The sequence below is a fragment of the Dipodomys merriami genome, unplaced genomic scaffold (assembly GCF_024711535.1).
Source record: "Dipodomys merriami isolate MVZ:Mamm:240054 unplaced genomic scaffold, mDipMer1.0.p SCAF_1577, whole genome shotgun sequence".
Taxonomy (NCBI): Eukaryota; Metazoa; Chordata; class Mammalia; order Rodentia; family Heteromyidae; genus Dipodomys; species Dipodomys merriami.
In genome coordinates this window covers 15,300-87,388 of record NW_027202912.1, presented here as the reverse complement: position 1 = coordinate 87,388, position 72,089 = coordinate 15,300, and the positions used below count along the sequence as shown (strand labels likewise).

The window sequence follows — 72,089 nt, the reverse complement described above, 5'->3', positions numbered from 1 at the left end:
GGGCCCTGGTCCATGCTATCCGCTGAAGAAGGGATCTAAAATGCTCTCCATGCCAGCATAGTTATAGGACTTTTGTACAAGCTCAGTCATTTCATCCTTTTTAGTGATTATGTTCATGTTCCCAATATGGAAACTGAAAGAAATCACCGAGGGACACATAGCACCAGGAAGTATTGGCCCAGGATCAAACACAAACATAAACTAGAACCCAAAGCCTCCTCCTCTCTTCCCACTTGGCCTCACCCGTCATGGAGGTTTATTATTCAACTATTATAAAGGAGCTCACTCCAAAGTCTATTGGGCTGCTTTCTCCACTGCTAGATGCAAAAGTCTGGCACAGGGGGCTAACACCCTCTGCCCTAGAGGGAGAGACATTTCTCCAGGAGACATAGAACAACTGAACCGCTAGGCAGGATGGGCAACAGGGCCTGAGGAGAGCCCCTACAGGTGTGGGCATGCACAGAGAAAACACACCTCCTCTCATCCACCCCTTAGGGAATGTTCTCAGAGACTCCTAGACAAATGGCCTCCACTGCCCAAACTGAAGAGTCAAGAAATCATTTGCCAAGGTTCACACCCATCTACTCTTCACTTTCCCCCACAAAAGCATGCCTGCACCTCCTAAGAACTTTACTCTGGAGCAGCTCCTGTAGCTGGCATTTCATTCATCGGAAAGGAGGTGGAGAGCCATCTTTCCCCCTGGATCAGAGAAAAATCCTGGAGCATGAGGGAACAGGAGCCATGGCAAAGCAATAAACCCCATCTGGATCATGCCTTCTGTTGGAGGGGGTTTCAAAAAGGGATGTCCAGCTCTGGGCCTCTCTAGACCCAAATCCCTCACCTCCCCCTCCAGACAAGAAGAAAGTCTAGTCTCCCCGTCAAAAGAAATTTCTCTTGGGGTCCATCTGGCCTCCTGGCTCTCCCATGAATCCCCTAAATATTTATCAGGCATGGTAGAAATAAGGACAAAGATAAAAAGCAGATGCACTGTGGCCTGCTTCCCAAGTCCCCCTCTTCCTCTAGTGCCTGGCCATGATTTCCAGTACAGAGCAGGGTCAGGGTCCCTGGGATGGAATGAGGGAGGTCTGGCTGAAGGAGGGCGGTGGCTCATCCTTAGTCTACAAATCAGTGATGACAGATGCAGCCCCAACCCTTTCATGGCTTTTGATCCTGCTCAGGAGACCTAGGCTGACTTTGTAACTCAAGCGTCCCATCCTTCACTGTCCCTACTTGCTCCCAAGCCTAGGGTCCTCCTCTGCTCCACCCTGCTCAGAGGAAGGGGCTAGATGCCAAGGAAAGGCAGGGTACAGCTATGTAATGCATGGATGGATTTATGCCCCTGGGTTGCTGGTTGTGTGGTAGAGACCCACAGCAGCAAGACTGAATATCTCAGGTAGTCTGTCCTCCCCATTGTTTATTCTACTGTAGAACCACAGAATTACTGCCAGATTGCTCCAGCCACCAACACTTCCAGCAGCCCGCAGAAAAGAGGGGCCAAGTGCCCAACCTGCAGGATACCCCCACTTACCCTGTCACATGAAGGGGCCATAATCCCTCACACACCACCCCGTTTACTGCTTGGCCAGCTGGGCCCCACCACCTGACCTTTAGCCCTTGGCTTGTTTTTTTTTTTACAACTTGAGCAGTGTAGTGACCATCTACTCGACCAGCGAGGAAAAACGACCACCACACCAGGAGTCTTCTCAGATCACGCTTTATTGGAGAGCCTTTTAGTTGTAGGAGAGCTTGGGCGCGAGAGAGCGTGCACCCGAAACACAGCCGCTTATATAGGAGAATCGGAACGCGGGTCTTTCTATTGTTGGTCGCCTGCCTTTTACCATCACCAGGTGTCATGGGATTGGCTGGGGACTCTACCTGGCCCGCGCACGCGCACAGCCCAGGCGTCCCGCCAAGCACCGTCTGGGGTGGTTACCTCAAAGCTGCAAGGGAGTGGGCGGAGTCTCGCCTCGGCTCCCTACAGAGCAGGACAAATAGATTACAGAATTAGACACGGCTGGTGAACCGCTGCAAGCCCATCTTGCAAACTGACCGTGCAAAAATGATCAGCCTGCAAGCAGTACATCTGGGAACTGTGTACATGAACAGGCCCAGGTCCCTGGCACAGGCCATGTTGACCTCAGCCGCTCCCAGGAACCTTTCAGTCCGCACTTGAGGCCTGGAGGAACCCCTTCCTTAGCCCTGTCTGTAGTTGACTCCATTCACAAGATCAGAATTTCTGCAGTGCAGGTTCATCCCCCAAGCAGATGGGGCGGGGGGTGGGGGGAGCGGGGGTAGTGGTGGTGTGACTCCCTGAGGACAGGCCATGTCTCCCTCAGACTAAGGCTCCCTTACAACAGGCAAGCAGTGGGGGACTTTTCAGTGAGGAGAGACAGATCTGTTCCTGTTCCTTGAGTCAGATAGGCCACACAGAAGACAGCTTTGCACACGTACTTAGCAGTGTGCCCAGTACTGTGGAAGGAAGGGAAGTGTACATTCTGTGCGGTACGTGACTAGCCAAATGGCTGTAGCTGGGATAGCTGGGAAACCAGTCTTTCTCCAGTAAAATGACTAACTTTCTCTACGGAAGCTGAGGTTTAGTTTATGCACCTACAAAAGGGTGCATTCTAGATATGGTCAGGCCCGCACCTTCTACCTGCTCCACAGGCATCCTCCTAACCCCAAGGAATCTGCTTCCTACCCACATGATATTCGACCTTTGGCTGTAAATGACTTGGCTAACCAAAGCCTGGAGACTCAACCTGCTCTTCTTTCAAATAGACGCTTTCTTCAATAGACCTTGGACGCCCCCCCCCCCCAGCACATTCCTGCACACAGAGGGCTATCTGTCCTTCAGAGTACAAGCCACACTGTGACTGAGGGGCCCCACAGGGTATGAGGCAGCCAAGAGGCTGCTATGGCAGAGGAGATGGGTATAAGCCAGCTTGGAGACTCTCTGTCCTAAACCCTTGTTAGCGACACACCTTCTTTTCACCCTTGTCCAGCTCCAGAAAAAGGCCCTCAAAGCAGCCATGGCCTTCTGTAAGTTTAAACCATAGCATGTAGTAAGGAGTGATCTCCATGACAGACTCTAGTTCTCTGCCTCCCATTGGTGGTTGTCTTAACTGAGCAGAGTTGGAAGTTCCAGGCCAAAGCAGAACAGGGCAGAGCAAGGGAGATGTGGGCAGAGGATGGGTCTGAGGAAAAGTCAAGGGTATTGCTTTCTCGCTTGTGGGGATGTCGGGTGCCTGCCCCCTAACCAAGCTGTGGAATACATTCTCTTTTTTGTGCCAGTCCTGGGGCTTGAACTCAGGGCCTGGGTGCTATCCCTGAGCTTTTTGTGCTCAAACCTGGAACTTACCATTTGAGCCACAGCCCCACTTTTGACTTTGTGTGTGTGTGTGATTAATTGGAGGTAAGTCTCATAGAGAGGCTGGGAAGGTGGCTCAGTGGTAGAGCACTTGCCTTGCATGCCTGAGGCCCTGGGTTCGATTCCTCAGCACCACATAAGCAAAAAGAAAAAAGCTGGAAGTGGCGCTGTGGCTCAAGTGGTAGAGCACTAGCCTTGAGCTGAAGAGCTGAGGGACAGTGCCCAGGCCCAGAGTTCAGGCCCCACTACCAGACCCCAGGAAAAAAAAAAAAAAAAAGAGTCTCATAGATTTTCCTTCCTAGGCTGGCTTCAAACTGTGATACTCAGATCTCAGCCTCCCGAGTAGCTAGGAGTGCAGGTGAGAGCCACCGGCGCCTGGCTGCCTTCTCTTCTAAAGACTGCTGTGACAATAATGCTCCCTTATTGACCAAGCCTCTCTGTAGGCCTTGGTACATAATGATGAGATCCCAATCCCAATTTCCTGGAGCACAGCACCATTTTCTTCCCCTCACAGGCCTCCCACTGCTGGGTTTTGCTAAATGAAGAGTTGGAAGGGAAGATTAACCTGTGAACCCAGACCTGCTGATCACCATCATCAATCCAGATCAGCACTTTTTGCTGTGTGTTCTTCCATATGGGATTCCATTTGTTTCCCAGCCACCACCTCCTCCTCATTATCCCCATGATCCCAAGGACATAGACTCAACCTCAAGTCATGATCCCAAGGACATAGACTCAAGCTCAAGTCATGATCACAAGGACATAGACTCAAGCTCAAGTCATGATCCCAAGGACATAGACTCAAGCTCAATTCGGTGATGGGATTGGCTCACGATGGCTCAACCAGGGAGGAGCAGAACCTCCAGAAGATTCTCTTTCCTGTGGGGTGCCCTGGCCTCCCTGTCTGTCATTTGTCAGGCTGCCTCAGTTTCTCCCTCACCCAAGTTTATACCACAGAGAAGCCATTCTGGGATCCCATAAGGGAAACCAGAGTTGAACTTGGACTTCCTGTCTGTCCTTGGCAATGACCTTGCTACAGGCTGAGGTGCAGTGAATGGACAAGACCTGGGCTTGGGGGACTGACAAAGTCTCTACAAAGTCTGGAGATAGTTGCATCCTGTTTGTGTCTTTTATTTTTTACAAATGAAGAAAGGAGCTTCTACGAGATGAAGTAACTCACGTGAGGCCTGGACTCTAGCAAGTGACAGATGCAGCATTTGCATCCTGACCACCAGGTTCTCAAGCTTCCATGATCCATGCTGGCTTCCTGGCAGGAAACAGACATCAGGAGAGATTGCTTCGTGGTCCCCAGGCACATTCACCTCCTCTGTATCCACTCTTGTTTCCCAACTCCAGTGGACTGGATACCAACCAGGGAGGCTACTCTAAGGAAGGAGTCTGCAAAACGAGAGGTATCCCGCTCTCCTGTCTCCATGTGCTCTTCCTGCCGGATTTTCCAGCATTCTGAACACACAGAGGTTTTTCATGAGCTGATGTTCCAGCCCCTGGAGCTGTACACACAGCTGGCTTTTCAAAGACACTGCCATTCTGTCCCCTTGTGGGCAAATAAAAACAAGATGTTGCAGCTACAAATGGGTCCATTTCACATTTCATTTTTTACTTGAGGAAATGGAAAATAGCGAAGCGATGCTTGGAGGTCAACTTCCTCTGGAATTTCAACACAGTCCCAGCTAACCCGAAACAACCGACTCTTTCTAGCCTTTACTGATTGCATAACAGTCACTCATTTTTCTTCACAAGCATGGCCCAGAGCACCCGCAAATATATGCCTACAACTAGCATCACATTCCTCTCTGTTTTTAACATGTCAGAGTCAAAAGACCCCAGTAGACAAATGGAGGCAAATTGCTCAATCCTAGTACCTTGGCTTGGCCCCTAGATACCCATTCTAACCACATCCCCAAGCCTTGAGCAAGACACGGCAATAAAATGAGAAAGGAAGCCATTCATTTATACTGTGCTGGGTTTCCATTTTTCTGAAGTTTCCACACAATCATCTTTTATGAGCTATAGTAAAACCACATGTTTATACAGTCTTTCTCCCTAAGTCCCCAACATTTTAGTAACATTATCTTATGTAACACCTGGGGTTTTGAGAAACAGAGCCTGAGCAGACTGCACTGGCTTATGCAAACAGTTTTGAAATTTCCAGATGTGTCTATTTCCTTTCCAGTTAGCAAAAAGCTGTTTTGGAAAATAGCTCCTCTCCCTGTGCCTGCCAGCCCCTGTCCCTTTCCCCTTCACCTCCAGGTAGCATTTGCATCTAAAAATGAATTGGTGCTTTGTGGTAATAGGTAATTGGCAAGTAACTTTTCTGAGTTGTTTTTGCAACTCCTGATGAATATCTTTATCTAGGTATCTGTTATAGAACCAGCAGGTACTGGCTAAAATTAAATCACCTAGTTGCTGTTTTAGTTCTCATCCAGACTGGGATCTGGGATCTACTTGTAACTAACTCTTTTGTCTCCCTCCTTATTTGTTAAAGGGCCAGGATCCTCTTTTGGGCCCCAGATGGTTTTTGCATTTCTTTTCTTTCACAATTGGGAGGTCTTCTCTGGCTCCAAGCCTCCGTCTCAATCTGTCCTGCATGTTATGGCCACATGAATTTTCTCCTCATTCTCTCCATCCATCCACTGCTCATGGTAGGGTGAGGCTAACTATTGCAAGGGTAATAAGGGCACTGTGTTTGTAAATAAAGTTTTATTGGAACAGCCTCAGCCATTTACTCACACCTACGGCTGCTTCCCAGTGAGTGGCTGTGGCAGACTTCAAAGTCTCAATTGATCATCTGGTCTGGTCCTTTACAGACAGAATGGCCAACCCTTGATACATGGAATGAAGTCAGAGTCCCTTCATCTAGCATGCAGATGGTTTGGTCTGACCTGGGTCAGCCTCTGCTGCCTAGTCTCCATGCCCAGCCTCCCCAACTCCATCCAGTGGGCATGGCTAGCTGCCTCTAGTCCCATGAACAGCCTATTTCATGTTGGAGAACTTATATCCTCCATTTGTTCTGTTTCCTCTGCTTGGAGTTCTCTCTTGCATACATTATTCTCTCAGCTGACACCAGCAGTCACACAAGCCACAACACAAAATACCACCTCTCCCTGAGTCAAATGCTTCCCAGTGAACTCTAAAGAAGTATTTCCCCCTGCTCCCTACAGAAGCAATTCTTTTATGACGTACCTGTTGTGATTTAACCCATTTTGACTTCCCAGAGTCTAGCACTATGTCTGGAAATGCAAGAGATCAGAATGTACATCATAGAATATGCCTCCAGAATATGGCCTAAGGATGACTTGAGCTACATATTTTGAGAAGCTGAAGATATAGGAGAAATAGAAATTAGAATGGGAGTTGTCCTTTTATGAAGAGAACTCTAGGGTAATGGAGAAAATCTTCATTGGTAAAGGATGTTTCCCCCAGGAAATTTATCAATGGAGAGAACAAAAACTGAAATATGCATAACAAGACTTATTTTTAGCAGGTGCCGGTAGCTCACACCTATAATCCTAGCTACTCAGGAGGCTGAGTTCAAAGCGAGCCCAGGCAGGAAAGTCCATGAGACTCTTACCTCCAATTAACCACCAGAAAACCAAAAGTGGCACTGTGGCTCAAGTGGTAGAGCACTTGCCTTGAGCTGAAGAGCTCAGTGACAGCGCCCAGGCCCAGAGTTCAAGCCCCATGACCAACCAAAAAAAAAAAAGATTTGTGTTTATGGGTTTCTTTCTGATACCTGTAACCCTCTCCTTGCCTCCCTTCTTTGGCTCAATGGTCAATGATGTTTAAGTCCAAGTCTTAATGGTGTTGATGTCTCAAGTCTAAAGCATGGCTTTATGATGGATTGTTTCTCTGGGTCTACTCTTTCATGCATAAAGTTTCCACGTTAATCAGCTTCCTTTTGGTTTTCTCTTGCTAATCTTTGGGATAAGAGATCAAGCTAAGAACTCAGAAAAGACAGAGAGAAAACTCACTTGATACATGGGAGTGAATGATGAAGGTAGAATTTAAAGAATTTAAAGAAAATATATAATGGATAAGGAGCACAAATTCACATGTATCTGCAAAAGCGGTCACTAATCACTGAGTAAAATTCAACTGCCATCTTCAGAAGAGACACTTCATTTGCAATATCATTTTTTTTAAGGACGTACAGAGTTGTAAAGTAGCTCAAAGACATTGCAAAGAACAGAATTCAATAACCTGGCAAGTTGCACTGCAATGGACACTCAACAATACTCTCCATTTCAAAGACATCCTGCAAATTTTCATAATAGAAATATATTGTCTGAATCTGAAGTAATATACTTAAAATAGCCACCTCAGCTCTTGACACATCTTGGGCACTTAGGATTGGGAAAATTCTTTTAGTCTGATCAGATCACAGGAAGAGACTTGAAAGCAAGTCTGCTGGGGAAGTAGAGATTGAGCAGTGATGGCTCCCATATTCACATAGGCAATTGTTCTTGGTAGACGAAATCCAGTCACTTCAAAACCAGGGTCTTTTGTTTTTGTTTGTCTAGCGGTACATATCCTGGAGAAAATGGTAAGGCCACAGTACCCCCAGGCACATTTCTCTTATCATTTGTCAGCTTCTAACCATGGCCATCTGACTAGCATTTCAGGTAGACCGTTGGTATTGGGATGGCTTCTGTTTAACAGAGAGGCCACAGGTTCCGAGAGAGGAATTCACCTGACAAAAGCCATAGCTTGTATTTGACCCAGCCAATGCCGAATCAAATCCCATGCTTCAGATTTGAGGAATGAAAAAAGATCTAAGACCTCACTCTTCTCAGTCCCCCCCTCCTTCTGTGACTCAAACTCAAGTTTTTCTTGAGCAGATACGTTTAATTAATATGTTTTATATCAGGATTCATCAGCTATGAGTCTGAAATAATGGCTTTTATACAAATTTGGTAGCTCCTTTCCCAAACCAAACCCTTAAGCATCCCGTGGATTCCGGAACAACCTGGGGCTTGGAGCCCCTAGAATATACAAGGGACAGTTTCAGTGGACAACTCCATGGGAGGAATGTTTGCTAGGTACGGTAGGAACATGGATGTTTTTCCAAGTCCAGAACGCAGAAGCCAGCCCAGGCAACAGCCTTCACTCCCAGAAGCTCTCACCCCTGCCCTTTCTGTGCTCTTCCCATGCCAGGCTCTCAGGGTCTTCCTCCTCCAAGGTCTTTCCTCCCTCCTTCAGATTGGAGCATCTCAGACTCAGACGGGCCCTCAAGGAAAGCCTAACAGGTGCTTCTGCTTCACTGTCCGGCTCCCTTCAGTCTCAGCTTGACTAATGTGCGAGCCAGAGATCATGCAGCCTGGAAAAAATCTAATGGCTTCCTATTGCAGATGGAACTCTTTTGGAACAGACTGTGCCAGGCAATTTAGGGTGTAGCATGTGTATTTGGGAGCGTCACTTTTATGTTGTATTGGATCTGTGACATCAACTTCTGATGTAATAGGAACGAGTATTTGGGGGAAAGGAAGGATACATGCAGGTGCAGGGCTCACTATACCTCCGCCATGCCTACAAGGACTCTGGATCACTCACTTCAGGGCAGTGCCATTCCAATCCTTCCTAGACACCTCTCCTTTCATAATCGCAGACACAAGGCCTTCCTTCTCCTCATCTCCTTCCCTCTCATTAACCCAAGTGATGTCAGACCAACAGACAGACAATGTGGTTTCTGTCTCATTCATTCTGATTTCATGTTTCCATGTAAATTAAATGTTTTTATATTCCTATCCGACAGCTTGAGGAACAATATTAGTTCAATGTATTAAGAGGAAAGTAATTAAATGTTTGTTCTGGGGTAATTGTATATAAATTGCATGACAATTGAGCCCGTGATATAATTAGTAAATCTTAATTGGAGGCCTTTTTTTTTTTTACAATCAATGTTTAATTTACTAACAACTGTTTTGGCTTAAGTGCAAATTAAATGCTTGTCATTGGCTGTCCACACCCATGCTGTTCAGAATCAACCCACTTTCTGGCTGGCTGCAATGGAAACTTGGCCATACCAAGCAGCTGTGCGACATCTAGCGAGTAATACTCCCTCTGGGGAGCTCAGTTTTATGATCTGCAAAACAGGAGTTCTGGACAGAATAGCGATGGCCAATGCATACTGAGCACATACTATGAGTTGGAAACACATACACAGGTCACTCGGTATAGACGGGTGATGCATTGGGTCCTAACAACAACCCTATAATGAAGGGCCTCTTTATTCTCATTTCAGACCAGAGGAAACAAACACAAGGTATTTGATTTGATGCCATAGCCCATCGTTTTAACAGGTGAGGCCCACCTACATTTCATTCACTCAATGTAATTTTTAGCCTCAGTCCTTTAGACACCCAAATCCCTCCTCTCTTCTCTGAATCTGCCTGCCTGCCTGCCCACCTGTCTGTCTATCTCTCCCTCTCTCCCCCCTCTTTCTCTTTGTGGAACAGAACTATTTATGTAGCTGATTTATTGTCGTTGACCTTTTTCTTGACTTACTACCAATACCACGAATGTCCAGTACTGCCATCTCTCACAGCTACATCATCTGTTAGTATAAGCTAGCTCAGGCTGAGGGAACAAATGGTCACCAAATATAAATGGCTTATGACAGAGTTTATTTCTCACCCATGTTTCAAATCCTGTGTAGAAACGCATGGGGAATTGTGAACAAATGTCACGCTGTGTTTGCTGCAATTTCCATTATCTACTTCTGCCTCTATTTCACATTGTCTTTACTCTGGGAACGAGTACTATTATCCTGAGTAACAGACTCAGGGAAAAAAAATGGAGAGCTGGTTCTAAAAGCGTATGCTTAGAAGTTAGCCAGGAGATCCTGACTCTCATTTAATGGCTTAGAGCATACATGCAGCTGCCTCAGAATCCAATGGAGTAGGGACTTCCACCTCTCCACAGGGACCAGCACCCCCAAGTCATACAATCAAGCCCATCCTGTTGTAAGGAGTCTCGTCTCTGCCTCCCTCCCCTCCCCCAGCAGTATGTAGTAAATATTCCAAACAATAATAGAAACTACCACTTCAGTTGTCATCCTGGCCTCTGCCTTGAACTAAATCATTATCATCTTATGACTGGACTTCTAGACCTCTGCTTCAGAGCGTAAAATCCCTTTCCTGTTCATTGTAATGCTATCTGAAAGGCTTAGGGGAATAGAGCAGATGTCCAGAAAGTAAGGTGAGATGTTCCTTTATGATTCTAGCATCAATCTGTACAATTTTGTATAGAGAGACCTGTATCTTTCTCCCTTGGCCTCCCTTTTCTACCTCCTTTCTGACCCCAGAACCCTGGCTCTATTCTTCCAAGGCCTTGCATAATCAAGGCTGAGTTCTTTCTTCACATTGTAGAGAGAGGTCCCAGGGTTTTTTTTTTTTTTTTACATTTCATCTGGGTAGCAGTTTCTAGATTCTCGGGGATGTAGAGAGAATCACCTGACAGGTGCATGGCTCTATTCTTCCAAGGCCTTGCATAATCAAGGCTGAGTTCTTTCTTCACATTGTAGAGAGAGGTCCCAGGTTTTTTTTTTTTTTACATTTCATCTGGGTAGCAGTTTCTAGATTCTCGGGGATGTAGAGAGAATCACCTGACAGGTGCATGGATGTCTGTCTTGACAATCTCTCTCACAGCAGAGCCAGCTTTTTGTACAGCAGTGGTCACTTCGCCTTCACCTCCATTCCTGCTCACTAGGTTGGGTTTGAGAAGTACAGAGAGGATAATTGGGCCAGAGAATTCTGCCACCTATTCTTGGCTTCTGTCCTCACCCCAATCAGGAATTGCCATATTCCTTCTCTACTCCCAATTTCTCTTCATCCAACATGGTTCTTCCCATCTTCACTTGCTTCTTCTCACCCTCTAGATTCCCTAGTTCTTTCATTCCTCATAACTTCCCTTCTACCCCCACCATCATTTCCTTGCTTTTGTCTCTACCTTTATGATTCTGGGAGTTAGAATAGCAGGGGAGAGAGGGTTTCAGTCCTTTTTCTAGCTCAACCATTAGTGTGAGTGTGATACTGAGAAAGTAATCAGGGATGATTTTAGATCTACCTTGCATCTGCTATACCCCAGCACTGGCCTGGTACCAGTAGGTGCTCAGTACAGAGTAGCTAATCAGTAATATGCTCAGCATTGTTTTTTGAATAAATATCTGAATGCTAAACTTCCCTCTAAAAAGCAAGGGCCCTCTGATCTGAGATTCTACCATTCTATGTGATTCTATAAAATCTCCACTTCCAGACTGCCCTTTGGGACCACCAGGGCAGAGATACCAACTCAAATGGCAGTAGATGTGCAAGTGATTTTATACCTAATTGACAAACTAAATGTAGATAAATCACTAGGACCAGATGGCACCCGCCTGAGAGCAGTGAAGGAATTCAAGGGTGAAATTGGGGATTTGTTGGCCAAAATATGCAAGGGCTCATTACAATGGAATGTGGCAATGCCAAAGCTGAGCCTCTCACAAGCCTTGGGGACTGTGGATCAGGGAGACTGGCTGGGAAGATGGGCTAACTTGCCAAGTTTAGAACAAAAAGAAGCATCTCTACCAAAACCACTACCCAGAGAGGGAGGCTTCTAGCTTGAGTGAGGAAATCACACCTGTCTCAGAGCTCTAGAATTCTATGTGGAGAAACAGCAGATCGTGGCATGGAAGAAATCAAAGCTCTCGAAATGATACATTAAAATCATTAAGATATGCAAATCATCTAAGACTTGCCCATGAAGGAATTCTGGATTTAAACCTAAGAAACTATAAAGGACTAAGAACGAATTGTAATCACCAAGGCTGCTTCCTTTCTGCTCTTCAGCTCAAGGCTAGTGTTCTTGAGCCACAGTGCCACTTCCTGCTTTTACTGCTTATGTGGTGCTGAGGAATCAAACCCAGGGCCTCAGGCATACAAGGCAAGCACTCTACCACTGAGCCACCTTCCCAGCCCCAACAATTTTTTTTCACTAGTTATCATCTGAGAAGTGACACAGAAAATGAATGGCTTGTCCAGCTCACACAGACAACAGACAGAATATCTTAAAACTAGTTACCTAACTTCCTATTATATGATCTTCTAAATAGGACACTTAAGAGCTTGATACCCACAGGTCATCTTTATGAAACATTCTTACTGAGGAAGTTGATGCATTGATGATCCATTGCCTCAATACAGTATAAAACAAACAACCTAAAAAACATAAGCAATGACATTTGTCTATGCAAAGAAACATCCGCTGCTTTGTTCACGTGCTATGGGTCAGTTGGAAAGCCATCTTGATGAGGCCCAGCTGGCTCAATGCTACCCTATTCCTCATGTCTCTCATGGTCTTCCTGGATCTAGCAGATAGGGAGATTGTTCTCTAGGTGACAGCAAAGGCATTAAGTAGAAATACACAAAGCTTCGGCAAGCTGAGTTGTATCACTAGCACATCATTGCTTCTGTCTCATTCTCTCAGACAACCTATGCTACATGGTCTGTCCCAAAGGGTAGGACAGTTCATCCTGCCCACCTAGGAAGGCCACTGACATGTTACATGGGAAAGGACAGACTTGGGCCACCACGAGTTGCCACTGCCAACCAGAGGGCAACTGCAACTGCAGTAGCACCTCTGAGCATGTAACAGATTAAATGCTAAGCAGAGAGGCCTATTTCTCGGGATGTATGCCTCTGCCTCCATAGGTAGAAAAGAGGCAACTTTAGCCTAGTTTCATCTATTGGGGTTAGGTTTAGCAAAAAATAATCAAACAACCTTAATTGATAGACTTGAGCAAGACAGTTCTTCCTCCTGTTAAGTGAGGCTGGTAGAGTGGTTCTGCCTCATAAAGCTTTTGTGCTCCTTCAGCTCTCTGTGTCACCATCCCTGGGATGCAGATGCTGATACAAAAATATCCAAAGCTCCTTAACTGCCACTGTGTCAAGAAAATGCCACTATCATTACAACCTTACAGGAGTACATCCATTGGGAATGGAAGCACTTAATTTGCATCCAGATTCCTAGCTGCAAGGGAGTCTATACAAAGTAGTTTTAAGGTTTAACCCTCAAAAATATCCAGAGTTAAGTATGAGTGAGGAGAGCCAATGAACCACATGCACCATACTTTATTTTTTTTAAAGGAGGAAGGAAATTCCAAGCAGGAGAACAGTACTTGCTAAGGACAGGGTCACAAAAGAATATCATAGTTTTGGAGAATCGGGGCCCCTTGGCAAGATTGTGGCATGATGAAGACACCGAGAACTGCTGCTTTCTCTGAGTCTTTTTCTCCTCATCTCCCTATTGAGAATAGTCACCTGTAATTCATGCTGTGGAGGCTATCAGAGGCTAAGTAAGAATGAAGAATAAGAAATTTTAGAATCCATCGTGATCTTCCTTAACCTGCCCACGTGGGTCTCTCTGCACCTCGGAGAGGAGCAAATAAATACAGTGGCATATATATTATTAAGTGTAATTACATTGTTACTTATAGGCTCAATTAAATACTCTGGACATTTTTATAACGCAATTTGAGGTGTGAGGCACAGAGCCACGGCATTAACCTTTAATCTTAGTTCTTTCCCTTCAAGATGCAGTAATGATCCTATTAATTAGTAATGAAATGATTAAATAGGAGTAGAAGCCATCTGATGATGATTCCCCTCATTGGGTCCTCTCCCTAGATTTAAATATGGACTTTTGACTTTCCTCCCCCAAAGAAAGGAATCTCTGGGTGGGTGTGCTAGGGTGGGGGTATTGAAGAGGATGCAACCTCTCCTCTGCAGAGACTCAGAATAGAAATATGGATAAGGTGAGCTTTGGGTGACCTAAGTCAGGCAGAGTTTCATCAAACATATTTTTGTCTGCCCCTCTGTGTACTGACAATTGTTCCTCCTAGAGACCTAGAGGTAGTGAGGTAGAATACACATTCTGCCATTCTCAACAGCATAGGGCCTACCAAGATCAGTTCAGGCCCAACTGTCTTCCTCCTGAGATCTCCATGGACTAGTGGAGATTGTGGTCACTGCCTGTTCTGTGTCATGTCTTGGACAACACACCATTCTGTCCTTTGCCCTCTGGTTTATGGCACTCCCAGGTGTCAGGAATTATAGGATTGCACAGAGGGAATGAGGCAAAATCTTCTACCTTTAGATTCAGTCTAAAGAGAGCCCACTAGATTCAGTCACATAGTGTACTGTCAAGGATTGATCATTACTACCTGAGAGAGGGAAGCTTAGAGGAGCTGGCATCTGATTCAGCCACAACTGGCACCAGGGAGGCCTTCTTCCCAAAGCACTGGGAGTGCAACAGCCTCTCAGCATTCCTTTATACAGCGAGTCCACTACAGAGCGCTGTGCACTGCCGTGTGCCACATAACACAGCCGTGCTGACTAGTGAGCTCAACCCCCATCCTGCTTACCCAGCTGTGCCACACCAGGTGTTACCTCAGTTATGTCTTGGATTTACTGCCACGTGCTGGCCTCTGTGGCCTAGGTACCTGAGGTCTCAGGCCAGGAACTCACAGCTCCACACTGATTTTTCTCTGCTTGTATAACTGCCCTCTCCCTCCCACCCCAGGCCCTGTCCTTTCACTCCATCTCTTCCTTTGGCCACCATTTAAAACCGGGCAGAGAGAGCTGAATGAAGAGACAACTAGAACCACACCAGTGTATCAACAGGAGCACACAATGCACTCATGCACACACACACACACATGCAAGTACATGCACACATACATTGCTCCGAGTCAATGCAGCCCACTCACCCCCACTCCCAGCTGCCCCTCTGTACCTTTCAGGAGTCTTCAGCCTGGTATAGGAGGAGGAATCCTTGGCCTGGTATATCCAGAGGTCTTCTGTTTTCCTTCCACTACCAGACTTACAGGTTTGGATTAAGGTACAAGTTTGGCTCTTTCAACTGAGAGGGTAAATAATCATGGCTCAGACAAGACATTCATTTGTTTTTTTCTCACCCAGAATTCTCAGTGATATGGTGCTGGGTGGGTAACTTTACCCACAGGAGCTGGCTCCTGTCCTTCCAGGAAAATGCAGAGCCATGTCTTTTTAGGATATGAGTAGCAACTCACGCATACCACTTCAGCTCACATAATGCAAGTAAGCGCTCAGTCATAAGGCACACAGGGGCTGGATATTATATTTTGGTAGTCATGTCCCATCATACATTGTATCTACAAAGGGAATAAAGGATTTGGGGGTAAATGCAGGAGACACTGCTATAATCTTTAAAATCTTCAATGTGAGTCCCCCAGGAGAACTGACCTTTTTCTGTAGCCTTTCTGCCTCCCTTTCCTTTTTCAGTTGTTCATCTATCAAAGTTTATGAAGCAAGGCTGGGGGCAGAGGTCAGTGGTAGGGCAGTTGGCTAGCATGCATGAAACCCTGGGTTCAATCCTCTACACTGCTAAAACAAAAACAACCACTAAATATAAAACAAAAGTCTATTAATTAGCTATCAAGAACTAGGCCTTGGGCTTCGTGAATGTACACAGGGTTTAGCCTGAAGTTTTTCATTGTTGAAAGAAGGGTCAAGGCTTTGGCTGTAACTACTGGGAATGTTCACTTAAAAAAAAAAAAACAAAGATGCTGCATTACAGAGTAGGATGAAGGAATTCCAAGCATGGGGAACTTCTCTGGAAGCAGCACCTTATGAAGGGGCAGTGGGCAGTGGACAGGGCCCTGGGGGTGGCGCATGGCTTGTAGACTTAGGCAGGGGATGAGCAGACAGTTTTCTCAGCTTTGCTCTCAGCAAAACTGCAAGCACCTGCTTTATCTGCAACTGAGAAGCCAGCCACAGCAAGTCAGGATAGAGGACAGCAGGCATTTCCCTGTAAGCTCCGGTGCAGAGGCAAAGCTGTCTCCACTGAAGGGGTTCTGGGGAAATGACAAAAATTGGATTCAATCCTGTACTCGATAGGCTCTCTGAGAGTCCCTATGCAGAGGCCTGGTCTCGAGGTGTTTCTGTAATTTCCATAGGATCATAGGATTTAGAACATCAGCTGATAACTGTGTGCATAGATCATAACCAGCTCTTCTTATTCATGCTCATGGAGATGTAAACTAGAAAAGAACTGCTGCTCTACACTCAGAAAAAAAAAAAAAAGCATGGATGCCCGATTTGGATGACTTTGTATGAGGAGGTACATGTCAGATGACCCTGAGAAACAGTGTCTGTGTTTTCTGTTGCTAATTGTACAGTACCACAGTCTGGTCTGCACCTCTATGGGACATCAGAAGAGCAGGATCCTCCGGATCTGTGCATCAGGACCTGACCGTCCCGCCACAGCTGGTGGAAGGGGTTCGGCCCTTCCTCAACCAGCGTCAACTTATAAAGGAATGCCACCAGGACCCCCATCTTCCTTCATCTCTTGCCCAAGGCTCCATTAGGTACATGCGCCTTGGTGGCAGTGGCCTTCAGACAAACCTGGCTATAAAGTTCTGCTACTGGCTGGCCCGGAGACTTTAGGCAAAGTGGACCTGTCTTACACTCACAGTCCTCATTAAAGAATGATTTACTGAGCACCTACCTACCAGGTACCAACAATCCCTCATTCTTAGCAGTTGTGTAAGCCTTTGTGCCATTCACCATCATTTGGCATAGGAAGAAACACTCACAGAGGGGAAGTGACTTGGACTACAAGTCACAGGCTCAAAAGGTTGGATGACGGATCAACATGGACTCCTGGTCTGTTGGATGGGAAAGCCCATTCTCGTCAACTCTCCTTAGTCAGCAAACTTGCAACAGGAACACCAGCGTCCAGGACTCTGGACTTTCCCATGAACATCCAACACTGTTCTCCTTATTTATGGACCGGTTCTCTGCTTATCTTGGAAATGCGCTTGTCACTTAGGGGAATCCCGTGCCTAGAGCTCGCTTCTATCTTTCCACTTCTCTGTCTTTTGCTCTCCATGCTCTCCATTCCTTTCACACTCCCTTCCCCCCCCCCACACCTCCCTACCCCCCACGCCGCTGGGCTCTCCCTCTTTCATTCACCTCCCTCCTTCACAAAAACCCTCCTTCTGCCCTCTAATCCTGTCTTTGCCTGATTCTGTGGCTCCCCCCACCTCCATCCCCCTCACTCATCTCTGCTCGTGCTGGGCCATGCTCTTCAGACATCTCATTAAAGTAATTGTTGACCTGAATTCCTATTCCAATGCATCTATAATTATGCTCCGCAGGAGACCCAGGGTGAGGGGGAGGGGAGGATTCAACACAGACTCTTAATCTATTCCGCAGGAATCAAAAACAACTCCCAAGAAAGCAGCTTAATAGCCACGATTAGTGGAATGTTGCTCGGCCATCCACGGGAGATGGCACTGCCCACCTCCCTGGCATCAGCTCAGAGACATCAAAGGTCCTCTCCGAAATGAGTAAGGCTTTAGGGTCTAATTTCCTTTTCCTAGTTAATTAACTGGATGAGGAGAGAGCTGGTGAATTCTACGAGAAGGGCTCCCTTGTCCTTGCTCTCTGTCCTCTAGGCACAAGTCACGCCCCTCCCTCACCTCCCCCCCCTAATCAGGCCTTGTAAGCTTTGGCTTGACTCAGCCTCCGAGCGCCCCTCCCTCACCTGCCCTCCCCCCTCCCCAATTAGGCCTTGTAAGCTTTGGCTTGATTCTCAGCCTCAGAGCAGGGTCAGCTCTGGTGAGCAGCATGGGTTGTGACTGTTTGCCAAGATTAAACCAAGCTCCTGGCAAAGCCAGAAAATGCCCTTTCTCTGCCTCAACTTTCTACCCACCAACCTCACATTTTTCCCATCCATAAAGAGAGCAGGGCCATCAGCATGGGTAGCCAGCGGCTCACTTGATGCTGAACCCTTGACAGAGGCCCGAGCAGCAGCCTCTGAGTTAAAGGCTTTTCCCAGAGACCACTGGGAGGGCAACTTCAGGAAGCTTGTGAATGGGTCTGTGCTAGTTGAGCTCGTGTGGAGTGTATTATTTCAGAGGTTTGCAAAAAATCAAGCCTGCAACATGGGGTGCTGATACATGCTCATCAGCCCAGCACTCTAGACGCTAAGGCAGGAGGATGGCGGGTTGGAAGGAAGTCTGGGCTACATACCAAGACCCTGTCTCAACAAACACTACCATCATCTAAAAGGGCAGATGAAAGCCAGGTCTCTGATTCTCAGACTCAGGTGCTCTGAGTCTAAGAATTTGCATTTCTTAGCAAAGTTCTCTGCGAGGATTCTCCACCTGAGGAGAATTGACACTTTGGTTTTTCAAAGTGTGTTCTCCAGAACAGCAGCACAGGCCCTACCCTGGAAACCCACTAGGCATGCAAAGTCTCAGAACCCACCAGATCCACAAGTCTGTCCAGTGTCTGACATTCTCAGGTTAAGTCACAGCTCGGGTGTGGAGGAACACTCTAACGACCCCACGTAAACATGGAACTGGGGACAGGTGGAGAAGAACCTGTGCCTCCCAGCTGCCAGAGTGCAGTGTCTTCACAATAGTCTCCCCTGGCTCTGTCTCGGCTTCCATTGTCCCTCCTCATGCCCATCCCTACCCCACACCATGAGGGCCTAGTTAGCCTCCACTATCAAAGCCCCGACATGGTGAGAAATGTTTCCTAGGGAATTGTGCTAGGGGAGCAGACCCCGCCTGCTGGCCTGAGGCTGATAGTTATCACTTCTGTCCCCCATGGATTCTCATGTGTTTCCCCTAGCTCACTCCCCTTCTCCTTGGGGAAGGAGGGGGCAGCCTTTACTACCCTCCCGGCTTTGAGAAACCTTATCCTAGTGAGAGACCAGGAAGATAGTTTTGTCTTACTGTTATCACGCCGTGGCAGCCTTAATGAAAAGTCATTATGCATCACAGTCAAAATTAATCATTTCATAAGCTGTGTTATTTCTTCTTTGGCAAAGGAATGAGAAGTCATCTTTTCCAGCCACAAGAAAACAAACATCAGTCACCTTCTACATCCTGAACCACACAAGGCCCTCTTGTCTTCAGTGTTCTCCCCCTAATAGGAACCTGATCTAATGTTGGCTAGAAATGGCCAGGTGGGGGGTGGGGGGGACAGGGGGTGGGGGCTTTAAAAAGTAAACAGCCGTTAGCAGTTCCCTGTTAATTTCCAGCAATTCCCCACGTGATTCTCCCCTGACACCCTCCCCCACCCTCCCCACCCCCCACCCCCGCCCAAGGCCCTGGTTTACATCTGTGTTTGATTTACTTTTCCACTCACAGTTAACTAAAACCTTATTAAGCTATATAAGTCAACAATAAGATAATACTATGTGCCAGAAACTTCATGTTTAGACACCGTACTATTCCAGCTTCCCAAAGACTCGAGTGCAAAAGTAACAGTGCCAGGTAGGACTCCACTCACACATTCAGGCAAGAAGAGGCCATGGTTCTTGCCCCAAACCTCTTTTTCCTCATCACTTGGATAATCTTTGCTCTTCCCAATCTTGCAGGCCAGATTTATGGAGTTGGAAGCATTTTTAGGGCCCAAGGAATTCCAGAATTTACTCCCATATCCACAACAGACCCAACTGATAAAGATAAAGCCCTAAAGAAGACGCTATCTCCTCCTCCTCTTTGTCTTCCTCCTCTCACCAAAGCATCCATGGATTCAATAAACTTATAACACATTACCACATTCTGAACTCCAGATGAAGTTAACCTTCCATTCTTCTGGGAACTTACAAGATAGGGTCGTGGACAAATGTAGCAGCAACTATCTGCCAGGCAAATAGATGTCAAAAGAAGGTTCGTGAAGCAAAGCTGACAACAATTTCTCAGGGTGTTGACAGACAGTCCCGTGGCCAATCATTGCTGTTTAGAACATGCTTCACACCTGTTGGTTGAGCAAGAGCAACCACACTGAGAAATCAGAGGTTTCTACAGAGACCGAGTCTCAAATCATGGTCAGTTATTTCTCCTATGGCATTTTTGCTTGGGGAGACATGGGGAGTGAAGACAAGAAGTCAGCCACAGAGATACTTTTTTTGAGTAACCAAGCAAGCAGAAAAAGGAGAGGAGGACAGGACTCCAACAGGTGATGGTAAAGGCCCCTGCCTTTTGAGAGCCAGCCAACTGGCCAGCTGAGACGTACTAGCTACACATACACTAGGCAAGCAGAAGGCATATGCTTCTCAGAGTGTAGGTTTTCAAGACAGTTTACAGAGAAAAGGAGTGCTAGCTTTTAACCACTACCCCCCTCTTCCTTCCCATCTTTTCTCCCTCTTTCTACCACATTTTGTAAAACCTTTGCACCCACCACCCTCCCAGCTTTACCCATTCCTCCTCCCTCCTTCCCCAAGGCCACAAAAGGCCTCCAGACTTCAAACAGTAAAGTGCTCCTTGCCTCACCACCCAGGTTTTATAGACTGGAGGTTAGGACCCACCCTCCTGCCCCAAAGCACCCAGGATGACTTCTCATTGATTGTGAGGCCTGAATTCTGGGCCTGGGCACTGCTCCTCAGCTCTTCAACTCAAGGCTAGTGCTCTTCCACTTGAGCCACAGCACTACTTCTGGCTTTTTCTGCTTATGTGGTGCTGAGGAATCGAACCCAGAACCTCATGCATGCAAAGGCAAGCACTCTACCCTTGAGCCACTTTCCCAGCCCAACTAAAGCAATTTTATAGATGAAAATTTTTGAAACTCAACACGTTCGCATTACATCAACCTCCCCAAAGCCACAAGTGTCAAAGATATTTACTGAAACAACAGACTCGGGTCCTCCCTGAAGATTTTAGTCATCATTTCCAGGGAAGAAGCTGGTTGACTGGAAAGAGGGGTTACATGCACCTCCGGTGATTCCTAACTACAAGATAAACAAGTGAATGCAGAGATAAAGTCTTTCCATAAAGAGGCTGACCCTTGTTTAACAATTATGCCACTGTGAGCAGTGAGAAGCCATGTTTGGGGGTTGTTTTTTTGGCTGTGGAAGAGAGGGGCAAGCTAGAAACACCTGGGATTAAATAGCTTCACTCCTTTTGCCCTGGGTTGACAGACCAGGAAATAAGCCTAGGGAGGACAGGAGTTAGCGCTTGATTAGGAGAGGGAGAGAGCCAATGAGAAGTCACCCAGGGTGCTTTGGGGCAGGAGGGCGGGTCCTAAACTCCAGTCTATAAAACTTGGGTGGTGAGTCAAGGAGCACTTTACTGCTTGAAGTCTGGAGGCTGTTTGTGGCCTTGGGGAAGGAGGGAGGAGGAATGGGTGAAGCTGGGAGGGTGGTGGGTGCAAAGGTTCTACAAAATGGGGAAGAGAGAGAAAAGAACGGGAAGGGAGGGAGGGGGGTTTGTGGCCTTGGGAAAGGAGGGAGGAGGAAGGGGTGAAGCTGGGAAGGGTGGTGGGTGCAAAGGTTCTACAAAATGTGGTAGAGGGAGAAAAGAATGGGAAGGGAAAGGGGGGAGTAGCGGTTAAAAGCTAGCGCTCCTTTTTTCTGTAAACTTCCTTGAGAATCTACATGCTGAGAAGCGCATTCTTCTGCTTGCCTAATATGTGTGGCTAGTAAGTCTCACTGACTATCAAAAGGCAGGGGCCTTTACCATCACCTGTTGGAGTCCTGTCCTCTTTGTCTGCTTGCTTGGTTACTCAAAAAGTATCTTGGCATTGGTTTTTCTTAGAAAAAGTGACTACCACTCTCTTCATAGTAGAGGCAAAGCTTTAGTCTTTCGGGGAAAAAAAACTCCAGGAATGACTTCTGTCTGAGGAAGGCTTACCAATGAACCAGAATTGGCCCATGGGTCTGACAACTTGTCTTCTAGCTACTACTGGTAGGCTGAAAGTTCTTGAGTCTTCACAAATAAACTTCCTATGCAGACCTGCTCTCTCGCTGGTCACTGCCTGTGTTGAGAACAGCGCTTCTGTGTTCTAAGACTAGCTCCTCGTAATGGTGGTGCTTCTTGCTTTATCTCAAGGTCTTCTAAGCCTCTTGTCTCACTTGTCTCCAGGAATAAACTGCCCCCTCCCCCTGCCAAAAAAAAGGGAGCAGGTGTGCTATTGCAAAAGCTAATCAGGAATGTGAACTCAATCTGGCAAAGTCTCTGAAAAGGAAATGGTAGCAACCTACGTGTTTGTCTCTCCTGCGGAAGAGAATAAGTTGCTGTGTAGAATTGGGGCAGCAGATGGTACTTAGCCTCTATGCACTCTTCTCCTGTGCGTGTTACTCAAATCCTCAAAGACTGGACTCTCTGGAACTTAGAATCGAGGCTAGATAGCTTTGGGAAGCTCTTTGCTGTTTTCCTACACAAGGGAGAGGAGCCTAGGAGTTCATACCGTCGCACAGCTTCAACTAATGTATTTTCAGTATTGTGATTAAGCCTCACCTGTGGTTATTGAGCTTTTCTCAAGCTGGAAGAGGAGGGGTTCTCTAGAAATGTCTAGAAGCTCCCCTTGAAGTTCAGGTAGAGACAAACCCAGGTACTACAGAAGGGGATCAAAAGCTGACTAGTCTGGAAGAGCCTAGATTCAAACAGACTGCAGAGTGCTCTAGAAAAGTAAATGAAGGTTTAGTATGCCCAGATCAAGGTGCACTAGGGTTGACTGTTTCAGAGAAGAGTCCACCCTTGAGAGACAGCCTCTTGTGAAAAGATGAATTTACTGGGGATGTGGCTAGCTGACCGGCCAGGGACACAGCACAGACTCGAGCTGAAACTGCAACCCTGAACAGTCCTCAATCTGGGGTTTTGAAGGGCCAAAATCATGTGGTCCAGCCTGGCCACACACAAGTGACCAATGGGATTGCAGCACACAAATGGTAGTCTCCTAGTAACTGTTTGAACTGACTTATTTTGGTTTGAATTGGTGCGCGAATTTGGCAGTTCCCCACACAAAGCAGGTGGATATTACTGGTGGGGCTTGTACGTTCCAGAAACATGTCATATGTCCCTGCATCCTTGAAGCTGGGGGTTGTTAGAGACGGCTATAGGAGGATACGCAATGTACACACTGAGGTCTACACCCTTGAAGCAGGAGGCAACCGATCACGGGGTGGGATGCACATCACATGGCAGGCGCCATTCTAATTAGGCAGGGTATGAGCTAGGGCCGAAGTCCATGTGAAATACATTTTAAGGTCTCCCTTTATGGCCTCTTTGTTTTTAATTAAGGGTCGATTTCCTCCTTACATGGACAACCCACGTGGAGTGGTTGGCCTGAGAGGAAGCCTGTGGGTGGCTCCACCTAAACAGGGAAGAGTGTAGTACCCAAGTCTCAGGACCCTCACCAAGAAGACCACCGAGTCAGACGTCCCGAAATGCAACAGCAAGGCTGCAGCTCGGGCCTCATCCTACACTCCGACACAGTGGAGCCTAGGAGGAGAGCCCAGAGCTAAAGATTTGCAGGGCTTATAAAGGAAAACAACCAGATGTTTGGATTACCACCACCACGTGTTGCTCTGCTAATTGGTGGTCTAGGTTTGCTCCCAGGATTTGCTTCTGAGGTTTACTTTAACTTTTGAATAGTTTAAACAAGCAACAAATGGTCACTGCCCCAAAAATGGAGTTAACCCCTCAGGAGCAAGAAGCTCTGAGCTTTGGGGACAGATAATAAAGGTGTGGAGTGTGCCCAGATGAAGCAGTTCTCAGCCTAGTGAGATCTCTTTAACCTTCAAGAAAGGATTCTCTAGAGATTTTATTTCAGCCTAAAGGGAGGTGGGCGTGTCTCATGACACCAAACAACAACCACCTGGTAGAAAGTGATGGTGGCTGGGGGTATGGGCTTGAGCTCAGCTGGGGTTGGCCTCTGTCACAAACACAGAGCGTCTGTGAGCTAATGATGCTTGGACACAGGGTTTAGCCTTAGGCTGGCTATACAGCACTGCTCATCACTGAAGTGTTCAGTGAACCCGAGTGGCTGGCTGTTGAGTCTCTTCTGAACTCAGGTTCTGTCATATTCATCACTTGAGCTTCTAGTGGTGACAAGTAGATCATGGGAAGTGTGTTTTACCTCCATGTAGTGTGCCCGCCTTTGTAAATCACAGGTGGTTCCGCACTTGTGTATCTTCCTAGCTTACCTGTTCAGGTAGAGTTCACATCTGAATTGCAGAAGCCTGTGTCCTGAGCGGTTACTTTGAATATTCTAAAACAACGGATGAGAAGATATTCTTTTTAGGGCCCCAAAAAGTAATGTAAAGAAATCTTCAGGGTTAGAATCTGAGCCCATCATGCCAAAAGGGGCTCCAGCTGCCTCTAAGGACTTGTCAGTCGAAGAGTGATGGTAGCTATGTCCACAGGTGCAAATTCGCTGCAGCCTTAAGCTCAGCTCCTACATGAGGCTGTCAGTCCAATAATGCAGGGCAGGAAGGCGCCCGTGAAATCCAAACATTCACTCCAGAACTCAGATGAACCTCTCGTGTCTGAGGAGAAGCGGGTCAGCTGACACTGTTTATTAGCTGAATGGGAAAGCTCCCCCCTTCTCCCCACCCCCCTCCCTGGGACCTACATGTGTGGAACCAGGTGCCACTGGGTTCTATGCCATGTGAAGTCTGAAGTTCACAGTATCAGTTGTTAAGGTCCTAAAAAGGGTCTACAGCTGCTGAGTTGCACTAGCATGAGCTCAAAAAGTTTGAGATTTCTGTCACTGTCTTTCAAATCCTTTGCTGTGTGGTGATGCTGAAGTCCTGGAGTCTTTTATTCTGTGCTCCCGTGTTGGGATGGCTCCTCTGAAATGAGTTATTGGGAGTTCTAATCACTAAAGGATAGGAGTTGAAATTTAGTTCTGGGATGACTGGGTAGTGCCTGATTGCCCTGTTAACACTGGCACGTTCAGAGGGAGGATTCCTTCAACCCAGGATCAGCTAGGTCCAGTGCTGGCATTTCCTATAGCCAGATAGAAATGTGGCAGAGGGGCATGTCCAAAGCTGTTGGCTGAGGGCAGCCAGGGAGCAGACTTCTGTTGATCTGTTGGAATCAAGTGAAACTAGACTCTTGCTTCCTGCTCTTGGCATGGAACAGAGCTTAAAGTTCTTCCCAGCACTAAGGTGCTGTCCATAAAGCAGGAAAGCTAACAAACTTACTGGCTTAGATCCTCAAAATGGAGTGTTGATCCCCTACTCACCCTGGAAACAAAGGTCAAATCTCGGGGAAGTGAAGATAACCTAGTGATAAAAGCCGGCAATACCAAATGAACCACAGGACCACAGCTTCCCAGCACTACAGGTAATGAGTAGGATCGGTGACTAGTAGGAATGCTTCAAGAGAAATTGATAAAGCTTGTCTACACACAGCCTCTAGTGATTTACATTTGAAAAACTCGGAGCTAGTTTTAGACACCCCCCCCCCATACATAAGCTATAAATGTGTGTATTGAGTAGAGGAAAGACACAGGATCACCATGAGAATTGGCAAGACCAATATCTACCAGCCTCCTAGATAAACCTAGAAAACACGGCCAAACATTGCCCTAGGGGTAGGTAGCCAGCCAGCTTGAGGATGCATTGTATCCACTTGGCTTTAATTTGTCTGTGGCCATTGCTCACAGCTGGCCTGGGATTTGCAGAGCCCTTTAGGATTTTCTAAAGACTTTTGTAGGACTGAGCCTTTCTCCCTTTTGCCTGAACTATCAGTACTATAACTGGTGTCTGTTGATCTTCCACACTTCTGCCTTTGCATGTAGAAAGCAGAGATTGTTTGATTTTCTCCTGAGAGCCGCTGTTGCCTTGTATTGTTAGCCTAATCTCAAGTGGTTTTTTCCCCCAGTTTTACAAGAAATCGGGTTAGACTGGCTAAGGAGGGCATGCCTCTTCAGTGACTAGGAAGTTTTCAGGAATAAATGCTCCTTTCCTGGCTGAGTTCAAAATGCTTCAAGTCTGCAGGAAGTTGCATATTTCCTTGACCTGGTCGCATGTAGCCCTCAGTCCTCTGGGGAGATGACATCGCTTCTTTATAGGTAAACTTTTGTGCTGTTATTACTGTGTTTTTAAAGAGAATGAAGTGTGGCCTGACTCCTGTCTTCAACTCAACCTGAGAATACAGGATTTTTTTTTGAGGCAGGGAGAGAAGGAAGATGCTGGGAGGATCTTAAGATTTCCCCAACCTGTCAAATTCAGGAGTGGATAGAAACTGGCTTGTGAGCAAGCATTTGACTCTTGAGCAGATGACTCTTGGTCCTAGGTTTCCACCTCAGTGCTCAGAAGGGTTTCTCACGGGGGTGAGGGGGAACCCCTTTCCTCTTCTGACAAAAAATGCCTTTTCACCATTACTCTCTAGAACTTGGAGAGTGAGCTACCTGAAAACTCACCCAAGAGCCAAAAATAAAAAAAGCCAGGCCAACAGCTGCTCAAAAGACATCCTCACTGAAATGCCACGCGCTTTTCTTGTGGCTTAGAAATAAGGCAATAGGAAGACTTGAGACTAAAAGTCTCAGACGGTGATAAGGACAACTTGTGCTTACTGCTAACAATGGAAAACTCCCATTTATAGGGATACTGTGTCAAGGCAGCCTAAGCCAGTAGCCAAACCAAACACAACGGGTTCTGTGTAGAGAGTCATGGCAAAGGGTACCACCCACCCAGGCTCTGGTATTTCTCAGCTTCTAAAACCTTTAAAACTCAAGGGATGATTTTTGCCCTCCATAGGTAAGCTGGTCTCTTGAGGCTCGCTTTGGGTCACATTCCGGGTTTAAAATGTTGGAGAAATGATGCATGTCTTCAGGTCCTTGATTTTCTTTTGCTTATGAACTCAAGTTACTACCAAAGAGTATGTGTAGTTCAACATTTCACGTAAGCTTTTGTGTGAAGAAATTGAGGTGGAGACACTATAGGCCCATGTTTCAACTTGCTTATGCATATAGTCTATAAACCCACCTCCCTAGGATCTTGCATGGGGAACACTTCTGTATTGAAGTTGATTGTAGCATGAACTTTCTCAGGAAGTGGTAACCTTATGGAAACACCTCACTTTGGTTGTGGGCTTTAGCCTCAATCATTTCCATCACCTGAGACTCCTTATATACCTGCATAAGAGGAAGTTCTACTCCTGTTAGGCCTCATTATCTGTGCTAAACTGATCTGAAGAGCACACAAAACATTTTGTGACTACTGACAATGACTTTGATGTCTTTTCCCTTCTCCAAGTCAAGGCTGGGAATTTTCCTGTTCTGTATTGCTTTGATAATTGAAAAGATTGGCTGCATTCCATCCATCTTGTCTATACCTTGTTCACATAACCATCTAGAAATGAAAATACGAAAATGACCTTCATTAAAGGTGGAATAAATTCTCCCATCAGATGGTATAAAGGACAAACACACAAGTTTCAGTAATTGCCTAAGTGGGCAGATTTGTCATATTTACATGTAAACATGAGCTCACTAGCAGTGTTTGCATGTATACGTGAGCTCAGGCAGCCCCTTGGAAATGGTGCCAGAATTCCTCCTCAAAGGTCAATGTGGGTAGAATCTGCCTGGACTTTATCAAAGGACTAATGGACATTAGTTAATGGACACTGCAAGTGTTAATGGAGTTGTAAGACCAATGAAGGAAGATGCTAAGCTCACAAAATGGAGATCAGTATCATCGCAAGAATCCAGCTCCAACTGCTATTAAAATTCTTGAGCACCAGTGGAAAAGCATCAGGCAATATAGCCATCTGAGTACAGGGGATTAAAGGGACAACATGAACTTGCTTAGCCAAGGCAATCACTTCCCTATGAAGAGATGCTACCTCTGAAGCAGATGCAAGACAAAATTCTATCAATGCAAAAGCAGATCAGAAGTGGACAGATGGGAAGGGGGCTGAAAGTCTGGGGAAAAGTCTTCAACTATAACTATACAAGGCTCTGTGACTCTCCAGTTGGAACATTAGCTTTGTTTGTAGGGTGATAAATGGATCTCCTAGTACAAGTGAGGGAAGTTCCCTAGTGGGAGAATTTTAGATCAGTAAGATGCATTTTAGTAGAAAGGTTTGGAGGCCTCTTTCAAAGAAATTTGGGAATCCTCTTTGAACTTCTCTAGATCTAAGATGCTCAGAGAGCTGGGTTTGGATAGAGAATGGCTCAAGCTCCTGTTCCCTACCCCCATATGAACATTGCTATACTCCATTACTGGCCAGACATCTGTCCTTGATGGTATGAGCCTTATTTTAGCTTTTATTCAGAATTTTCTATCTAGCCAACAATTTCTCTCTACTAGTTGGTCTGACAAAGGGAAAACTATTTCAACCTGCAAGAATAGAAAAGTGGCTGTCAGAACTAGAAAGTAACAGCAACTAGCTATATCATTTAAACATGGCTTGCAAGATTCTTCGTGAGGAATAAATCCTTTGATTGTATCTGGGCATGCTTCGGATGGCTTTCCTACAAGCTCCCTCAAATTGAATCTGCCCTGGACTTGGACATACTTAAGGTGGCTCAGCTTGAAAATCCAACTGTCTTTGTCCATTTTGTGCTACTACAATAATATATATGCTGCATAACTCAAAGAACAAAAGGCAAGTACCAGAGCACTGGCCTGTGCTGAGGCCCGTGCATTCCTAGGCAAAAGGTGAGACGTGGAAATACATCCACTCATCAGGAGTGTGCTAATGTGACGAATGCATTGGTCTGTTTGAAGAGCTGTTAGGGCTGCATGCACCTCTTGTTGCATTGGTGATTGCATTTTCAGCTCAAACTTGAAGAGGATACACTCAACCCATAGTACCAACCCTTGAGATCCCTTCTCAGGAATTCTGAACTCACAAAGGGGGTGCCCCGTGCTCTACCACAAGAGACACACCTTTTGTGTGTATTAAGTATCGTGATCCTACAGGTTCAAGATAGTAGATGACTGATGTGCCCTATAAACTTCAGTGAGATTAAGTTTTCAAGGTCAATGATAGAACCTGGTTGGGATGTGGTCGGGGGGAGGGCGGGTGTCAAGATTGATTCCTACCTGTGTTTAAAGGTTCGAATTGCATAGAATAGGGAAACTTGGGGCTACGGAAAGTATGGATGCCTACTCTAATGTAAAAGGAAAGTTTGCAGGTATGCTGTGTCTGATGGTGAAAGATGCCCAAATGCTTGTCTGCTGATAAAAGGCTGCAGAATACTAATATAACACTAAATGAGGTTAGCCTGGTTCTGGGAAGGAAATAAGGGGACTGGACTGGAAGGATGCCCTGAAGAGTGTTCGTAGTCAGCTCAACACTGGTGAGCCCCACAGGGGGCTAGGTCTTCACCTCTGCTCGCCCCATCAGTGGCAGAGATGGACTTATGTTTGGGGGGGAAGGGAGGATGAGTAAAATACGGCAAGTTCTATCTCCAAACCAAAATGAATTTCTTCACATCCCCAGACAGCTGCTGGGGAATTGAGCCAGAATACAAATGGAGAGAATGTAGAAGAGACTTCCGTGTTGGAATAAGAGACAGTGGTTGGCATTTGGGAGTGAGCTACTGGAAAAGTGGCTGTCCTCAGTGTAATTCTGTCACTAGTGGGTGTGCAGATCATTTTCTCCATGGAACACCAGCTGGGGGATTCTCTAGTTCAGCCTGATGTTTGTCTGAAGAGAGCACCCATCCTAGGGGTTAGTCTAAATGAAAGGATCAATGAAAGGATCCTTCAGGGGCAGGCACAGGAGAAAGATTATTACAAGGCTTATTAGAGGAGCCATATTTGCCCTGGAGAGAGCACATGACAGCCTCCAATATCTAGGTAGCAGCAGGGTCTGGGGGATAGGAACTGAGGTAGATGGGAGTTCAGGTGGGTCTGGGCAAAGAGGGAGGGGCAGTTATGATGAGAACTCAAAGGCAGAGAGGAGCTCAATTCTGGGTGGAGCTAAGGACCAAAGGTAGGCACAATTCTTACACTAAGACCCGCAAATCCTACTTTAGAAGCAAGTTGAAAATACTAGGTAGTCACTTACTACTTGTTCAGTAAATTATACCTTAAATCAGATATAAAAACAGCCACAAGAAAAGAGACCACACTATGAGAGGTCAAAAAAAATTTTTTTGTGGGGCCTGAACTCTGGGCCTGGGCACTGTCCCTCAGCTCTTCAGCTCAAGGCTAGTGCTCTACCACTTGAGCCACAGCACCACTTCAGCTTTTTTTTCTTATGTGGTGCTGAGGAATCAAACCCAGGGCCTCATGCATGCAAGACAAGCGCTCTATCCCTGAGCCACTTTCCGAGCCCAGGTCAAATTTTTAAGTCTTGGAGTGCTAGCAGAATGCAAGTGGTCAGTTATACAGATCTGCAGCCCCGAACAGAACTCACACCAAGCTTTTTAAAAAAAAAAAACTTTAATTCTGTTATGAACACAAATACACATCTGCCTTGATATCTTCAAGAGGGGGAGAAAAAAACAATGACGTGAAGATGGCTTTTATAAGCTTCTTTATCAACAATGAAGAGAATCACACATAGCTCAATGGCAGTACACGGGAGAAGTTGGTGCTGCTGTGTTGGTATGTCTGCTGCAGAATGCTAATAGCAGGGACCAGTCCTTTTCTCAGTCCAGGGTGTGACGGAGCCTAGTAGTTGGGAGGGAAAGACTGTATGTGAGGTCAATTTTTCTCTTCAGCTCGGACTGATTGGTGTCATAAGGTGCACTCTGGATCCTTTGTAGAAGCAAGTCACCTCGATAAACAACACCTTCCAGACAGGTAGCAGCTTCTTCGTTCTCTTCCTCTAGCTTACATAAGATACCATCCTGTAATGCAGCTGTGGACTCTTCACTGGGTAAGGAATCTATCAAAACATCAATGTCTTTTGCTGTCTGGGTAATCAGTGTAGTAAAAAGCTGAGCATATTCTTCTGTGGGGTTAGCTGGTTGGTCCTTGTTCATTGTGGATTGGATGTTATTAAATGAAGCAGGCGGACTACACTGTTGCAACACGCCAATGGCATTACAAAAATGATCTGCAAGCACGTTCACCGCGTCTTGGAGCTGTGTGAGATGGTCTTCCATGTTCCCACACACCACAGGAGCTGGAGATGCACCCACCTTTTAAAGACAAAGCTCACCTGTTGGGTGGAGACCAAGCCTCAGCAAAGCATTCTACATAAACACAGCACAAGGAACAGAACTACCCTGGACCTAAACACACTGTATCCACATATTCCCCTGGGTAGAGCCAGGACTGAGGATGACCTATCTCACCTTTAAACCTTGGAGCGGGGTGGATTAATCCCCCACCTCCTGACTAGGCTTCAGGATGTCTGGGAAACAACAGCCCTTTCTCCCTCCCCGCACCCCCCCCAGCACCTGGTCAGGCACTGGGATGGCTGTGACTCAGTTTCCCCACTACCTTCTCCACTGCTGTTTACATAAGTCAAATCAATTGACTTCCTCACTTCATCTCCAACTGCTTTTTTTAAAGTGAAAATATTTGCTTTTATTAAAAATTATTCACATCTCTACATAGGAGAATTAGCTTTGAATTGCAAATAGCATTTATGACAAAAGACAATTTAAAACTAGCTTTATTGTCTCCAAAAACTTTTTTCCTTAAAATAGAAGCTTCTGGAAAGCAGAGAAACAGCAAAGTTTTTTTAATGAGGCTCTGATGAAGGCTGAGCTGTTTATTTCACTCATCTTATAACTTTCACCAATCTTATAATTTGACTAACCTTGTCACTTTGATTTCACTAATTTTCTATGATACTTGTTGGGTAAATTAATCCGGCAGCGAAGAAAGCACCACACAGTATCCAGGCAGGAAGGGTTTACACGGGCTGAATTGGCAATCTGAGGTTCTGCCTGTGTTTAAGTAGAGAAGGGGGCCAGGTGTGGCACCACCGGAAGCGGATGACCTCAGGGCCCAGGACCCTCCCTAGTTCAGATGGGAGGCCTGACTGGGGACAGCCCAGCTTGTGACCTTGGAGGAGGGGCTAGGAAGGTAGTCTCCAAGTATGCCAGTTACCTAGGTAATTTAGGTACTGGGTGGAGACTTACACAGGGGGTAGGGAGGCCAGAGCCTGCATGGCCAGGGACCTTCCAACTAAAACAAGCATTACTCTCCCTATGCACTCTGACAGGCCAAATGAATGTATAACCCAGTATGTGGTTCTGAAATTGATGGTTCAACAAAACTTTGAGCATTAGAGAACTATTGCAATGTCTTAATACTCAGTCCAAGTGAGGAAACTTAGTGTTTATGGTAACCAGCCTGAAATTAAGTAGCAACATTCTCACTTCTATAGAAGTGATTCTAGCTCTTGTTGCAAAGAACTGAACTATTCCTTTTCTCCATCTTTTAAGTTTATCCGGTACAGCCTGAAACTTGTTCAGGATCTCACTTTGGTGAGATCCTCTTGTTTTGCTGTCCTGAGTCTCTTGGAGCTTGCCTTTCATATTTCTGAATTCCAATAACCAGTTGATTGGTTCCTTCATTTCATCTGATTCATTTAGCTTATCCTGTAGCTGTCTCTCTAGGTCTTCCTGTGTCCATGATGTTTACATCTTCATCTTGATGCTGTGTCTTGTCTGCATCTTCACTGCTGTGGCTAAGGTCATAGAATATCTCGAAAAGCACATCATATTCTGAGTGAAGGCCCTGCCAGTGGCCAGACATTTCTGGAGAGGAGATCCCAAGGCCTTGATTTTCTGTGTCTTGTTTGATCTTCCACCAAGTACTGACAGCTTCTGCATCTGTACTGATGGGAATCAGCTTTTGTTAGAGTATGTTCGACTTTTCCAGAAAACCACATAGACATCCAGGTGCAAAGAACAAAGGTTTATTGCTGGTAAAGTGGCCAGCAAGACCCTGTCTCACAAGCCTGATCCCCAAATTCACTCCTCGAACCTCCAAACCCACGGAAAGGTCTATGCCCCTTACTGCTCCTTAATAAACAGTCCTTGCCTTGTTGGCCATTGAGTCTGGCCTATTCCTTTTCTGTTCTCTATTTTCCCCAACATACAAGAAGCAATCACTTGAATCTCCAGATGTGGAAAAAGAAGCCAATACATTATCTTGCTGTCTTCCAAGTAAAGTCTGCCCTGGGCCATGCAGACACCTGTGCTAGATGCCTCCCTACCTCTAGGCTAAGTTTACGCCCAGTATGGTTACCTAGATAACTGGCTCACCTGGAAGCAGTCACTTGCTCCCTCCTCCAAGGTCACATCCTTGACCACTCCCTGTCACGCCTCCCATCAGACCTGGGGAAGGTCCCAGGCCCAGATCCAGTGTGGCCACACCTCTGCCTTCCTGTCCTGACCTGGGGGTGCGTCTCCCCTTCTTCCACCTGCTTCTGGACCATTCTCGGCAGGGCAGCAATTCGGTAAATAAACTTTCCTTGCCTGAATAGCACATGGTGTGATCTTTATGGGCTACCTAATAAAACCTACTGAATATACCTTACATTCCAGAACCTTCTCTTTTCTAACATTTTTATAGGCAGAAATTTCATGGTTCCAGACAAACTTTTTTTTTTTCTTGCCTGCTTTGGAATCGGCAGTAGCAACTGAAAACTCCATAGATCACCATCAAATGTGCATATAAGCATCTGACAGATAGCAGGTATCTTACAAAAGGTTTGTCAATGGTCTTCAACCTTTCCATACCACAAGGCAGATCTAGCCAGTTTTGCTGTCAAAGGGACCCGGTTCACTCTGAGTTCATGACGTCCATCAGGATATAACTCAACACTCAATCTGTCCTTCAGGTGGACATGGCCAGATAGTACTGTCCTCCTCACATTAGCAGCATATTCTGGAGGTAAGCGTAAAATAAGCTGGCTTTCTCATTCATGAGGAGCATCATCTTTGATTTTACTCATCTTCTGTGACTCTAACCTTTATTGCGCAAAAAGTTGCAGCTATTGCAACAGTTAAAAAGACTAATGTGCTATGAACTGTTACCTTCAATTACAAAGAACTCCAAGTAGAACAGGAGCAAAGTAGAATAGCGGCTAAGCATCCAGTTTGTCTTAATTTTTAATGAATTCCAAGTCTTAGATCAATGAGTCTTTACAAAAGGCCACTATACTCCAATTAAAAGCAACAAGGGGGTAGTTAGAAAAATTGTCTCCCAAGCATGGTCTTAACCTGGAATTTATTGAGGACCAAAGTTACATCTGACAAACTTGTAAGAATCTTCTTCTCTGTGGGCCTGCTGGAAACGTTAGTGATAATCGTTCACAACCATCCCAGGGACCATGTGGAGGCAAGCAGGAACAGGAGAAAGATCATAAGGCTGTATTAGAGGGGCCATATTTCCCGGGAGAGGGAGCACTGGGTATTCATCCCTATCCAAGTGGCAGGTGGGTCTCCAGGCAGGTACTGAGGTAGGTGTGTGCCCAAGTGGGTCTGGATGTAGAGAGGGAGTGGACAGCTGTTTGGCGGGAATCCTAGGGCTGGGTGGAGCTGAGGGACCAGGGGGACAATACCACCAGTTGCAAAAAACCTTGAAAGGGCAAACTGAAATAGCAATTACACAACTATTTTGGTAGTCCTAATTTTTCCTCCTTTTGAAACATTTAAGGACAATTTTACTTTGTCTAGGAAGCCAACCACTTCACAAATTTTTATACAGGGGTCGCTGCTTTTAATCCTTCCCCCCCAAAGCCACTTTAATTTGCATTTAAATGACCCTGAAACACTGGGTAACTCCCATTACCTTTTCCCAGTTTAAAACTAACCAATTGGTTGGCAGTCTGAGCTTTTCCTCTTAAAAAATTGTCATGAGTTTAAAGGTTTTCTAACGCAAGCACTAGCACTCTACCAAGAATCCAAGCTTAGCATCTTTATGCCATTTTAAAAATGCATCCAATTGTAAAATAGCATTGAAACCAAATTACATCGCAGATAAACCTCCTTAAATTGGAAAAGTTTTAAAAGGGGGGTTAAGTACATTCCAAGGGGCAGGTTTAGAAATACCAATCACCCACTTTAACATAAAGGTTTCCAGCGTCCATCTGCAAGGAACAGACACAGGATGAAGATGGGCATATATATTGGACACCTTAAGGTTAGATGAACTGCCTTTGTACCAGTTTACCCTCTTCCACCATGCATGGACTCACCCCAGGGCCTGTCACTGTGCATGGACTGGCTGAGCTCACCTTTTGCCAGAACACCCCTCCCAAAGTTAGACCATTCTTAGTTTGTTCTGTCCTTTTTTGATCTCTGAGAAACCAAGCACTTGGGACAGCCAGAATGGGCCATTTCTTTGGCAGTGCTCAACAAACCTTCACACTTAAATTTGACACTTAGGCCCCAGTTTTAGCAGTGCAGGAAAAGTATCTGCTAAGCCAGATAACTTGATTACAGTGCCAATAGCCTTAAGCATTAACTTTGCAAAAGTCAAGAACCCGTAGAAAACCTTTTTTTGTAGGTCTTGGGGCTTGAACTCTGAGCTTGTGAAGTACCCTGTTTTCGGATGCCCCCTCATAGACCACCAGAGACCACGATCAATGCAAACAGCAAAGAGTGGTTTATTGCAAGCTCGAGCTTGGTCCTCCGCGCACTCGGCAACCAGTGACGCTAAGAGGCCCTGAGCATAGAATCAGCACAGTTTTTTATAGTATTGAACAAACAATTTTAAGGAACTTTTACATAAGAAATTACATGATTGGTTAACATTTAAAGCAAGCTAAGCTGGGCAAATATGATTGTTTGACCTTTACAGAAAAATATCCTTGGTCCATAGCTTGACCAAAAACAGTTATGATTCACACCTGGACCAACAGAATGTATGGCATGTCTCGCCCTGGGCTCTGAAGAACCAGTTGGTCAGAAAATTATGTGGCTTTCCTTGGAACTGAAACTCTTAGCCCTAGGTCACTGGGGGGGGGGCAACACCACTTGGGGGCTAACATCTGCCTTAAGCAAACACCATCTATGGCTCCAAGAACTGTGCATGGCTTTGTCATAAACCCCTAGCATTAGGGCTAAAGTGGGCCATGAGTTAAGTCACAGAACCGAGATGGGGTCTTAAGTAAAATGGAATTGCTTAGGTTTTTCACTTGGGCACTGGCCCTCAGCTCTTCAGCTCAAGGCGAGTGCTCTACCACTTAAGCCACAGTGCCACTTCCAGCTTTCTGATGTTTTATTGGAGATAAGAATCTCACGGAGTTTCCTGCCCGGGGTGGCTTTGAACTGAGCTCCTCATATCTCAGCCACCTGAGTAGCTAGGATTACAGACCTGAGCCACAGGCCTGACTTAGAAAACCTTTTAACTAAAGGTCCTCTCTAAAACAATAATCCTTTCAGAGTTTGGTAACACACCCTAACTTGTTGACCTTCCTTAGAGTTTAAACTTAATCTCATCCATTTTTTATATCATGCTGACAGTTTTTTTAATCTCCAACATGTTTACATATATATACACACAGGTGCACAACACACATACCCTCTTATGCACAGATCTTAAAGCACACAGTTTTGGTACTTCAGGAGACATATTCTAAACATTTACACAATTATACAATATTTAAATAAAATCATTTGTTTTACACAAAAGAAATACCCTAACACAGTAGAGTCTTACAATGCTTTGACAAACAGCAACTGGATGCTTTAGAGTTATTTTAATGTACTGGTGACACATTTTCAATCAGGCAAGTTTAGATGTGTCTTCATATTGAATTCCTTCAACTCTGTCCTTTTCCAGGCCCCGTTTCGATGGTCACAGTAGCTAAGAAAGTCTTTTCATTGATGGATTCCAGAGTGGGGTCATTGCCTTTGTAGCTGCCATTTAAAACTAGAATTCTTTTTCCTGGTGTGGGAATTAGTCTCTAAATGAGTCTGGTCAAGTTTCACTCATCTCCAGAGTCCATCTTTACAACAGCTGGGTACTTGTCAATTATTTCCTTAACAAATGAAGCTCTGGCTTGACTGGCTGCACTGGTTTTCCACCCTTTTCTCTCTCCAGGGAGTCTCTTTACAGCAAGTTTCTTGTATTCATCTTTTTCCCACTTTCGGTGAAAGTCCAAGTTTGTTGCCCTGCTAATAGATGCCATCTTCACACAAAACTCCAAGATGATGCTTTTTTAAAAAACTGGTTACCAATTTTAATGCAATCAGGTGTTTACGCAATAAAACTTTATAAACATTTGCAAACAAAACAACAAATACCACCTTACAACCTTTCTAGGAATTATAGAAAGTAGAGAGGATACCCATGTGGAGATTTTTTCAGTTGGAAGTAAAGATTAGTATTTTAGTCTTTTTGCTTGAACCCCTTCAGCCTCCATCTTCTTCCTCTTCTCAATAATTACACTGATCTTCTTCCACTGCCGATCAAGCTCTGCTTTGCCATTGGTTTCTTTAAGTCGCCTGGTTTTCCGTCCTTCAGACATCTTGATACCATACTGGAATGCAGCCTTGGGCAAAGCTTCCTTATTGCTCATATACGTGCTGTATTCCTCCTGGGTATCAAAGTCCCAGCGGCCTAAGGGGCCCTTCTTGTTACCCCGGTCCATTTTGCTATAATCCACCTCCTCGTCACTATCCACTGCCACGTCATCCATCGTGGCAGGATAGCACTCTGCATAACTGTTAGACATGCCAAAGAAATCACCCAGCTGCTTTTTGTCTTCTGGCTTCTTCAATGCCTTCCCAACTGGCAGACCCTGCAAACTTTTCATTGATTGACTTGATCAAGTCTTGGGCAGACCCAGGTCCTTTGTCAACTTCCATGGGCTCAACATCCGCTTTTGGCTTCTCAAAATAGCTGTGCCTCTTTTCTTGCTCCCTCTCCTGATCTCGTTCTCTCTCCCAATCCTGGTCCAGGTCTCTGTCTGGCTCTCGTTCACCATATCTCTCTTGCTGCTTGTCCCGAGGTGTCTTGGTTGTGGAGAAAACATAGTCCCCAATGTCCTCAAAAATGTTCATGTCAGCCTCAGGAGGCTTCTTCTCTTCCATCTTCCCTTTATCCTTCTTCTTGAGCTTCTTGTTTCGGGTACCCAGCCTCAGGTATGAAAGGATCTGAGTGAGTTTGCTGATGACAGTGTCATTTGTTGTCAGCGTGGTCTGGGCCTCCATGGTTGGGCAATCAGCCTTGCTACGGATAAGTGTGTTGGGAATATCTGTGTCCCCATACTCATCCTCCAGGTCCACCAGATAGGCCATGCGCCCTGGCAAGAACAGCTCATTCCGCTCATCGGCTTTGCTCTTAAAAAGCGTATGATAAACATTGTGGCCAAGACGAGTTTTAAATTCAATTTTGTTCTCAGGATCCTCATCTTTCTTGGTTTCCTTTTGAGGTTTCTCCATCAATTCCTCTTCCTCTTTGCTGGCAATCTCAGCTCGTACCTTTTGAAGAAGAGCAAAATCCAAGCCTTTCACCAAGTGGGTGTGCTCCATGTCACCACCCAAAAATTTGGACTCCTGGATCACCTGTCTTCTCTTCTCTGCAGCTGATTTGTCCACCTCTGCTGTGGGGCCCACAGCCCTATAGTTGGCTGCAGTGCTAATCGGCTTGGTTTCCTCATAATCTTTGTTCACACCATCTCTTCGTTCCTTGGCAAGGTCCCGGTACTTCTCTGCTAGCTCGCTCTCTCTCTCAATTTCTTGTTGGCGTAACTTAGCATAATAACTTTTCTTTTTTCTCCTTCGGGCAGCTGGATCTTCATCCTCATTGCACTCTCTTGACATCTCATGGTGACATGACTTAGAAGGTAGTGCAGAGGTAGGTGCAGCCCTTGGGGTCATGAAAAGTTTCCTGAAATCTTCATTGGTGAGTTTTGATTGGAAAGGATCATCCACATCATGGCCATCTGGAGCCAAAGGGTGGGAGAACGGTTCACTGTCCCATTCCGGCATTTTGTCCGCAGTCTTTCCACAGAAGCAAGCACCAAATCTCCAAGATGATGCTTTGAAACAAAAGACAATTAAGAGCTTATTAGGGAACTTTTTTCCTTTGTTCTAATGGTCCAAGTATGAGCAATTTTCAATCTGACTTGGAAGCTTTTTCGGTACTAATGAACCAATACTTTGCGAAGGTCTAGACTTCTACTGCTTTCAGTTAATGGTTACAAGAAACCAAAGAACATAGCTTATGGTAGTGTCTCAAATTTCCATGTATCATTGGTCATCTTTAAAGTGCCTAGTCTTGGGTTTATAGCTGAAAGGATCTTACCTCAAAGGGCCACGCAGACAAAGTCACGTAGATTGTGGGAACTTGGCCTTGTCAGCTCTGCTGGTAATAGACCTTTCTACTCCAAGGGAAAAGGAAAATGCCTTGGTGTGTCTTTGAAGACTCTTATTTATATAGTGATGAGGCAGGAAGTGGGAGGGCCCCACCTGCCCCACCTGCCCCAGACATAAAGTCATCAAGGGCCCTGTTTAGGTCTGGGAGGGGCCTTTTGTTGACTTAGAAAGCTACTTGCAAGAGAGGCCAGGAGAAGTCCTTCACACTCTTTCTGTCCCATCCTAGGATAAACTGATTCTGGAAGAGTAAACACTGATACAGCCACCAAAACTTTCAGGCACACAATTGAACATTAAGCCAGAGTCCTTTTTAGAGAAGGGAATATTCGCTTCAATTATGTTGAGTATGAGAATCTAACTAGAACTAGGTATAAATTTGAGACTGATACACTTAAGTAACTGGCATTGACAGAAGTTGACATCCAAAGGTAGAGACTGCTGATAAAACTCAGACTTTAGACTAGTTTGTAAAAATGATAAGAATGCAAAGATGCAAGAATGTTATTGACTCTGCTCAAAGGTGTTTATCCTTGGCTCATTGAATCTACTAGCTTTATAATGTGAAAAGTCTTCAGTGCTGCTGCAGGAAATACTGGAAAGTCAAATCTTGCCTAGTGATGGCTTTGTCTCTAATTGGATTTGTACTGATGAGAACAGAGTAAAACTCATGATCCAAAGGCATGAAAAGGTGGAATATGAGTAGGTAATGTCATATGAATCTGAACATCCTCTGAGCCACAAATGCCCACCCTCTAGTCTGGCCATTAACACTCTGAAGGTCTTTCTCCAGTATCCAAAAGGAATGACTCCACCCCCCTAACAAATACACACACCCACAAAGGCCAACATAGGCCAAAATTAGGCCCATCACAGAAAGGCTCAGTAACTCTTCTTGGTGGAATCACAGCCAAGAAGCCCATCACAGCCGCCATCTCCTCCTCCTCAAATGTCAGTCCTCCTCCACTCTCCTGTTCTTCTCCTTTTGTTTCTTTCTTGTATGCTTTAGCCTTTTCTTCCTGAGTTTCTTCATCCTTTGCTCAAAATCATAATCCTTCAGCTGGTCTTCCATCTTATTGACCAACCTCAAAGCCTTTCTTCACCTGATCCGGGATAGAACGTTCCACATGCATCGTCATGCCCAGGTTCCGTTGATTCTTTCCATTCATATGATCCAGGAAGTTGATGGAGTCTCTCACCACAGTCACAGACATTGCAGTAATATCCTCCCATCTCAGATGGTGGGGTTGTCTTGGTCATGACATTTGCAATCCAATCTTGGGAAGACGAGCCCACTTTATAGTCTCTGTTACTGAAACTCCCTCTTGATTGGCTGCCCTGGTTTTCCATCCTTTTCACTCTCTCCTGTGAGTCTTAGTTTCTTGTATTCCTCTTTGTCCCACTTTCAAAGAAAGTACACATTTTTTAATATAGAAAAATGCTTTATTTAAAAATAAGGATCTTTTCAAGAACAGAAAAATTTTATAGACAGGTAATTTAGCTTAGAAACAGTCAAACACACAAAAAATCCAGACTTAGAAATTATGATTTGTAATATATACAATACTGGTGCTGAGCAATAGTTTAAATGTAGAATGCTTTTAATCCCATCACATTTAAACAATTATTAAAACCAGTTCTTTGGACTAAAATGTCTGAATTCCTTTCTCTTATATTCTGCCCTTCCCAGAAGATACAGAAATGGCAGCAGCTAGGCAGTATAATTGTGTGCCTATGATTAAAAAAACATCTGAACTTTTTTTCTTTTCCTATTCTTTGAAATTGATTCTTATGTGACAGCAAGCCTGGTCCTATTTGCTTGGGTATCTTTTTTTCCCTTTGGTCAGTTGTGGGGCTTGAACTCTGGGCCTGGGGGCTGTGTCTCATCTCTTCAGCTCCAGGCCAGTGCTCTACTACTGGAGCCACAATGCCACTTCCGGTGTTCTGAGTGGTTTATTGCAGACAAGGGTCTGAAGGACTTTCCTGCCTGGGCTGGCTTTGAACCACAATCCTCAGATCTCAGCCTCCTGAGGAGCTAGGATCACAGGGCCTCAGCCACCAGCGCCTGGCTGCCAGCTGCCTTCAATTTAAAAACAGAAGTTCTCTAAGGGCAAGGAGCCTGTGCTACCAGGATAGCAGCACAAGCCTCAGGGGTGATGATCCTAAGTTACCAACACTCAACAGGATGTTGCTCTCTTAAGACAGCACTAGGAATAGCTATCAGCCAATTTTTGTCAGTGTCCTTCTGAAATACTTCAAGCCATTTAAACAACTAACATAGATTTATAAAGCAGGAGAAATAGCTTATCAGACTAAAGTGCTATTAGCGACTATACTCCAGAGGCTGTTGAGATTTCATAATCGAACACTTTTTAAACTATATTGTCATTACTAATATTTTAATACAGTCACTGCTTCTCAGACTGGGGAACTCTAGGTATCTTCCTGTAGTGTCCATTTTTCCCCCTAAATATTTGGAAAGGTTTCATTTTTTTTTTATAATCCTAAGTTGTGTTTTTTTTGGATCCACAAGCAAAATCTTTTAAAGACACTTTTATGCCCTGACTTCTAAGGAGATTTCAGTAGTAACATCTGTGTATGTATGAAATATCAACAGTGATTTCTGCGGGTGTGGCCAGGTCCTTTGTGTGAACATCAATTCAGACCCATGGCTCATTCTTGATTCCAGCTTCAGAAATAATGTAATTCTTTTGTAATTCTTTTCTGTCTATACTGATGAGGAAGTATGTCAAGGAGAAGATGTTTGGACTTTTATTTTACATTGTTTAGTAATTACAAGGATGTTACAATCAAGTTTACTGCTTACAACTAAAAATATAGAACATTAAAAAAAAGTGGAATTCATGAAGCAAAGATTAGAATGCATTCCTCTGAAAGTGCTGGGCACAGTAATTGGGAGACATTTTATTCTTTGAGTATACATTAAATCACAGTATCCTTGTTCTTTGTCACCCTTTTAGTTGAACTGGCAAGTATATGGTATCTTTCTTATTCATTACTTTGTTTTCTCTGGGCTCCAAACCCAGTAAGAAATTCTTTCTTGACACCAAAGAGATCGTTTCAATAATGTCATATGGGGATAAATACAAACTGCCCAGTTTCAATAACGTCATATGGGGATAAATATAAACTGCCCAGCAACAAGAATGTCAAGTAGAAAGTCAATGATCATTCTTTAACACCTATAAAGAACAAAATGAAGTTACCAATGAAATGCTATGAGGCAAACTTACAAACTTTATTTGAACAATGATTTGATTACATAAGACCTTACAAGGGAAACATGGTACATCAAGTTGTCAACTAACAGTAAATACAGTTAAACATGACTTCATATCAACCACGATCCTAGGTAACTGAAAGGCTATTCCCATTAATCCCACAATTTGAGACCATTCCAAGTGCAAGTGATGACCTTTCACAAGGTGAACTCCAGTCTCCAAATCTTTAACTGCCACCTCCAGAGTTAAGTCCACTGCCAGCCAGGGCCTGGTCAGAAAGTCCAAGTTTTTTATCCACTGCCGGACACCATCTTCACACAGAAGTCCAAGATGATGCTTTAAACACAGGAAATATGTAGTATCTCAACAGGGAACCTTATTTCCTTGGTTCTAATATTCCAAGCATGAGCAATTTTTAGTTTGACTTGTAACCATGAACGAAAAGCAACAGAAGTCTAGACCTTCTCCAAGTACTGGGTCATCAGTACCTACAAATCTTCCAAGAGAGAAATCGAAGCATATAGCTTGAAGGTTCGTGTCTCAAATTTTCATCTTTTTTTTTTTTGGGGGGGTGAACATTTATTTACAAAGCATCCAGAAATGTGTAGTGTATTAACATCTTTAAAAAAACAGCTACTGAATACAGGGTTATTCACAAGTTTTATGATGGGAAGTAAACTGCAATAAGGATTTCAGATAATCAAAGAACATCTTTTTTCTAGAAATGTCAGTAATATGTCTACCATGGTTATAAGCAGAAAAACTAAAATCTTAAAAATACATTTTTAAAAGAGAAACTTTTTAAGACTATAATTATCCTTGGGGAAATGGGATAATTTTTTTCCTTAGAAAGCTGATCTGAAAAAACAAACACATGAGTATGTCTTCATTTAAGTACATGCTTCAAACTAGATTTTTAAAATGTGAATTAGGATTTCCAGAGCTTTAGAAGTCCATCTTCACTGTAGGTAACAATCAAATTCTGATGAGGATGATGTGCAATCCCAATCACATCCTTCTCGTGAACTGTCAAAGTTCTCTCCAGTTTGCCAGTGACTGTGTTAAAGCAGTAGAGCACAAAGTCTTCCCCCACACAATAGATCCATTCACCAGGAGGAGAGAGAGCACAGCAAAGTCACCACCTTCTCTCTTACCAGAGCTGAAGCTTCTGACAATCTGGCCTTGCATGTTCATGATGACCACAGTGTTTGATCGGTTGCATACCACAAAGTGTTCTGGGTTTTTAGGAAGCAGGATCACATTGTTGACAGTAATGTCTGTCCCCGAAGTCCTGCCCAAGTATTTCAAGGTATTTGAGCATTCAATTTTCTTCATATTCCAGATCTTTACAGTGCCATCAGAGGAAGCACTGATAATATAATGTCCATCTTGTGTAAATGTTGCTTCATTAACGAAGGAGGAATGACCACGAAATTCCTTTAGGGTTTTCCCAGATTTTAAGCCATGAAATCTGATTAGTCCAAAAAGACACTAAGGATCTGACTGCTGTCTTTGGAAAAGCTCAGACAGTGACACCTTTACTATGTGCCCTTTCAAACCTCCTTAAACACTGTCCACTCTGAATCTTCCACAATTGATCTTTCCATCTTGGGCCTCAGTTGCTAACATTTCTGTATCTCTGCTAAAACACATGCAGAGGACAGCATGGTCCATCATCATGAAGTTATCCTGTGCCTGGTACTTAAGATCCTTCCTGATTTTTCCAGTCATAAAGTTCCATACTTCAATAAATCCATCAACAGACCCAGTGACCAGATACTGACCATCTGGAGAAAATCTAGCACATTCCACGTGTGACTTCTGACCAAACTTAATATGCCTGCTCAGCTGTGTAGGAAACTTTTCTTCCTCCACATCTTTGACAGCTGCTTTACCTCGAAACAGATCTATGGTGGGACCAGGCGGGAGCAACCCTTGGTGCTGCTGCCACTTCAGAGCTTGGCCCAGCAATGCCAAGAGACGAGATGGAGGCTCCACACTGACTTCGCCAGCTAAGGCTTGGGCAATGGCTGCTCTTCTTTTCTCTTTGCTGCTTCCTTCTGGGTATGCCTCACCAGGATCAAAGTAAGGCCTGGCCAAGAGGTTCTCCAGATGAATGTACCGCTCCGGCTGGGTCTTTTTTTTTTTTTTTTGAGACTTCTGAAAGCTTTATTGAAGTCAGGCACCAAGGGACAGGTCACGGTTTTTCTATCTATGAGGTTGCGGTGCATGCTGGACTGAACCCTGGACTACCTCCCCCGGCTAGTTATTGCTGGCCCAGGAAACAGGCCATGGGGTCATCTGGCCTCTGACGTTTCACTCTGTAGGCCTCCATTTCCTCCTCCGTGGGCTCTCGAGTTTCATATACACTGTTGTATGGCCGCTTTCTCTCGTCAATTTGTAAGATCTCCTTGACATGGAGCAGGCGGGCCTCCTCGGCGTTCAGTGCCTTCTTCAGTTTCTCCTGTTTCTTCTCTTCGTCATCACTGTCAGAGCTGCTCTTCCGGTGCTTCTTTTTCTTTAGTTTTTCGTGGTGCATCTTCACGAGCGTCTGTGGTTTCTTCACCGACTCTTCACCAGTCTCATCACTTATCACGCACCCCTGGGCATTAGCAGTCTCCTTCCCAGCTTCTCCAGTGCAGTAGGAATACTTGAAGAACGAGTGACAGCATTTGTATCCCCATCGGCCTTCTTTCCAGTAAGATCCCCAGATGTGCGTGTGGTTGTGGATCTTCACGTCCTCTTCATACTTGGAGCAGGCCACGGCCCGCTCCTGCCCCTTGATGACCGCCCCATGCTGTGAGTACTCCACATAGTCTTCCGTCTGGGCTAAGAGCAACTCAGAGGGAGGAGCATCCAGATGTTCTTGGCCGCCATACTTTTCCAGGCTGCTTTCTTTCTGCTGTTCTTTGAAGTCTTCCTTCTTGACTTTGAAGGATTTATACAACAGCTCCAGCTTCGTGGGATCTGCCTGCAGGTGCACCTCCGAGCCCTTGTCATACGCCTCCCAGGCAAACAACTGTGTCTGAGCCATGGAAATGGTATCTCCTGTGTATCTGACGAAGTTATCGCCTGCATAACTCACTTCATCTGGATTCTTCCCTGCATTGGCGTAGGGATTTTCTCTCATCGCTCTAGTTTTGGGATCATAGTAGGCAGAATTTGGATCTAAATTTCTCAAATATTTTGCAATATCTTCTCGAATCCTTAGATTCCGGACTGTAATTCGCCTCTTAGAGTCAAAATTCTGTCCGGGCATGTCAATATCATCTGCATATTTATCTTCATCCTCATCTTCACTGTTGTGATCTTTTTCCGTCTGAGAATTTGGTTCCTCTTCTCCCCACTGATGTTTTGGAGAATTAGCCTGTTCCACTAATTTTCCTGAGGCTAATTCTTGTAATTTCTGGGCTTTCAGCATTCGTTTTGCCAGGTCAACTTTGGCATACTCTTCCACAATTTTCATGTGTTCCTCTGGATTGTAGCCATTCCAGCGATCTCTCTTCCCGTCATAGTCAAACGTGAGCTGAGGCTGGACGTGCTCATCTGGCGCTATGTTAGTCCCAGTAAACTTGGCCCCAACTCGTCTGGGTCTCTCAAAACAGTCCTTCTTCTTGTGCGTCATGGCCCCGCAGTTCTCACAGGCGCCTTTGCGGTACTTGGTGGTTATGGAATTCTCTTTTACACCCCTCTTGTACCATTCTCCAGATGAACTGAACTGCTTCTGTTTCTCAGGTTGTGGCCTCTGGTGCTTTAAGGTGGGTCTTTTCGATGGATCGATGTACCATGGTACTGAAGAAATATACTGAGGGATGTGTGGATTGATATCTTTTCCTTCTTCATCCACTTCTGCAGGAGCATTACCCAGCTTCCGCTGTTCTTCTAGCTCCTTCTTCTTCCTCCAGTCCTCTCGGGTCATCTTCTTTGGTTCCTCTAAACTCAGTTCTTTGGACCCCGACAGGGGCGTGGCATTAACTGTATCCACAGCTGCCGAAGACATGGTAAACTGGCTTCAGTATTAAAACAATAGAATGTGTCAGGTAGGTGGTACACACAATCCTGGTCCTCAGGAGGCTGGAACAGAATGGGGAGTTTTAGGCTTGTCTGGGGCTACATAATGAGTTTGAGGCCTGCTTGACTTAAACAGACCCCAATCAGGAGCTCCCCACGCAACCGCTCGCTGACAGACCAGTAAACCCAACGGCCACTATGAATGTCAGCCACGAAACTCTTGATGCTGTCCACTGTATTCAGAGAGACGGCAGCCTCATCTTATAAGGTAGCCAAGGCCCGATGTAAACAGCTCTCCTTCAGGTACTGCAGGATCAGACGGATCACATCGGAAGACTCGATTTCCATGGACATCGAGGTATCTTTCCCAAACAGGCCTGGCTTCCTTTTTAGCTGCTGCCGAGTGCAAGTCACCGATTGTCCTCTTAGAAAGCGCCCAGTCTTGTGTTGATGGCCGGAAGGAACTTACCCCCAGAAGACCACGCAGACAGTGTCCCTGGAGAGAGGTTTATCTCCAGCAGAGCTGACAAGGCCACAAGTCCACGAAGGGAAAAGGAGAATGGCTCCAGCTTGCCTTTGACTCCTATTTATACAGTGCTGGGCAGGAGGTGGGACCTGCCCCACCTGCCCCACCTGCCCCACCTGCCCCACCTGCCCCACCTGCCCCACCTGCCCCACCTGCCCCACCTGCCCCAGAGATAAAGTCATCAAGGGCCCAGCTTAGGTCTGGGAGGGGCCTTTTGCTGACTTAGAAAACTTCTTGCAAGAGAGGCCAGGAGAAGTTATTCACACTTTCTGTCCCATCCTAGGATAAACTGATTCTGGAAGAGTAAACATTGGTGCAGCCACCAGAACTTTCGGGCACACAATTTGACACTAAGCCAGAGTTCTTCTTAGAGAAGGGAATATTCTCTTCAATTATGTTGAGTATGAAAATCTAACTAGAACTAGGTATCAATTTGAGACTGATACAATTAAATAACTGGTATTGACAGAAGTTGACCTCCAAAGGTAGAGACTGCTGATAAAACTCAGACTTTAGACTAGTTTCTAAAAATGATAAGAATGCAAAGACACAAGAATGTTACTGACTGTGCTCACAAAGGTGAGTTTATCCTTGGCTCATTGTCATATTATAAACCTAGTAGATTCAAAGTCTTCAGTGCTCCTGCAGGAAACACTGGAAAGTCAAGTCTTGCCTAGTGATGGTTTTGATTCTAATTAGATATATATTGATGAAAGCAGAGTAAAACTCTTCATGATCCAAAGGCACAAAAAGGTGGAATATCAATAAGTGATGTGCTGTGAATCTGTACATCCTCTGAGCCATCTATTAACAGTAACTCAAACCAATCTGAAGGAAAAGCCAACAGGAGAAAGTATTGTATAAAGAAAGCATGCCTTGAGCAGTACCCCATGCATACAGAGAAAAATAGAATTTAAATCAATCAGAATGCCAAAGCTAAAGCATTAGGGTTGGGCCTACTATGTCTCCACTTTGAACATAAACCTGATTAAGCATCAGATCAACCATGCTTTCCTTTTTTACATTCTTACATACCACATTATTACAATTTGTAACCTAACAGACCTAGGAAGCTGACTGTGACATTAAAGAAGTATTTTTGGAAAAGTGACCATGAATATCCATGGAACTTGTTTGACCTCATTAGAGCAGAAGGGTTAATGGGTCCAGTTCAGGCTCAGTCCAGAGCTGTGGCTGCTACAGCGGGGCACAGGCTGAAGCTGGATACAGATCCTGCACTTGGTGAATTTCTTTCATGCCAGCTGGATCCCTAGTTGGGGCAGCTATCCTCTGCAGGTTTATTTTCCCTGTCTAAAGGTCCCCATTAGTCAGAAGTCGGGTATTCCAAGAAAGCTGGCCATCCTGACCTTCCTGTGTTCAGTCTTCACACTGCTCTGTGCTACAACAGGGGCAGAGCCTGTGGGCTACATTGCTGGCTCCCTTGAAAGCTACTGTGCAGTGGGTCTGGCTAGGAAAGTGCAATGTTGGAAGCTATTTGGGTACTTGAACTTGACGTGGCATCTTGCACCTGGATGGGATGGGTATCAGTGTCTCTTCAGGCCTGCTTATCCGTCCAGGGGCATCTTCCTGTTATGGGGTCAGGGGGAGGGGATTCCACATTTCTCCCGGTGGGGATATTACATCCCACTGGACTCCACCACGCAGAGACAGCCTCATGTAAAAAGATGAATTTATTGGGCAAGTGGCTAGCTGACCTGCCAGGCATGCAGCACAAACTCGGGAGCTGTGACTGTGACCCCAAGCAATCCTCAACCTGGGGCTTTTAAGGGGTAAGTTGCATAGTTTCATAGACAAGCCAGGCAAGGCAGGTTTGGCACATTTTACTTGGTTGTAGTTATCTGACCTTTAAATTCATTTGTTCTTTATGGTAAATATCATACGTCATAATTGGCAATAGGCTGTCCACCGTGGGACCACTCTGTGGTGGTCTTTAATTGGTGGTCTTAAGGCCCTGTTACTGAGGCAAGCAAGGTTAACAGAAGCAAAACATAGCCTTGAGTCACAGGATCATAGGCAAAACATAATCTTGGTCAGTATGATTAATAACTGTCAATGCTATTGACACTATTACAGAGCTTTTATTTATTATAAGCTCCTGACTAATGCAGCAACTCAGTGCAGCTGGTAAAAAGCCTCAAGGTTATCCGCAGCCTTCTGCAAGGCTGCTAGCTTGGGGTTTTTCTAACTTGATGCCACTGAATAGCAACTCAGCAACTCAGACATTACATTCCTCCTACAAGTGGACTGTTAGTTGATTCTTTTGGTTCTGTAGCTTCTGACCATTCTAGTCTCTGATGCATCCTCCTTTTCTTCACTACTTGCATTCTACAAATCCTTTCCCTATATAAAATAATTCAAACCACTTTGAATCCAGCATTCTCCTGGAACTGACCAGTATATGGAGAAAGTTCTTAGATTAAGCAGCATTTTTAAAAAACATTTTAACATATTTTTCTCTTCCGTACCTGAGAGAAATGGGATCCTCTTGAAATAGATTTCTGGGCATCTTGGATGCCTGTATGAGCTGCTACTTTAACTGACTTCCTGGTTCTATGCTGCCAGAGCCATTCTGTTCTCTATAGAATGCTATGGCTTGGGTCTACCATAGGCACCCTTGTCACTGGGATGTGGGAGTTTTCGGGCCTTTGTTGATAGGAGAGGGGTTATACTGATCTTGGATCTGCCATAGAACACGTGTGTACTAGGCTTTGTGCAAAACTAGAAAGCTCTGCTACTTAGCTGGGGAGTAGCATTTGCAAGTATATTACCTCCTGCTCTAATCCAGAGACTTGCCAAAGCATAGGAGGTACAAGGTGTAAGTGCCAGGTGTAAGAACTAGTCGGAGTCCTTTCCATGCCACAAATCTATGGCTGCAATAAATGCAATGTGGCCAACTTCAATAAAAGGTTACCACTTGTTCACATGCCTGTGGTTTTGAAGCCACCAGCAGGTTGAATATTTTTGCTATTGATAATGGGGTAGGCCATTGCTGTACAGGAACTCGATCGTGAGAAACAGAAGCTAGCACTTAAAAGACCAAATTGCAAGTCTTTATTGGAGAGTAGGTGGACTGCTGGTGGACTCTTGTCTCAAAGACCAGCAGTTCTGAATGCAGCTAACACAAAGCTTATAGAGCCTCCAAAGCACAGCAGTTGTATAGAATTTATCCTAACAAAAGTAGCAACAGCAAAGAAAACCAACAAAGGAAACTTATACCTAATACAGGTGTCAAATATAAGCAAAAGCAAATCCCATGTGGCCACAAGGGAAATCGAAGACCAATTATCTAAGGAAGTAAGTTTTCTAGAACTTGACACATTTGTAAACCAAAGGATGTAAGAATGTCCTTTATCAAGGCATATTGCTTAGACTCAGTCTTCTTCCTTCAGTGATAGTTGTTCAAATCCTAAGGCCATAAGTCTTCTTAGCTTTACCGGCTCTGCCATCATAATCTTGTAGAACTTGAAGGTGGTGAAATGACTCCAAGGTTAAAGGATTACAATCTCCCTGATAAGGACCGAGGAGTGTATTCTCCTAGGCAATAGATTCAAAGTACCCAATTCAGATGGTGAGTAAAGACATCATAGCTGGCCCAGAAGCTATGAATTTCAGTTGGCTTAAGTTTGTGATAGTACAATATGGTGAAGAGATTTCATCTCACTTTTGAAGGAGGCATTCTAGTAATTCAGAGGATGGGCACCATGCCATTTTCTTTTGTGAATATCATTGGCCTTATTCTTGGCTCTGGGAAGAAAAAATGCTAAGGGGATTCCTCTTGGTATTCCTATCCTGATCACTTTTGTTCATTGGGTCAGGGCTGCCCTTTAAGTTCTCAGGGTATACATTCATCCTGATTAGGTACTTGGGGACTAGGAAATGACCACAGAGTTCTTCTAGATAAATGTTAGAGCTTCTAGAAGGGCCCTTGTTTCTTGCTACGCACCTTCTTGTCCCTCTCATTCTATCAAGGGGATTACTAGCTTGAGATCCTCTTGACAATGGTGGTAGTTCAGATTCTACAGATCTGTTTTCCTCGTATTTTTCTGGTCAGCCAAGGAAATGGGCATAGTTCCCTGCCAGAGGGTGTGGGAATATCGTTGGACATGACAGATCCTTTCATGCATCTGTTTTAATTCATCAGTCTAGGAGATATCAACCAGAGAAGCCTTACAGATAAGAAATTATATAATTATTGGAATGGGCTAAGCTATGTATGTATGTCAACACTGGTGAAACAAGTTTGAAATCACATGTAATTGTGTGAACCTATATAAGCTTCTCCATGTGAAGTTTCTGGCCTACTACCCAGTATGCTTGGTCAGTGGGTCAAATGTCTGCCCGATATCAGTTTCCTGGTTTGGGATTACTGCAGGAAATCTGGACTAGGTTTGTACATATGCAAGGAGAGAATGGATGTTGTGGTTGCATGCAGCATTAACTAGGGGAAAATGAGAATGTCAATCTGGAATGGATGTTATCAATGATTAGCTGCCACCAGAATAGGAGCAGCAGTCTTGTTATCCTTACTGGACCAGCGTGAAGATGACTTGATTTAACTTTGAACACTTCCTGCATTTTCCATGCCTTACACATACAGGCATCATTGTGCAAACCAGTCATTGATAAATGATTGCTGTATTCAGTGCTATGGATGAGTTCTAGTAGTCTCTTGCCAGTACTTGTGACGTGTTTGTTGCAATAAAACTTGGGCTTAACTTGATGAATGCAGACTGGTTTTAAGTGTGACTCTAAATGTTTACTTAAATAATTTGTGACTCATCTTTTCTATTCGATTTTATTTTTCTTACCTCAGAGAGCCCTAGAACAGAATCTTAGAGGAATTGGAGATCTGTTTCTTACTGTGAAGCCTGTCTTGGCAAAAGTTTTTGTATACTAGTCATTATAATTGATATTAGTAGTTCACAAGTTACTGTTATCTCAGCCAACTTATCATAGATGGATTCAGAGGAATCTACCCCCACAACACTTTGTTGTTAAATCTCATGTCCTCAAAGAGATTGAGGTGTGGTAACTCAGGACTCCAGGCATCTTCGACAAGCATGGAGCATAATTACTGCTGTCCATGAATTTACATGGATAATGAATAGTACCATAGCCTGTTGTAGGTGGCTAGTAAGGCCTACCCATGTCACGGCCAGCAGATGGCAAGCAGGTCTTGTGGGTTTGTGGAGTTCTAGGGTGTCTTAGAATATACATAAACTCAAAAGCTGGTGCACATAGTCTAAAAATTATTATAGCCAAGTTAACATTTGTGAATTTGACCCATTGCTACTTAGAGTCACAAACTACGTCTGTGTCTACTTGTATACTTATCCTACTGATCTAAAATAAGTCCAGAAAGTACCCCTTTCTTTGAGAAATTCTCTCAGACTAGGTGAAACATCCCCACCCCCCACAAAAAAAAAGTATTAGGAAAAAAATAGGAAACTAAAGGAGAGACAGATTTGAAGATTTGAAGGGTTATTTTCTATAGGTTAACTTGACAGCCTTTAAAGATAGAAAGATGCAGATGTGAGGACGGTCTGGCTGTGACAGCTGTCACCCCATTGGTTGCCAGAGTTGACTCAGCTGGTCTGGCTGGCTAGGTGGTGTCCCTTCCTACCTCGCCCTCCCTTGTGTGTCCTTTCCGAAGCTGCATGCTCTGGCAAGGAGGGTGACCATCCCTGATAAGAGGACTGGTCTTTGGTGAAGGGATACGAGTAGCTGTGCTCCCCTGTTAGAACCTCCAAACAAACTCTTAAAAATGTAAAGATGCTGTTAGTGGATGAACATATAAACAAGATGTAGTACCTACACTCAATGGAGTATCAATCACTATTTACAAAGGAAGGAAATATGTGACTGTGAGGAAGAATCCTTGCTTTGTATGTAAATTTTATACTCATTCTATGATTGTACAAGGCTAATAAGCGATCAAATTATTCAAGGAAGAACCCAGATGGTGGCCAAACAATGAGGAATCACCCCAGTCCTCTTTAGCCAAATGGAGATTTGGGAGTCCTGGTAGGTAATTCTTTCATAGCATGTAGTTCCCCCCAAGAGATTAACAAATACATGAACAAGCTAACAGTCATGGGAACTGGAAGAGCTTATAACTTGTACACATAAGGTCAGAAAATTGTGAAGAAGCCTTCCCTCCTCCCTCATCCTTTTCCAGAAACGTATGGGAGCTGCCATGAGGCTGCCTTGGAGAGTAAGATACACAGCAGATTGCAGGATTCTGATGAAGAAAATGCCACCTTTTTTCTATATAGACTACTGCAAGAGCAGCATTATCAAGTAAAGAATTGTGGCTATTACTGGGTAGCAACCAATCAAGTTGTTCGGGAATCTTCTAAAGTTTAAAGAGGGTCTTAAAATCTTGGAATTTGTTTCATAGAAAAGTTTGTTTGAAGAGTGTCAACACTCATTCTAGGCACACAAACAATGGCAGTGTCCCCTGAACAACTTTTCAGAATTGATCAAAATGACCTAAAGATGGATAGGAATAATCTCATGGCCTATCAATGGATAGGCATAATCTCCTGGGCATGTGGTCAAGAGCAATGACCAGCCTCTCACTAGTGTGGCTGCAAGGAACGGTTTTAAGTTCTGTGGGTAAGGGCTAGTTTATGCAAAATAAGAGGTACTACCGGGGCTGGGAAGGTGGATCAGTGGTAGAGTGCTTTCCTTGCATGCATGAGGCCCTGGGTTCAATTCCTCCACACCATATAAGCAGAAAAGCCGGAAGTAGCGCTGTGGCTCAAGTGGTAGAGCGCTAACCTTGAGCTGAAGAGCTGAGGGACAGCACCCAGGCCCACAGTTCAGGCCCCACGACCGGACCCCCCCCCAAAAAAAAGAAAAGAGGTACTACCAAGCTATGCTTAAAGAAAGGGTATATAAAGGTCATCTGACTTGGAACTTGACATGCCCTTTTGAGCTTCAATGGTATAAATTATGTAATTGCTTGTTGAGGTTGTGGTGCATAAGACCCTGCTATGGTTCATTTTTAGCCTCTCTCAGATGGAAATGGGGTTGAAAATGAAGGCAAATCTATGAAGTGTGTATTTTGATGCAAGACTAGCTTTACTGGCAAACCCATGCCATCATCTATTAGACTTACAGCACAGAAGAATGTTTTTAGGTGGTGCTGGGGATGTGCATGCCCTTGATAGCAACAAGATGACATCAATATGCCTATTACACTAGGATTGGGATTATTAAACCCATTAAAAAAAAGGCGATGTCTGGCTGCAATGCTGTCTTGGGAATGGAATGGCTCTCAGAATGAGCAAGGGTGATTGGGGTAGAATACTTTTACAGGTCTGGGGTCTGCTCGAGAAAGCTTATGCTTGCTGTTGGGTAGCAGATAGACTCCATTACCAGGCTAAGATACCACAAGGTATCAGGTAATCTTTGTCAGCTCCTGTGCCTGTGTCTCTCTAGGCTTCAACCACATCCTTCATTGTGTAGCTTTGTTTAGCCCTCCATGTTATCTATTGGTGGCTTATTCCTTTCTATGTGTTGTGGCTCTCCATGCTCTACTCCCATATCAATTAAGGCCTGAAAATCTTTAGGTCAGATGTCCTGAGTCAGTCTTAAACAGTTTAACTTCTCCAGATACTCAGCTTGTAAATTCTATGTATGTAGGTTTGTACTTAAGTTCTTTATGGCTTGGTCATTTTATGTGAACTTAGAGTAATAGCCCAGCATGGAAATCCTGTAAGTAGAATTCCCAGGAAAAGATTTGGCTGTTGCTGATTTCTTTGGCCCGAGCTCACTTGAAAGTAGCATTTATATTAAAATATATTAATCTGATTCCCACAGGGGCTTTATGAATGTTACTACTCCCGGGATTGGGTTGGGTGGATGGAAGAATGATGTCATGAGTTTGTCATTCATGAGGTCAGCCAGAAAGGAGGAGCAAGTGTCCCAGCATGCCTGGGAACAAGGCAACTTCACTATTGCTCTTTAGGCACCTATAAATAGGACATTTCTCCCGAAGGCAGAATGCTAACTTGATTGATTCTATGGCCCAGGCTGAACTGAGCTATTAATGAGCAGACACATAGCTCAGATGGACAAATGTTGACCATACCACCTAGAATTCTCCTTTGATATCCATAGCTAAATAGTTAAGTGATTTGAGCTGGTTTCTTCCTATCCAGGACTTCATGTACTGGTTCATATGTAGGGCTGATGTTAGTTCCCAATGGACTTGGGAGTCCCTTGAATAAACATAGTTGCTTCCTTAGATTGGTATCTAGGCATCTCTGGACACTTAGCTAACTATACTGCCTGGACTGAATTTTTCTATATATGAGCTAAGATAAAAGCTTAAACTAATTCCACAGAAGAAAATTAAAGAATACAACCACATGGGGAAACATTTTTTTGAGAGGCCAGAGAAAGTTAAGAGAAACGGGTAGCTATGTGGACAAAGAACTTTACTGAAATTTAGTTGGAAGTTTTCATGGGTTGGTTTTGCACTGATTTTCAGGATAAGGGAACATGGTGATGTATATTAATCTTTTATTAAAGTCATGTTGAAATGACAGGGGTCTGAGAAGATATGGATGGAATACTACTACTCCTTCAAATAGGGGAGGCCCATGAACCTTTAACTCATCCTAGTCTGAATATTCTAGAATATTTTCCTCCATTCCTGGAAACTCTAAATGAAGCCTAGCTAGTTTGAAGCTGAGGTGAATGTTAAACTGAAGGGCTGAAAAATCAGAATTGAGGTCAAATCATTCTGAAGGAATGATGCAAACTCTACCAATCAGTGTCTTACTGGGTACCTGTCTTTAGTCTTCACATGTAGAAACCTAGTAACTAAAATTACTTTATTAAACTCCCTTTTTTATCAAATCTGAATATGGGGCCCTATAACAATGGTTTGATTTGGTTTTTCCAAACATTTGAAGGTAATGCCCTAATGGGTCAGTGTTTCTTGGAAGAACTATGCCTAAGAAGTTAGGTCAGAAAGAAGAGAAGAATAAAACATTCAACTTTTCACTATGAAAATGGGACTTAAGATTCAGAAATGAGTTAAGTCCTGAGAACATCATCCTGTCACCTTTCTAATCCTATTAAAAAGTATTCGTGGATCTGTTCATAGGTTCCCCTATTGGACTGCGGTATTGTGTGTTTCAGCCTGCGTCAACTTCAGCTCTTGGAGGTCTAAGATGAGACAAAGTTGATCCAAGTCTTCCAGGAATTATAGGGAGAGGTCAATGATCTCAATGCCATTTCCTGCATGGATACTCTTTGTACAGTCCATCTTTTTATAGCCTAACATTGCCATTTTTATAGAGAATCTGGTTTGGGGAAATATATCCCCTCTGGACACTTATTTTGCTGCATCTAAAATAATGCTAAGCCCACTATTCTTAAGAACCTTCTTGGGTAACTTGGAAACAATGATTTATGGAAGCATCAATTTTTATTTTTTAAATTTTATTGTAAAGATGCTGTACAGAGAGATTAGTTACACGAGTAATGAGTACATTTCTTGTCAAGCATTGTTACCCCTGCCTTTTTTTTTTCTAATTCCTTCCCTCCCCCATCTCCATTGCTCCTCCTCATTTTCAACACAGTGTCCTGTGAGTATCATTGTTGCCATGGGCCATCCTGTCCTTATTTCAGCATTTTATTATTCCCCTCCCTCTCCCCCAAACTAGATGAATGTACATACAAGGTGTAGGGTACTGAAATCAAGTACAGGGACAACAGGGGATATACCTTAGGGGGAAGAACATACAAAAGAAACAAAGTCACATGGTACAATTTCTTGAGTGAAGAGTTAGAAACCCTAATGAACCAGAGCTAAGTGGTTTCTCAAACAGGAAGTCATATGATGTCAAGATTAACTGAACTTGAAAAGGCATCCGAGATCAATCTAGTGGCCATATTGTGAACAGGAGTAGAATCATCAAGGCTGACTAGCACTGGGTCAAACTAATCTAATTCAAAGCAAGATGGACCACACAAAACAGAGCCAACATTGGCAAGGAGGTAGCGTCCAGTGAGAAGGGTTTGGCTCTTAGCCCTGGCAAAAAAATTTCTGCAGAAGAGAATAAAACGAATGTCATCAACTTTTCCCCCGGAGGCCATGTGGTGCTGACTAGAGGAACATGCTAAGGCTCACAAGCCACACTGGTATTCCATGTTAGTAATGACATCACCTTATAAAGCGTGAAGTTCTGTGCATATAAAACTAGCGAATCTTTCAGATGTTTTATAGCTTGTCTCTGAAGTTTTAACACTTCCATTTTATACCTTTTAACGTAGATTTGACCTCATCTATGATAGTTTTATTCCCCCACCCAAGTCACTGTGCCATTCATTGTCTAGCTAAAAGCTTATGGGCTTACCCAGGTACATTTTGAAGATAGGAATCCCATTTCCATTTCTCCTTTGTCACTGAGTCACTATTGGTCACGTTGGATTCCTCTTAAAACCTGCTGGCCTCTATAGGAAATGGCCATTGTAATACCTGAAAGCTGACTTGGTGTACAATTTGTGTACCATATTATGAATCTGGGCTTCTTTCTGAGCTATGCTCCTTTCCCTCTGTGTTGCTGGTGCTTCATACCTAGAGCTGCTGTGGCCTCTCATCTCCGTGTTGGTTGTATCCATTATCACCCAACATTAGGGATTTTCTGGAGACCTACAATACTCTGGACAATCCACGGAGCTTTTGTGCCAAATGAATGGGAAATAGGGGGGCAGTTAGCATCTAGGGACAAACTTGATGGATTGAGGGAGATAGAAGCCATGAATAATGGATCCCTTTATCCACCCAAGGCCAGGGATATTCTACATGGCTTTTCAGGTATTTCTACTGGAGGGAGCCACCTGAGAATCTACACAGAAATACCATCTCAGTGATGCAGACATGGACCAGCCATCCTGCAGGGACTACCCATCCTCCTAGCCTGGGGTCACTTCCTCAAGTCCATTACGGGCATATAGGCTTTTGCTCATTGCTTTGCAGTGAGAATAAGGCCCACACAATGACTTAATAAACTTCTCCAGGCTTGTTCACGTTTTCTCATTGACCTCCTGAAGATGTGTTTTGTTAATCACCTTGTTGCTAGACTCACGTCTAGAAGTCCTGCTGTATGGACAGTGTATGTGAGAGATGAGTGTATGGGGAAAGTAGGCTTTTTGAGGGGACTAATGTCTAGAGGTCCTCCTTTTGGGGAAAGCTAAAGCATGTCGCATGTCTTCCTATGAAGGTTGAGGTGCAGCTATTGGCATATCCCAGGAGCTGAATTGAGCACCTGTTTAACTCATGCTGGCATATACTTGTGGGAGTATGCTCAGAGTTTAGCTCTTGTGGTCAACATTTGGCTCCTGAAATGTCTTAGAAAAACAATACACTATGGCCTACACTTTGCATTCCTAAAAATGGGCAAAAGGATGAGCAGGAAAGCGAGGAGACGGAAGATGGAGCCATGGCTACCAATAACCTGCTACAATATCTTGTATCTTAGTGGCCAACAGTTATATCCTCAGATATTGCATGTAGAACATGCTATGAGAAAAGGTTACAAGGCCAAGGCCCTGCTGGGAGCAGCCCTGGGGAGGAAATGGCATATCTCCATTATAATACCAGTCTTACTATGGAGTTGATGTGCCTTAATAAAGCCAAAATGGCCGTCATGGACAGGCAATTTCAAAATACTTGTTAGGTTGTCTAACCAATGGATCATAATTCAAAGGGAAGCCAGACTTGAAAGCTTGACCCTGATGGGTAATGTGTCTTTTAAATAGTGTGACACTCATTAGCTATTGAAAGTGAATTACCCCAGAAGACCACATGAGCAAAGTCATGTAGATTGCTGGCAATAAACCTCTCTACTCAAAGATGACAAGGCCAAGTTGCCACAAAGAGAAAAGGAAAATGTTCCCAGTCTCTTCTTTCAAGGGGACTGTTATACAATGAAGTAGGAGGTGCTTCACATGCCCCACAGGTACTGTCATCAGCCTTTTGCTGACTTACAATAGCTACTTAGAAGAGCGGCCCAGAGAAGTCCTTAACACTTTCTGTGCCATCCTAGGATAAACTGATTCTGGAACAGTAAACATTGATGCAGCCACAAGAACTTCCTGGCACATTATTTGACACTAAATTGGAGTCCTTTTTAGAGAAGGGAATACTCACTTCAACTCAGCTAATAAGTATGAGGGACTATCTAGAACTAGGAATCAATTTGAGACTGATACAGAGGAAAATAACTGGTATTGACAGAAGTTGATATCCAAAGGTAGAGACTGACTTCTGATGAAACTCGGGCTTTAGAGTTTCTAAAAATGATCTTAAAATTGATAAGGATGCAAAGATACAAGAATGTTACTGACTCACAACGGTGAATTTGTCCTTGGTTCATTTAATCTTCTAGGTTTATAATATGACCAAGAGTCATAAACAGAAATAATATGACTCTTGTTCATATTATAAACAGAAAACTTTGTAGAAAAAATTAGAAAGTCAAGTCTTGCCTACTGATGGTTTTGTCTCTAATTGGATTTGTACTGATGAGAACAGAGTAAAACTCATGATCCAAAGGCATGAAAAGGTGGAATATGATTAGGTAATGTCATATGAATCTGAACATCCTCTGAGCCACAAATGCCCACCCTCTAGTCTGGCCATTAACCCTCTGAAGGTCTTTCTCCAGTATCCAAGAGGAATGACTCCACCCCCCTAACAAATACGCACACCACAAAGTAAGGCCAACATAGGCCAAAATTAGGCCCATCACAGAAAGGCTCGGAAACTCTTCTTGGTGGAACCACAGCCAAGAAGCCCATCACAGCCGCCATCTCCTCCTCCTCAAATGTCAAGTCCTCCTCCACTCTCCTGTTCTTCTCCTTTTCTTTCTTGTATGCTTTAGCCTTTTCTTCCTGAGTTTCTTCATCCTTTGCTCAAAATCATAATCCTTCAGCTGGTCTTCCATCTTATTGACCAACCTCAAAGCCTTTCTTCACCTGATCCAGGATAGAACGTTCCACATGCATAGTCAGCCCAGGTTCCGTTGATTCTTTCCATTCATATGATCCAGGAAGTTGATGGAGTCTCTCACACAGTCAGACATTGCAGTAATATCCTCCCATCTCAGATGGTGGGGTTGTCTTGGTCATGACATTTGCAATCCAATCTTGGGAAGATGAGCCCACTTTATAGTCTCTGTGTTACTGAAACTCCCTCTTGACTGGCTGCCCTGGTTTTCCATCCTTTTCACTCTCTCCTGTGAGTCTCAGTAAGTTTCTTGTATTCCTTTGTCCCACTTTCAGAGAAAATACAAGATATATACATATATATATATATATATATATATATATATATATATACATACATACATATATATACATATATATATTGCTTTAAAAATAGGATCTTTTCAAAAACAGAATTTTTATAGACAGGTAATCTAGCTTAGAAACAGACTTAGAAATTATGATTTGTAATATATACAATACTGGTACTGAGCAACTATTGAAATGTGATGGGATTAAAAGCATTCTACATTTGAATAATAAAACCAGTGCTTTGGACCAAAATGTCTGAATTCCTTTCTCTTATATTCTGCCCTTCCCAGAAGATGCAGAAATGGCAGCAGCTAGGCAGTATAATTGTGTGCCTATGATTCAAAAAATACATCTGCACTTTTATTCTTTTCCTATTTTCTTTGAAATTCATTCCTATGTGACAGCAAGCCTGGTCCTATTTGCCGGGTTTCTTTTTTTCCTTTTTTCCTTTGGTCAGTTGTGGGGCTTGAACTCTGGGCCTGGGGGCTGTGTCTCATCTCTTCAGCTCCAGGCCAGTGCTCTACTACTGGAGCCACAATGCCACTTCCGGTGTTCTGAGTGGTTTATTGCAGACAAGGGTCTGAAGGACTTTCTGCCTGGGCTGGCTTTGAACCACAATCCTCAGATCTCAGCCTCCTGAGGAGCTAGGATCACAGGGCCTCAGCCACCAGCGCCTGGCTGCCAGCTGCCTTCAATGTAAAAACAGAAGTTCTCTAAGGGCAAGGAGCTTGTGCTACCAGGATAGCAGCACAAGCCTCAGCGGTGATGATCCTAAGTTACCAACACTCAACAGGATGTTGCTCTCTTAAGACAGCACTAGGAATAGCTATCAGCCAATTTTTGTCAGTGTCCTTCTGAAATACTTCAAGCCATTTAAACAACTAACATAGATTTATAAAGCAGGAGAAATAGCTTATCAGACTAAAGTGCTATTAGCGACTATACTCCAGAGGCTGTTGAGATTTCATAATCGAACACTTTTTAAACTATATTGTCATTACTAATTTTTTTAATACAGTCACTGCTTCTCAGACTGGGGAACTCTAGGTATCTTCCTTTCCCCCCAAATACTTGGAAAAAGGTTTCATTTTTTTTTATAATCCTAAGTTGTTTTTTGGATCCACAAGCAAAATCCGTGTGCTTTTAAAGACACTTTTATGCCCTGACTTCTGAGAGGAGATTTCTGTAGTAACAGCTGTGTAGGTATGAAACATCAACAGTGATTTCTGAGGGTGTGGCCAGGTCTTTCGTGTGAACACCAATTCAGACTCATGGCTCATTCTTGTGATTCCAGCTTCCGAAATAATGTAATTCTTTTGCTTCCTGTGTACACTGATGAGGAAGTATGTCAAGGAGAAGATGTTTGGACTTTTATTTTACATTCTTTAGTAATTACAAGGATGTTACAATCAAGTTTACTGACTTACAACTAAAAATATAGAACATGTTAAAAAAAAAAAGTGGAAATCATGAAGCCAAAGATTAGAATTCATTCCTCTGAATATACTGGGAACAGTAATTGGGAGACATTTTATTCTTTGAAGTGCCCAGTTTTTGGATGTCCTCACACAGACCACCAGAGACCACGATCAATGTAAGCAGCAAAGAGTCGTTTATTGCAAGCTCGAGCTTGGTCCTCCACGCACTCAGTAACTGGTGACACTAAGAGGCCCCGAGCACAAAATTAGCACAGCTTTATAGTATCAAACAAACAAGTTCACAAGTTCAGGGGGTTTCCACACAAGCGGTTACATGAGTATACATTAAATCACAGTATCTCTGTTCTTTGTCACCCTTTTAGTTGAACTGGCAAGTATATGATATCATAGTATATTGTATATAGTCGTTCATTACATTGTTTTCTCTGGGTTCCAAACCAGTAAGAGATTCTTTCCTGACACCAAAGTGATCATTTCAATAATGTCATATGGGGATAAATACAAACTGCCCAGCAACAAGAATGTCAATGGTCATTCTTTGTTTAAATAACACCTATAAAGAACAAAATGAAGTTACAATGAAATGCTATGAGCAAATTTACAAACTTTATTTGAACAATGGTTCTATTACATAAGGCCATACAAGGGATACATGATACATCAAGTTGTCATCTAACATTTAATAATATAGTTAAACATGACTTTGTATCAACAACGATCCTAGGTAATTGAAGGGCTATTCCCATTAATCCCACAATTTGATGAGACCATCCCACCCACATGTGATAACTTTGGAAGTTTCATGAGGAAGCCACACTGCACCGATGCACACCTCATCATGGGCTTTAAACCGACTGTACAGTTTTGTAGTCTTCCAGTCCCAGATGTTTAACTTTCCATTTCCATCTCCTGAAATTACATAGCTCATGTCTGGTGAAAAGTCTATCTGACAAGCATAGCCTGCAACCATGTGGCCCTTAAAAACTTTTTTCTTATTTAACCTGAATCTGTTCTGTGCTCCAAAAATTAAGATTTGGTTGTCCATTGACTGGCATGCTAACCATTTTCCATTTGGAGACAAAGTTACTGCAGGCATGGAATGCATGCTGGGCTCTGCTATGTACTTGAAATCTACAGGGATACCCCACTCCCAAACCCTAAGGCTCTTATCATCAGATGTGCTCACAAATCTCCTACTCTCATCCACAAAGACAATGGCATTGACATCTCCCAAGTGCCGGTCATATTCTTGGACAATTTGTCCACTTCGAATGTCCCACTGTACAATCTTTTTATCAGACATCCCAGCCACAAAGAGATTTTGCTTATCTTCATCAGGATTGAATTTGACACAGTAGGGCACTTTCTGGTTTGTAAACCTTGATAGACATTGTCCTGTCTCCGTGTCCCAGAGTTTAAGATATCTGTCATAGGCTGCACTAAGAAACTGTGTTCCTGCAGTGTTGAAGCAGATGTCTCTCACAGCTTTGCTGTGACCAATAGCTGTTCGCAGACAACGCTCGTCTCCATAAACTTCCCAGAGCTTAATTTTACAATCCATGGAACAAGACAGCAATAAATGGCCAGAGAGAGGAAACAATCTGACTGCACTGACTCCCTTTGTGTGTGCAGACCACACATGAATTTGTTTTTTGGGAAGGTAACACTTTTCAGGCAGTACAGATGACCTCAGATTAACACCAACATCTTGAGGTATGTGAAGGTAGGACCTCCCTTGATAGTCGTACATATTTTTAACATGGAGGATTGTTTTCTCTTCCCCAGGTTTCTCCTCTTCCTGCTTGCCTTTTTTCTGCCTCTTTGCTGTGATTTCATCCAAATCTTGTTGCTGTTCGTCTGAAGGTTTAGCTACATCTTTTTCATCCACGTATTTTGCCCATGGTCCCGAGAAACCATCAATATTAGATGCATCATTTTCTTTGAACCTTTTCCTCTTTGCTGTTTTCTTCTGGCCAGTTTCAAATACGGTTAAACCTTGATTTTTTTCAGCCTTCTCTACAGAGCCAATATACTTAGCAGACACTTGGTGATTAGCCAGTGAAGGGTCTAATGCATAACCATATGTAGCAAAAGTTCTTCTTTGCTGTTCGAACATGAAATGATTGATGTGAGCTGGCTCAGCATATCCAGATAGCATATTTCTAGGGGCAGCCATTTGCTGTGTTCTAAAGGGATTCTCTGGTCCAAATTCGGGAGCAAACATAGTCTCATAGGTAGGATTGTACCGAACTTCTTTCACAGCAGGGTCAAGGTAAACTCCAGTCTCCAAATCTTCCTTGACTGCCACCTTGGGAGCTAAGACCACCGCCAATGCCAGCCAGGGCTTGGCTGGAAAGTCCAAGTTTTTTGTCCCACTGCTGGATGCCATCTTCACACAGAAGTCCAAGATGATGCTTCAAACAAAGGCAACAAGCAGTAGCTCAACCGAGAACCTTATTTCCTTGGTTCTAATGCTCCAAGCATGAGCAATTTTCAGTCTAACTTGTAGCCATGAATTAAAAGCAAGAGAAGGAAGTCTAGACCCTCTTCCAGTACCAGGTCATTAGAACCTACAAATCCAAGAGAAACCAAAGCATATAACTTAAGGCTGTGTCTCAAATTTTGGTCTTATAAAGTGCCGAGTCTCGTGTGGATGGCCGGAAGGAACTTACCCCAGAAGACCACTCGGACCGCATCCCCGGAAGGAGGTTTATTTCCAGCGGAGCTGACAAGGCCACCTTCCCACGAAGGGAAAAGGAGAATGGCTCCAGTCCTCCAGAAGACTCATATTTATTCAGTGCTGGGGAGGAAGTGGGAGGGGCCCCATCTGCCCCACCTGCCCCAGAGGTAAACTCATCAAAGACCCAGCTTAGGTCTGGGAGGGGCCTTTTCCCACTTACAGAATCAACTTACTAGAGAGGCCAGGAAAAGTACTTCACCCTCGTTTCTGTGACATCCTATGATAAACTAATTCTGGAAGAGTAAACATTGGTGTGGCCACCAAAACTTTCTGGCACACTATTTGATGCTGACTCAGTGTTTTTTTTGTTTTTGTTTTTGTTTTTTTTTTTTTAGCATCTAAGTCTTTATTAATGAGAATTTTTAAAAACATCCATAGCAATGGGAGAGGTGAGGTTGGAGGATGAGGAGAGGACAGGAGGAGGACTTTTCTACTGGTAGTAAAGTTCCAGGTTCATTCCATCATGGATTTCATAATCCCCCAGAGACACATGGTCCTTGAAAATCGTGTACCATTTTTTAAGGACAATTTTGTTCCAACGGGTGCCAGTTTGGGCAGCGATTAACTTCTTAAGGTCCCCGATGGTGTCATCGGTGTTGCACTTAACGGGGACTTTCTTCCCCAGACGGTCGTTGCAAACAAGCTCGATCATCCTGGCGGGATCTCGAATCTCGTCGAACCTTCTTCCGATGCCACAAACTCCTCACTGGAAACGCTTTGGTCTCGACCAAAGGAAATACTGGTGAAACCGGAAGCGGAAGTGACACACCCGAAGTACCGGTCTCCTTTGTGTCCGGGTTGCCTGCACCTGGCCAGTTCTTTAAGGTTCCGGTGTGGAAGTGGAAGTTGAGGGTGACTCAGTCTTTTTAAGAGAAGGGAATATTCGCTTCAACTCGGCTAAAGTGTTTCAGTCTCAAATTTATTCCTAGTTCCTAGATAGAACCTCATACTAAGGAAAATAACTGCCTTTGACAGAAGTTGATATCTGAAGAAACTCCAGCTTGAGTGCCTAAAAATGATCTAAAATGGATAAGGATTCAAAGATGCAAGAATGTTACTGACTACTCACTACTCCTTGGTTCATTGAATCTACTAGGTTTATAATATGACAGTCTTCCATGCTCCTTCAGGAAACACTGCAAAGTCAAGTCTTGCTTAGTGATGGTTTTATCTCAAATTTGTATTGATGAGAGCAGAGTAAAACTCTTCATGAAAAGGTGGAATATCAGTAGTGTTGTATAAAGCATGCCTTTAGCAGCACCCCATGCACACACAGCAAAACAAAATCTAAAGCAATCAGAATGCCATTGCTAAAGCATTATGGTGGGCTCAATGTCTCCACTTCGAATATAAACTTGATTAAGCATCAAGTCAAAAACTGTGCTTCACTTTAAAAAAAATCATTCTTACATATTGCAATATTACAATTTGTACCCTAACAGACCAAGGAAGCTGACATTTAATTTTTTTTTTTTTTTTTGAAAAGTGGCCATGAAGATCGATGGAGTTGAAATTTGACACCACCAGATCACTCTGGTTTGAGATTGGAATGACCTGTCAAATTCTTGAGTCTAGAACATGGAAATAGGGAAATGAAAAATTTGCCAGAGTTGACTGTGATGAATGGACCACATCTGCTGTTGAAATTTTATCTTGTGATAATTGATACTCATTTTCAACCGATGCTACCTTTCCCTTTATCTTCTGCCTGAAGTTCTGTCTGGGTTAGGTGCCTGTGGGGATAACCTAATAGCATATGCCACAGGATTGAGCTCCTGACTATGCTAAAGTTGACTGAGCAGATAATGAGGATCATCTACCCAGTTGTCCAAAATGAGGAACCCATCACCAAGTGCTTCCTGTGTGTGTTTTCTGACCTATTCCCATGATATAGTGGCAACCTGAATAGCAAAGAGATTTCTGCCAATGTACTCTCTTCTTCCTTTGCCTCTGATTCCCACTGTGAGTTCAGATCCTGGTAGAGACATTCCTCTCCTTCAAGGAACTAGAACCTCGGGTCATTGCTACTCTGCACTTCTTAGACTATTGGGGGCCACGTGTCTTTTTCTGAAGGACTGTGCCAATATCACAGGACTGTTTCCAGGGTTGGGTTCTTGGTACTGTTTTAAAGAGAACTATAACATCTAGCCAGCTTGTTGACCTATTTCTGGTAATCTGGTAGGACCAGTAGCTCCCTTGATCACATACCATTTGAGTCACAAATCAAATGGATTTCTTAGTCTGAGACAGTTAATTTCAACTAAAGAGTATCTTCTGGGTTATCAGAAAGAGTAGTAAGGCAGGACTCGGCACAAATAATTTCTAATTGTAAATAGTTCTTCCAGGGTGAAAAAGGGATCTGCTATTCAACTTATCCCTGTTCTCAGGTCGCAGGACCCCCACCAAGAAGACCACCGAGAGTCAGACTTTATAGCTGTTTTAAGGTTTTATTTAGATGGGCTGCAGCTCGGGCCTCGTCCTACACTCCGACACAGCAGAGCCTAGGAGAGCCCAGAGCTAAAGATTTGCAGGGCTTATAGGAGAGCACCGAGCTAAAGATTTGCAGGGCTTATAAAGGCACACAACCAACCAGGTATTTGGATTACCGCGATGCATTGCTCTGCTAGACAGAATTTGCTGATCTTAAACAAGCAACAAGTGGTCACTGCCTCAAGACTTTAACCCTTCAATCCCCAGGCAGCTTGTCAATTCTCTTGAAGAATGATCATAAAGTTCATTATTGAAATACAAGTCTTGCTGCTTTCAAGGCCAAGTAGATGGACAGGTCTGAGTGAGAAAGTTCATGCTCCTGGGTCTGTGTGGCCTGCGTTTGAGTCACCATGAATGGGCCATTTGAAGCATTATGTATCTGAAAATTTGGACTGTAGATGGACAAGAGTCTGTTGTTCTTGGATGTCTGAGTTCTCACACACAGATGACTTTTTGTGACTCCTTAAATAGCTCCACCCACATGTCTCTTGAGAGATCTCTTTGCATCTAACCATCAATCTCCTTCCTCTCTGGCATCTACCCAGATAAAAGCTATTTGCCTACAAATTTTCAGATGACTTTTAAATCATCTCTCCAGAATCAATTAGAATCTACTCGAGGACAGAGATCTTCCTAACTTCATTAGCAGCATTGAGTTGCTGCTCCCTGTGTGACTATAATGTCTCAACCATGATTTTGCAAAGATGACACTTAGTTGAATCACATTTGCAAATTAGCTACCCCAACCCCACCGAGGTACTGACTGGGTAGAAGAGAAAGATGGGAGGGAATTAGGGGAGACGCCTGGACTTCCTCCAAGCTCCATCCTCCCGTTCCGATCCTTGCTCACCGCATCCACTAACAGGGTAGTTGAGATCTCAGGGTAGAATTGCTCTAGAGAAAGCACCCTAGTGAGCCTCTGCCCATGCTTTTCTGAAGCAATGATGCTCTTCATGACTCGGAGGGAAGCAGAGCATTGCTAATAACAGTGCAAGCTCGCATTTCTAGAACGAATACTGGGATATTGATGGTTTTTAGCTATCATGCTCAAGCTGTTTTCTAGCCACCCTGTGTTAATAAAGTGTTAGCCCTTTATAGTCCTACTATAAACAAACTGAAAGCCTTTTAATGATGGAGATGCCATGATCTTCTCAGAAGGCTACAGTGGAGCCTTCCCCTTGGGCCTAGGCTCTAAGGTGGAAATCATGTGTGGGGCCTTGGTGTTCTTTCTTCTCCTGGGCCGAGGCATGGGTGCCAGAACCCACCTCAACCCTGCTGCCTCCCCTTTCCCTGCCCACATCCATAGGGCAAATATACATTAGTGCCTGTAAACAGGAACTTTACCTGAGTTGGGGACCTGAGGAACTGGCTCTGACTCTGCTGTGAGGGGTAGAAATGGGGAGATCCATTGCTGCCTCAATGTCATGTTGGGAAAAGATGTCACTATTCATATTTTGAAGCTGAGTGACAGTGTTCTACCAGCTGACAACTAGATTTTGTGCTGTTTTCCCATGTTGGTTAAACATGGAAAGATGTTTCTCTGTGGTGATCGTGGCAGAAGGCAGGTGATATCTGCCCTTACCTGCTCATGTTCATGTGCTCTCAGGACTACCTCAGTCTCCATCCTGGATTAACTGCATCCATCTTGAAGGATACAGTTGAGGTCACCCATTCTCTTTTCATGAGTCTGTCCCTCACCTGATGTGGCCAGCTCTAGTCATAACCACTAGCCATCCAACGCGAAGCCCCTAGTGTCTCAGATGTTGGGCTCAGAAATGATGCAAAGAGCATGACTTGCTTGTCACTTGTTAATGTCTCCTTTATACCAAAGATGGCTCACTGGTTTTCTTGGATTGTAGAGAAACAGTGATAAAAACAGCTGAGTATCCTACGGCCTTTTTTATTAGAGATTCTGTAGACAAATGGTCTTCAGCATAATCAAGGTGTGCTGGAGCAATGTTTCCAAATGTGGTGTGTCTTTTCTACATTGGATGAAAATGTCACCAGTTTTGTATTCCTTTTCCCATAGCAGGGGAGGAGGGAGGCCAGATGCAGCAGCATTCTGCCTTGGAGATGTCCCCAATGCCATGAGTGACTACAATCCAGAAATCCTCATCAGTGAACATGGCTTAGTTTTTCCCTGCCATCTTCATAGTGGGTACTTTGGTTTCTCAACTCATGAATAACAAGAGTAAGATTTTCAGAAAAAAAAATATAAAGGCTTATCCTGCTGTGTAAAATGAGGGGCATAATGCACACTGCTATCTTGAAGTACATCCTTCAGTAGAGGGTGGGAAAGGGGACAGACTTCTAAACACAAGCCCAGCTGTAGAAGCTTCTAGATGGATGTACTGAGGCATGACTTGGGGCTCATTCTCTGATGGTACTGGCATTCATGTCCAGAACTGTTTTCTTGTTGTCCTGAAATGTTCCTTTACTCCCATGGTTGAAAGAAGGTGTTGACCTTTCATGTAAAAGATGTAAAGAGAGATGTAAAAGAGTTCCCACAGGTGGGGAAATATGGAGAATCAGCATCAGATAATGGAGAGAAAATGGAAAATTCTCTAAACAAATTGGTGTCACTGAAAGCAACTTGGTTCATAAAACTGAGTTACTGGGCAAAGGCAATTGTGAGAATATGTAGGTGTCCCTGTTACATTTTGGCAGGTAGATACTTTGCTAGAACAGCCAGAGAACTTGCTATCTCCCTCCCCTTTTTCTAAACCAGATCCAATTAACATGGTACCACCAGAGAGAAAGGATTAGATTGGTGTTCTAGGGTGTGTTAAAGCAATCTGTAGTCTAAACAGGGATGGAACGGGAACTTTTGCTGTTGTCTCTCCCATGGAGGTATGAACTACCTTTGAATTTTATCAAGGAGGGTGGTAAAGAATGTATGTTGACTCTTGGAGCACATCTGTGGCATTTGGTACTAAAGATAGCTATCAAAACAGCTACCTTTTAGAGCTGCTACTTGGAAGGGAAGAGAGCACTATGATCTTCAGTATATTATTTGAAAACTCAGGGCTGAGAAGATAATACTTGGGTGTTATCACAACTCTGTGCCTTTTTGATCCACCAAACTGGCTGCTTTGAACTGTGACTCTCTGGCCCTTGTCCTGGGGGACTATGATAGGGTCTCTTGGTATGTGTTTCCATAGCCTCTTTGGTTTTTCTCAGTGTACAATTACAGTAAATGACTACTGAAGTCTCAGGAAGGTTAGGGATAATGCTCATTGTATACCTGTAGACAAACTCCTGAAGAATTTGTCTTTCAAGGAGATTTAGATCCGTGAAGCAATGGGCTCTTGGAGGTTTTGAAATCTGGTATAAATCTAGAAGTAAGATAAGAGGTGATAAGCTCTCATCAATGTGGCTGCCTCCATCCTTCCCACTACCTCATCCATGCCCTGGTTGAGAAGTCAACCTACCCAGCTAGCAGCCCTTTCTCATCCCTAGGAAGATAATGGGCGTAGGAGCCATCAGAGACCCTTGGTAGGTCAAGACATGCGGGTGACTACATGACTTGCCGCCTGCTATAATTACATTGGCCTAGTCTCTGGAGGTTGTGCCAGCCAGCTCTGATCTCTCATCGCTGCGGACACCAGGAAACCTGGTTCCATAGCTTCGTCTCCTAGTGTCATTCTTGACCTACAGAGGACAGCCAATGCTGAGCTTGTAACTGGCTCTTCACTAGTGTTCCTTCCTCCCTTATGTTCACTAAATGTGGTGTTTCAGAGAGGAGTCCTGAGCTGTAGGAAGGCCATTTCCATGAGTCCTTTCCAAAATATGAAATCCTTAACCATGGGATCCAGTCTTGGACACAGTCAACCCCTTTACAAAATCAAGGTCTACTTCCCAGGTGAGGATAGGCCATGCGAACTTCTCCACGAGTAAGTTATTTTCTTCGTGAAGCTGGTGTCATATTTCCCTCTTCAAGCTGCACAGGAAATGGATCCTAGACCTTTAACCTCAGTAAGAAGAGCAAAGATCTTGATGACAAAAAGTCTTCTGCATTTTCTATCCCTAGAGAGGGCTTAGCAAGTCCTCAGATCATAATCAATGGCTCTCCATTTGTAGAAGGTGGAGGGGCTTGGTTTTGCCATTTCTGGGTGCTTTGAGTGAATTCTCAGTCAATGTTCTTGGATTCATCTGCATAGACTAACCCTGACTTTATGTCTCAGTTTCAATCCTTTATTGGCTCCCTGACTTTTGTCATGGAGACCTGCTAGCATTGTCTATTTTGCCTTTTGTTGTAGTTCCAACACAACTGAAGTCCAGAACCTAAAACCTTTTAGCTTTAAGACTAGCTTAAGGTTAGTTTGGAGACCTTCCTGGTGAATGGGTTAAGCCTTGAGTCCACTGAGCACTGGCCACTCAGAACCTCTGGTCATTGCTGACTTCCAAAGTAGTTAGCAAGTCTCCTCCCACTCCACCAAACTTGGAATTACCAGTGGACATGGCTGTTCATGTATTATATGAGAGATTGTATAGCCCATTGCCCAAGTGTTTCCTCTTCAGTGGAAGTCTTGTCCAAACATGCCAAGGTGGGTCTTTGTGGTGCTACCACATTTTGCCACTCTTTAACCTCCAGCATTGAGATGCTTGATGCCATACAACTGCCTTAGGTCTAGAGAGCTAATTCTGAATGTTCAGAATTGTAACCTTTGCTTGCTTGAAAGCAGAATTTTTTTTTCTTTAATCTACTAGTGTTCCATTGGCGTGGTAGAGTTACCTCTAAGTAATCTTAACAACTCATCTAGTTGTGAAACAGTACTTTTGGTTGGCCTTGATGTACTAACCTATATTTCTTCTTGGGGAGCACCAAACACTTTAACCAGTCCCTGGGAGTCATCATGAGATATTCCTGTCATGATCTGGAAGGAGACTGATGACTTCTGCCACTA

At 44.2% G+C, this 72,089-nt stretch overlaps 8 pseudogenes; all 8 read right to left on the bottom strand.

Annotated features, from left to right (window-relative positions):
• Nucleotides 1–31,003: 31,003 nt before the first annotated feature.
• Nucleotides 31,004–31,212, bottom strand: LOC138827552 (mediator of RNA polymerase II transcription subunit 21 pseudogene; annotated as a pseudogene).
• Nucleotides 31,213–32,441: 1,229 nt separating this feature from the next.
• LOC138827559 (transcription initiation factor TFIID subunit 7-like) lies at nucleotides 32,442–34,022 on the bottom strand (annotated as a pseudogene).
• A 3,375-nt stretch (nucleotides 34,023–37,397) lies between these two features.
• LOC138827551 (protein Red pseudogene) lies at nucleotides 37,398–39,009 on the bottom strand (annotated as a pseudogene).
• Nucleotides 39,010–40,160: 1,151 nt separating this feature from the next.
• Nucleotides 40,161–42,527, bottom strand: LOC138827558 (zinc finger matrin-type protein 2 pseudogene; annotated as a pseudogene).
• Nucleotides 42,528–43,563: 1,036 nt separating this feature from the next.
• LOC138827557 (WD40 repeat-containing protein SMU1 pseudogene) lies at nucleotides 43,564–44,866 on the bottom strand (annotated as a pseudogene).
• A 35-nt stretch (nucleotides 44,867–44,901) lies between these two features.
• Nucleotides 44,902–46,635, bottom strand: LOC138827556 (pre-mRNA-splicing factor SLU7 pseudogene; annotated as a pseudogene).
• A 13,327-nt stretch (nucleotides 46,636–59,962) lies between these two features.
• On the bottom strand, nucleotides 59,963–61,793 carry LOC138827555 (zinc finger matrin-type protein 2 pseudogene; annotated as a pseudogene).
• Nucleotides 61,794–62,697: 904 nt separating this feature from the next.
• On the bottom strand, nucleotides 62,698–64,341 carry LOC138827554 (pre-mRNA-processing factor 17 pseudogene; annotated as a pseudogene).
• Nucleotides 64,342–72,089: the final 7,748 nt, after the last annotated feature.